The sequence below is a fragment of the Amblyomma mixtum genome, chromosome 2 (assembly GCF_055824585.1).
Source record: "Amblyomma mixtum isolate Tamu chromosome 2, ASM5582458v1, whole genome shotgun sequence".
Taxonomy (NCBI): Eukaryota; Metazoa; Arthropoda; class Arachnida; order Ixodida; family Ixodidae; genus Amblyomma; species Amblyomma mixtum.
This window is the reverse complement of record NC_143013.1, coordinates 195,665,232-195,737,320: the sequence shown is the minus strand read 5'-3', so window position 1 is coordinate 195,737,320 and position 72,089 is coordinate 195,665,232. Positions and strand designations below refer to the sequence as shown.

At 47.2% G+C, this 72,089-nt stretch overlaps 1 protein-coding gene across 1 annotated transcript; it reads right to left on the bottom strand.

Moving 5' to 3' along the window:
• Window positions 1-52,013: 52,013 nt before the first annotated feature.
• Window positions 52,014-64,512, bottom strand: LOC149362050 (uncharacterized). Its single transcript, XM_089568212.1, has 4 exons — window positions 64,253-64,512; window positions 61,708-61,834; window positions 60,794-61,093; window positions 52,014-52,118 (listed from the first exon to the last, which is right to left on the bottom strand). The coding sequence occupies exons 1-4, from the start codon at window positions 64,510-64,512 to the stop codon at window positions 52,014-52,016; spliced, it is 792 nt and encodes a 263-aa protein (XP_089424338.1).
• Window positions 64,513-72,089: the final 7,577 nt, after the last annotated feature.

Sequence of the window (72,089 nt, the reverse complement as noted above, 5' to 3'; positions counted from 1 at the left end):
TTCAGCTGACAGTGTAGCTGGTGGTGGTGCTTGTGGTTAGACTTGTGGTGATGCATCGGTTATACAATCCAATGTAATGTAATCTAACGTAATCAAATCTCATGTAATGTAATCTAATATAATGTAATATAATCTAATTTTGTCTAAGATATACTAATGTAATATAACCTGATTTAATCTAATCTAATCTAATGCAATCCAATTCAATCAAATCCAATCCAATGAAATCAAATCCAATTTATTCCAATCTAATCTGTTGTAATCTAATCCAATCTAACCTAAGGCCGCCGGTGGAGCACCGCCACTAATCGCAGACGGCGCGGGATGGTCACCCAGGTCTTCGGCGTGACGTCACACAGAGGTCATGCGAAAGGTCATTTCATGTGCACCGCCGTCGCACGCAAAGGCTTGAAAGCGCAAGTAGGAAAGCTTTCGCTTTAAAATTCCACACGACTGCACTTAAGCGTTACAACATTGCAGCCTCCAAACTGCGAGCTGCCGCTATACTATTCGACGGTTTGTAAAATAGTACCGGTAAGGAAAACGGAAAATGGTTAGAACTATTGCTCAATAAGAACTGTCCCCTAAATTTCCTCTCTGTGGCCTCCCTCTCGCTTATCAGAGACCACAACGCGCGCTCTCAATAGCTGGGAGATGTGACTACGCACTTTGCAGCCTATGCTGACAGCTGTGTCGGGAAGTTCATTCGAGGCTGTGACCGGGCACGCCTTCTTTATTGAAAGCGCGCTTGGCAACGCTACAATACGTCCACGCAGTAACGCAGTTTTTTTTTTTCATATTTCGAGGGCTTGGTACAAATACTGGGAAAAAAAGGATGGTGCCGGATGTTTTTAACCCGTTGTTCTGTTGATTGAAAGGTGCTTTAGACTAAAGTGGGCATTAAAATTTTTACGTAATTACCCTTCAAACGCCGCACTTGCCAAGCTGCGGAACAGGTAGCAGCGGCCTGCCTTGGTTAGCAGGCAGAAAAAATTGGAGAGAAATCTCTCTATTCATTTTTAGGTATGGGTGGTCGTGCATGGAAACTCGCAATGATGTTTATTTATAATGTTGCACTGGAAGAATTCATATTAATAATGCGTCCTACATGTTTTTAGAGCAAATTAAAATATCCATACTCTCCCCATATTATTGGCATAACGGAGACCTGGCTGCATAGTGGAATTTACGACTCTGAATTCACTCCACCAGGTTTTGTTGCCGTGCGCTTAGACAGAAGTTGCAGTACTGGTGGAGGTGTGGCATTGCTGATCAGATCGGATTTGCGATTCTCAGTGTTACCTTCTCCCCCTGACACAGAATCCTTGTGGTGTAAAGTTTGTCTAAACAATTATAGTATTATAATCAGTGTTATTTATCGTCCACCTGGCTCATCCGTTGATATCCTTCATGCTGTCGCAAATTTCATGAGCAAGATCGACATTGCTTCATCAAGATTTATCTGCATGGGAGACTTCAACACTCCTGGCATCCACTGGCCTTCGTTGTCTGCATTTGGTCGTGACATTGCAATTTGTAGAGAACTAATAAACATCTCCTTATTAGCGTGGCTTTTTGGGCTTGTTGGTACATACTTCAAAGACACTGTAGCGCAGCAAAAGACGAGGACACAAGAAATGAGAGACGAACACCACGAGAGCTAAATCTCCTTATTGTTTGGACTAACTCAGGTTGTATCGAATGCTACTAGGCTGAATTCCATTCACGACTTAGTTTTTCTAAGCGCTTCTTTGGCCCATAATTCCTTCTCCTGCGAAGTAATTGACGGGCTCTCAGACCATAAAGGCGTGTTAGTTTCGCTCCCTTGTCCAGTCTCCAAATCACCCTATTTGTTTACTATTTTTCCTGACTTCACTCGTGCTGACGACAATTCCATCATTGATGTTTTAGCTGATCATTTCGATACGTTCTTTGCTTTCTTAGCAAGCCACGACGTAAATTTTCTTGTTAATTACTTTGAATGTCTTGTCAACGATTGTGTCCAACGCTTTGTTCCTTTGAAAACTAAGAAAAAAAATACTAATGTTCCTTGGATGACTCGAGACATCTTGCATTTATGATCGTCGCGTTCGTAGGCTAAGGTGTTCTAGAAGAAGCAACGATCCCAGAACCTTGGAGAGATTTCACAAGGCGAAAGAGGAATTTAATCTTAAGTTACATACGGCCAAAGATTTCTTTTTTCGTGTCCACCTGCGCGATCTGTTAAGAACTAACCCCCGAAAATTTTGGTCATCCATCTTACCTCGCGATACTTCATCCACTTCGTTCAGATTAGATAATGACGTCATCAGTGAGCCGGCAGTAATATCAGATGCTTTCAACAAATATTTTCACTCAGTGTTCGTTCCCGATAACAATGTCATTCCACCGCTCACCAATATAATTTCTTCTTCAGCAATCAGTGATGTTGTGGTAAACCCTGATGGCATCCTAAATCTTGTACTAAACCTCGATGTTAAGAAATGTACCGGTCCAGATGGAATATACAATGCGTTCCTGGTTCGTTACTCCATGTGGTCATCGAAATACCTGTCCATCATATTCAATAAGTCTTTATCATCTGCTACTGTCCCTTCTTCATGGAAATTAGCCAAAGTGCTCCCTCTTTATAAATCCGGTGATAGGCAATGCTTGTCGAACTACAGACCGATTTCTTTGACATCACAATCATGCAAAATGTTGGAACACGTCATTCATAAACACATCATGCTTTTTCTTGAATCCAGTAATTTGCTATCTAACTTTCAGCATGGGTTTAGGCGCGGTTTTAGTACGGTAACACAATTAACAGAATTCACTCATGATATATTACTTAACCTCGATATCGGCAACCAAGTTGATGCCATTTTTATAGATTTCTCGAAAGCATTCGATACTGTTCTACATTCCAAACTTCTTGCTAAACTAAATGCTGTACTAAACAATCCTCACTTGGTTGATTGGATTTCTAGCTTTCTCTCATCCCGTTCCCAGTTCGTATCTTATAATTCTTCTCATTCCGCTGCTGTTGATGTGACGTCAGGAGTGCCTCAGGGTTCCGTCCTTGGACCGCTACCCTTTTTAATATATATAAATGACTTGCCACATAACATTTCTTCTAACATTCGTCTTTACGCTGATGACTGCGTTTTATACGAAGTAATTAATGGCCCTAATGATCATCGTCACCTCCAAGAGTCATTTGCTATGTTTTGTAGTTGGTGTAGTACCTGGCAAATGAGAATTAATTTCGACAAAACCGTCCTCATGTCCTTTTGTAACAAATCTTCCGTTTCCCATTTTAGTTACTCGTTCAATGGCCGTGTGGTAGATAGGGTCTCTCAGTATAAATATCTTGGTGTCATATTCACGCATAACATGTCTTGGTCTAAACACATTGATTACCTATGTAATAAAGCACTAAAAAAACTAGGTTATCTACGACGCACGCTACCCAATTCACCAAAAGACACAAAGCTACTGTTGTATAAATCTCTAATCCGCCCTGTTCTTGATTACGCAGCTGTAGTGTGGAACCCGTACAAGCAGTTTGAAATTAACATGTTAGAAGCAGTCCAGAAAAAAGCTGTGCGTTTTATATGTCATCGTTATGATCGCAATTTCTCACCCTCTTCTACACTTCTCTCATTGAATTTAACCACGCTCTCCGCCCGTCGCCACACTGAATCACTAAAATTCTTACATTGTATCTTCAATTCATCGGTAAGGCTCTCAGTTAACCACTACATTAACTTTGCACCTTTATCATCTACAAGAAGTCATCACGAGCTAAATTTAATACCGTATTTTGCACGTACTAATTTGTTCAAATTCAGTTTTTTTCCCCGTTCAATAGAAGCCTGGAATTCTTTACCTGGATCCATTCGTTCATCTCCAGTTAAAAGTTTTATAACTGCCATGGAAGACACATAATACCTGAATATTGCGACCGTGCCATTAACAGTTCCTTTTTTGTTTGTTACTTTTTGTGTGTTTTGAACTTCATTGTGCTCACTTTGTACATATTGTTGTATTTTGCTACCTTTAGTGCACGTTAAAGAACCCCAGGTGGTCGAAATTTCCGGAGCCCTTCACTACGGCGTCCCTCATAGCCTTAGTTGCTTCGGGACGTTAAACCCCCATAAAGCAAAGCATAAAGCAAAGTATTTTGCTTTTTTTTTTTCCACTCCTGCCATAGCGCATATAATTGCGCACCAGTATCTATAAATAAATAAATAAATAAATCCATCGTTTTTCCTTCCAATTTTTTTCAGTAATTGGGCTTAGAGAGGAAGCCGTGAAAAGGCTTACTATATGGCCTCAATTGGGTGTCTTCTTTTAATTTCACAGCTCTTCAATTGGTTGTTAAAATATGTTCGTAATAAAATGTTCACGGCAGCAATGAAATAAAAATAGAAAAAGGAAAAGTTACTTTGATAAGAAATCATACATAATTTCCAACCGTCCCTTTTCCCATTCCAATTTTTTCCCTTTCCCCGATCCAATTTCTTCCCTTTCCTTCTGGCCGCTTATTGGTCTGTCGCCTCACATGCATCGTACCCCTCTCCACACGTCCGCATAGCGCGACCGGAAATAGGCACGCGCCCACTCTGTTCTCGACAGTGCTACTGGACGGACGTTTCCGCTTCCTGGAGTTTGTGAAACTGTGTGAGTACTCTGTTCTTTTCTGCCATGGATAAGAACATACGCTCTATTCTCTACGCAGCTGTACAGAAGATCCGGGACATTGACGAGGACCCTCGTGACCTGGGAATTCACCGACGCCTGCTGCTGGAGAGGCATTTACAGAAGTGGTTGTGGCTGATGGACTCTTCCAGCGACAGCAGCGAGGACGACACCGACTGGGAGGGTGACGTCGAAGCACCCGCTGGGCCTGCAGCCACCTGCTCCAGCCATGAGCCCCAGCGTGATCCTACTGATGGTAAGGCCTTGGAAGATTCACTCTCTCTGTCTTTTAGACCCGGCATGAAAGGCGAAAGGTTAAACTCATGTAACTCGTTCTACTCCGCAGACGAGCCCGGCCCTTCAAAGCGGTGCAGGATGGCGACGCCCTCGGACCCTGCGCCTGATGCTGAGAGCCAGTATTGTTTGGTGGCCATCCCGGGACCCAGCGGACTCCACCTTTCTGCCGAGGACAGCGTGCCGACGATTCAAGACGAGGATGAAGACGATGCCTACTCCGTCACCGGAGCACCGTTCCCGGCCTCGCTGGACGGCGAGACCGTGCCGTCCGAGGAACCTGTTCAAGACCCGGACCTATCCATCCTGGACATCTAATACAGGGTAAGCATCCTTCATTCTTTTGCCCTTTAAGGTACTCACTACACGAGCACATGCACGGAACTGATTTTACAAGTTTATTGACAGCGTTCATAGTCATCCAAAGACACACGTACATAGGTATACAGCAAGCATTAAGTGACGTCCCAGTTATAGCTTCCAGAGGCGGTAGCCAGGTCCGCCAGAAAGAATTTCCTTAGAAAAGTGGATTCAGTGCCTTTTCTTTTTCAAATAAGCAGGTCGGATTCTTCAGTTCGAGCCAGTAAAATCCGTTTTCTTTTCAAAATGCAGCTCTACAGGTTTAGCTCAGTGACCCTTTAAGAGACGTCTTAGCCATGTGACAAGGTACAAAAAAGGTGTAACATGTATCTCCACATCTTCTGTTTCTTGTGATGGAAGCAGTTGGAATTGGTCATTTTATTATATATTTTTTTCACCCTTTGAAGCCGCCTTGATCTCTAGGTTGTCCTGTTGGACTCTTTTTTACTCTCTTGCGAATCAACCGTTGCATTTTGTCCTTATTACTCGAGGTTCAGAAAACAAATTGAAAGAGTTATGTATCCGTATCGTCATATTATCAGAAACGGGGCCTGATTACATCCCATCAAAAATGCAGGCAGCCTAGTTCGGTCCGAATTAGAAAACAGCTCTCCTGTAGTGCGTGTTAGATCCTAGAACAAGACAGCAGAGCGGGATAATCAGTGAAGTCTATCTGCTTTAAGAAACGTTTTTTGTAGCACCTTGATTTTTGAATATCTCTTGTGTTCGACTTATATGAACTTTGATTCGTTAGTATTTGCTCAAGGAACTATGTTTAATACGTTGATTTGGAAAAGAAAAACGCAATATTTTCCCCGGCCATAACACTGGATATACCTGCGCGTGCTGAGATAAAAAAAGCTTGTGCGATTTGCACGTTGTTACGCGACTGTCGTGTTTCGCATCACATTATTAGCACAATCATGTCCCGATTGAAGAAGTTCAGTAGTGTGAAGCTCCGAATGATAAACCGGCCACCGGTCACACATATAGCCTGGCAATTGGCGCAGGGGCAGCAACAACTGCGGTTGCCGCCGCTTTCTTCCAGCAGTGGTATTGTGTCCTGTAAAATTTAACGTGACGATACGTTGGAATTGCATTTTCTTACCAATTCTTCCTTCTGAGTTCTGTTTTAGTTCATGTGCGAACAGTTTTGTGCATATGCAAGGTGATGAAAGTGGTAAGAAACAAAAGGGGCATGAGATCAGTATCATCAGATAAGAGTCAGGAGTTGAAATCCCGCAAGCAATAGCTGGAGATTATATAGCAATTACAGGGTTAAAACAAAAACACCCTGAAGTCTCAACAAATAATTTACATTTGCTGCTGACCGAGCTGAAATTTAAACTTTCTTGCTCGCGGAAACAAGCTCGACGGCATGCTTAGTGGCAGGTCCTTAATCAGGAAGTTCAAGTGGCTCCCACGTCTGAACACAACATTTCAATAGTTGTGTGCTTGTTAGCATTGAGAATCATCGGCGTGCGTCTTCTAACTTGCATCGAAAATAACACATTTATTTGATCTTCAAGCGCACCTTTTTTACCGGAAAATCAACGAAAATTTAGCGACTGCTGCCAAACCGAGTGGCAGAGCAATAAAGCTCCGTTATTGCTTCTGCTATGATTACTTTTTCTAACCTGCAGGCTTAACGTGTTGCTTGCGGCTGCTATATGTGAGTTCTTACTGATTAATTGCTGAGTTTTTTCAATCTTTAGCATTTATTAAGTATTTAGCTTGCTTCTTGATTCACACCGGTTCTGAAAAATGCCTTCTTGTTCCGTGATGTTGGCTAGAGTTTGCAGTATGGTCATATTTGCTGGGGTCACTTGTTCGAATATGAGATTCATTGTGGTGCTCCATTGCGTGATTTGAACGTTGGAATCAAAGCTGAGCCCAATACCTAGTTCTCTCATTCCGTTTATGAAACTGACGTTGGACTGGGATTGTTGTTGACGCTCGATAACTTTTGTCATACAGGGCAGGACGTCACCATTGACGTAGTATGGCATCGTCATTGACGTATTCTATAACCTGACAATTGTTAAATGACATTCTAGTGACCTTGACCCTTTAGTGTCAAGGTCACTAAAGGGTCAAAACAAGGTGAAACCAACGGATTGATTAAGGTCGATGGCATAGTCGAATTAGGCTGGACAGTTTATGGGAGTTTAACGTCCCAAAGCGGCTCGGGCTGAGGGACGCCGTAGTGAAGGGCTCTGAAATTTCGACCACCTGTGGTTCTTTAACGTGCACTGAAATCACACGTTTCAGATGCCTCTAGAGTTTCGCCTCAATCGAAATCACACCGAACCCGTATCTTTCGTGTCAGCAGGTGGTCGCCATAACCGCTGAGCCACCGCGGCAGCTGGACATGGTTTTGTTCCAAATTTAAGCAAATAAAATTTCGTGGGTGCGCTAAGCTTTGGGAGTGACCCACGCAAATTAGTCGGGACACCGGTTTTGGTCCAAGTCGTTGTAGCTCAAATTTCGAGGGTGGGGTGGACCACATTTTAGAAATATCACGAGTAGAATTTGGAGACCCTATCGCCTGGCCACAGTACAAGTATCATTTGACTTCCATGTTAAGTCACTTGCTGTGACAAACTGCTAATTTAGAAGGTCATTTGAAGTTCATGCGGATCCTCTGCACTGAAACTCGAATACGGCATTGAGTTGAGCTATCGCTCCTAAATGACATACATGTTAGAATAGAATACGAAAATGAAACTATTCCAGATGAGGCCTATTGCCATCGGCCCCATCGAAATGGTGGCTGAGTACTTCTTGTGCATCGATATTGTATACTTATCCTATGACAATCATAGTTGCCGAGAGGCATCGCGAGCATCTGAAATACGCCGTCACCAATGGGGCGACCTGCAGTTGAGCCAGCATGGAAACATCGGCTGTGAAGACGCGCCGTGTACAGTATGACGCCTGGTGCGAAAATATTGGCACACTACCTTGCTGTCGAGAGTAGACTGCAGGAAACGCGTAGCATATTCTGACAGCAGCACTCCAGCCTCGAGGACCGTCCCACAGCAGCCACTTTTTTCTAAGCTTTCCTCCGTTCGTACGTTTATACCAAAAAAGCACCAGCAGTAGCTCTTATGAACGTCCTTGGCGATCGAGAGTGTTTGTCGGTTTGTATTTATGGCGACCACAACTGGTTAATGGCCGCTCAGCTGTACCGACCGCGCCACGGGGCTTATGTAGCCGGTGCGCTCATTTCGTACTGACAACTCAGGCGGCGCTGCGGCCTCGCACAACGAGTCGCCAGGACTGCGCTTGCGCCTCTCGGGCTGCCGGGCAGAGCCTAGGCTATTTCGCGCCGCGCACGGGCTTTTAGCACCATGGGGGCGACGCAGACGTTGTTAACGCATGCGCTGCTTCTGCTGGAGCGCAGTACGTAGGGACCATGGGCGCGTGAACTGAAAATTCCTGCAGTATTCAGTTATGTTCGTCTCCATGCTGTCCGTTCAGGCTCCAAGGTCACCCTCGGCGCGCCGACAACGGGGACATAGCATTTCATGCTTAGAAAGGCCACTTTGCATGCGGTGCTTTTTAAGCACCTAATGGCGCAGCCGATGCTCCCGTCTAGTGGGGGCCTATACGTTGTTGTTCTCCAATATCCCCGAGAGCGCCGCCATTCCTGGAGCTCCCGTCGCAGCAATTTGTGGGCTACAAAGGTTTCAACTTTCATGCCTAAGAGGGTAAGAAGTTACAAGCTAAGCAGAAATCGGGCGGTCTCGAGTGCATATTTCTTTAGGTAAGCATGGAAATCTGGTACCAGTTACAGTGGAAGTAAATTTAGTTTATTCTTCCTAACCTTGAAAAACAGGTGCCCGTTATAATCGAAGGCACGTTAGAATCACGGCAATACGTTATATCATATACGTTAAGCAACCCAGAACAATAGCACGCGACGTGCCAGCTTTTTGGGCGGGAAACTTCCACAGCCAAATCTTTTCCTATTTTCGAAAATCCCATCTTTTTTCAGACAGGCTGATAGACGAATCGCTCACAGATGATTCGTTTGTTTTTGAAATTTCGAATGCTTCTGTTGCTTGTCGAGTCACTTCATTTCGGTAAGAAACACATCTCTCTTGCTGCATTTGAAAGATCATCAGCCTGACTACGCTCACTGCAAGTCAAAAACCTCTACCATATCTCTCCAATTTGCCTTATCCTGTGGCAGCTGCAGCCACCCTATCTCCGAAAACGTCTCAATCCCATCCATCCATATAACTTTCTGCCCCCCTGTTATGCTTTTCTACCCTTGGAATACAGCCGGTTAGCCTGGCGGACCATCGTTTATCTTGTGTTCACACTACATGCCCTGCCCAAGCCCATTTGTTGCTCTTTATTCGGACTAGGATGTCACTAACCCGTGTTTCACCCCTGAGACACTCTGCCCTCTTCCTGTCGCTTAACGCTGCACCAGTCATTTTGTAGCGAAAGGCACAGTAGTAGGGGTGTGCGAATATTCGAAATTTTCGAATATAATTCGAATATTGTATTTTTAGTATTCGTATTCGATTCGAAATCTAAGTATTCGTGTAGTTTCGAATATTCGATCCGACGCGAATATTCGTACCCAGCCGAATATTCTATTGCGAGCACCGCCGTTCATTTCGGTCCGCAAGGCCTATCAAAAGCGACATAACAATATAGCGGCACCGAGAGCAATGCGTAGCGTTGGGCCATGTAGTAGCTAACTACGCTGGTGAGATTCTTTGTAGCTATGCGTGGGAAGCTGGTATAGTCAGAGCTTTGCACGAAATATCTCGCAATACGTGCCAGTTCAGTGCCAAGTGAGAGGGCATTTTTGTGGCTAACTACTTTTGCCTGACCGTGTGGAGCAGCCGGTTTTCCTTCACGACAACCTTTTATGTTCATCCCAGCAAAGCGCTTTTGTGCTTATGGCAAGCTTGCCTTAATCAATGCTGCCTACTAGCTATCTTCTCTGATATTTCCTCTCTTCTATGAATAATGTTCGAGACTTTGATACTTTTAGTGCAGCCACACGCATCTTTTGTGTTCATTTCATCACTGATAGTGGAACTGTGGTGTTCTTGGGTGCTCAAGTAATGTTTTGTAGTGGTTAAATGCATCTGACCTTGATTATTTGATATTCGATTCGATATTCGGAACCAAGTATTCGTATTCGAAAAATTTGATATTCGCACACCCCTACACAGTAGACTGCAGGAGCACATTTAGCGGCGCCAGCAAAAACATGCTACTTCGCATGCGCCGTTACCATGGCAACTATTACCACGGCAACCATGGCGCCGCAGCCCCAGCGCTACACTGCGTATGCGACCGGCTATGCTGTTCACGACAGCTGTGCAGCCTGCGTGAAATCGAGTATTTCGGTGTGTAAGTCGTCGCATGGTACAAGGCCGGCCGACAGCGTGAAAACGAGGCGAGAAAGGCTAAGCGGGCGGCCGAGACGCCCGAAGAACAAGGTGAACGTCTCGCGAAAAGGCGCCATCATGCTGCTGAACGACGGCGTGTCGCTGCCGAAATATCAGTAGACGAAACTGATTTCGCTACGTATATCCTGGCCTAGCTGAGCTAAGCCACTGCTATTTTTTTTCTTTCTATGGCTCGCTACCATGTCCTTACGTTGAACCCTTGGAGTCTAGCCAGAGTCAAATTGCTCGAAGGGTAACCCTGTCCCACGTAGTTCCCATGTCCAATACGCCACACATTCACACACCGTCCAGTCTCTCCGGAAGACACCTTCGCGCAGGCCGCATTCATTATACAATCACACCCACTTTGGAGCCGATCAACGGCGCGTAGCACGCTCGATATTACAGCCCCTAACCTATTCCTTTGGTACCACCATCTCCGAACTGTTTTTTCCTCAATGCGAATAAACTTGATAGTTTTTTTTTAAGGCTGAAAGCATGACTTGAACTACGTATCTGTCGGCAACCTTAATTCCATGCGTCAGCCGATGAACCTACGGTGGAATCACGGAACTGCATCCTTCATTGGTCTTCTTGCTTATTCCTTCGCATCTTACGCAACAAATAAATTTTTCGCTTCCTTTGCAACTCACGATTGCTGGTGGTCCCCACCTTTCCTCAGCCTTCCCATTTGATGGCTAACGGTTTCTGTGACTAATTCGTGACATGGCTTCGACAAAGAGGACTTCAAGAAGGGAACGTCTAGTACTCCATTGTTGGCTCGCTCTCTTGTGGGCAGAGCAGGCGGGTAATCCGCGTGCAGTATTTAATCGCGTATGGGTCGATGCGTCATACAGGCTGATCCCGTAGGTTGAAAGCCAGGGAAAAAAATGACAGAGAATTGTTGCCTAAATTGATTAACGATTGAAAACCGAATCGCACGAACGCTGGGTTAACGAGTTACTCTACTGTTGGCTTATGATGGTGTTTTTTCACGTCGTGAATAGTATGGTCTTAACGTCGTTAAAGCAAGTTAGACGAACAGTCTCAAAGGCAACCGCGTGAAAAGACACGGCACAAGCAGCGAGCGTCCATCGCCACCGCGCGGTTGCTGGTGTGATTCTGACGGCAATGGTTTTCGTGAGTCGGAAGCGGAGACGGCGCAGGGCGCCGGCCAAAAAGGGACCCCAGGAGGGGAGCGGATATTTTCGCTCATTCTTAACCTGTGCTTTAAGTTGCTGCAAACCTACTAGCCCGAACCCAAGCTGCAGACCAACGATTATTGGCTGTTTCCCTGCTGTTCACTGCTGCAAGTCTCCGCGCGGGAATTCTAGTCTAGCCTACAAAATGGCGCATAAAAGAAGGACGTCGAGAAAGGAAGAGCTCATGCCAATACATGGTAGAGAGAGGGTGTGGTAGATGGTCCTTTGCGATCACAAAATGTACAAGGGAGGGGAAAACCTCAGGTTGCTTGAGCCAACGTTTCGACAAGGAGACTTGTCTTCGTCTGAGCAAAGCGTTCATCATTGGCAGGGATTAAATAGGGCCTTCGCTCCGAGGAGGAAGGCCCCGGGGGTGGAAGGAAAGTGGTGTGAGAGGGGATGCGTGTCAGGAAGGGGAGGGAGGTGAATCTTGATTTGTTAAGCTGCAATAGTGGAAAAACTTATATCCGGGGGTGTGTAATGAACAAAGGCTTTGAAGGGGCTGCGACGGGGGGTTGGCGCTGGGTGGACCTGAAACACTCAGAGAAGAGGATTAGTCAGCGTGGGACAGGGAAATGAGAACAAGGCGAACAAAATAGGCTGGCACTGGAAGGAGAAAGAAAACGGGGGGGGGGGGGGGGGGGGGCATTTCCAAGGAAGGAAAGGCAGAGGGGGGGGGGGGGGGGGGGAATGGCTCGAGTTCAGAGAAAGCCAAAAGGTGGGGGCGGAGGGGGTAACAGGCATGTCATGGTTTCCGAGAACTGGTAGTAGGGGATTAGGAGAAAGAAAGAAAAAAAAAAGTGAACAAAGGGAGAGGGTGAGAAGGCCGGAAATGTGGTGGAAGGTATGACGTGGAAAGGGTGCAAAGAGCAATAGTATAGTCAGAATTACTTCTATTTGGGCGTGTTCGTTCATAACTTTTCAGGGGGACACTGCCCTTTGCAAACAGCGATGACGTTATTGGGAAGTGAGACATTTTCTTCCGGGAAGAACGTTGACACACTCGAGCAAATACGTGCGGCGGTAAGGCTTCCTGCAGCCGCAGTACGCGCCGCTCGTCGGCGATCGTCCCCAGCAATATGCCGCCAGTCTCTTCCATGAGCACGTCGTCGCCAGTCGGCCCAGGATGTCGTTCGGAACCGCGGCGGGGATCAGCGGCTACGTGCTTAATCCCGGGGAGATGAACACCCTAATCGCATGATGTGCATTCCTTACGACTCGCGGCCACTGTTTACTTCCTATGTGGTTTAGTTTAGTGCAGGAAGTGCAGAAGTGCCTAAACTGCAGGTTGCGAATTATTCTGATTGCTTGTCGTTTGCTAGTGCTCTTTTAGATTTCATGTTTAATCAGTGCTAACTAACCGCATGTTTTACCCTGTTAAAGGAGAAGAGATGAACGGGGAGACTCGGCCAGTTGGGAAGACACGCTTAGCCCCGCAGTACGTCAGTTGGCGTGCCAATATCCAAGCTCCACACTACCCTTTCTCACAACTGCTTTAGAGGGACTATGCAGTAAATTAATCGCGATTACGTAAAGCAGACGAGAGATAGGCATTCCATCACTCGTCACCCGAGTGCAAGAATGTTTGAACTAGCATCAATAATAACGAAGTTATAGACGATTAAAAATCACGCTACTCCTCTCCCCCCTCAACTCATACGCGCGGAGCACGAAGAAAAAATAAAGAAAACTGCTCTGGGACTGGCCCCGTCCGCGAATACGTCCTTCCCTGACGTTTGGTTTCCGACTTCCGGTTGTCGCACTCAGCAGCAGCGTCGGCAGCGTCACTGCGGTCTCTCTTCGCCTTCGTGGATCGCGTCGAACGTCGGGTTTCTTTGCTTGTCACTGCGACAAAGCCACTGCGAGTGGTTCCCGAACTCCCGACAGAAAGAGGCGGCAGTGGTAAATTGAAAACATATGCGTGAAGGCAATGCCCTGGCTCGCGCTTGCCCGAGGGGGTCGCGCGGCGGCTCGAGCAGACGATTTTCACGGCTACCGGAAGCGTACCCGTGACGTCGCGGTTGCCGTGGCTCCAGCGAATGACATCGTGTAGTGGCCTCCCGACGTGACGGGACTAGTGACGCCTATTTTTACCGATTTTAGTTTCAAAGTCGGTCTCTACGAAGACACCAATCGGCCCGGGAATTTTGAAGAATGCGTTTTTTAAAAATTCATAATAAATTGCCGGCTCAGTTCCGAAGACTCATACTAGGTGTGAATGCTTCTTAGCATCATTTCTATGTATTTAGAACATTTACAAGTGACTGTTAATTCATTGCATAGTCCCTTTAAAGTAATAGCCTTTGCAGCAGTAGCCGTATAACTTCGGTGATTGTACACTGTCCGCAAAACTGTGTCTCTTTCGTTGCCACGCAGTGCAGAGTGTTTATTTCTCTTGCAGTCAGATTCTGATGTCTCCTAGCAGTCTGGAAAATATACGCACGAAATATGCTACGACAGTGGTGCCCGTGTCGTATGACTAACTGTGCCTTCTGTCATTGCTGCCCAGTGTATTCACGTCAAGTCTGCTAAGACATTGTACCAAACGCTGTGCTTATTCCACCGCATGCCGCATTGTGTGACCAGCGCATTTTCTTTGCAGATAGATACACCACAGCGCACGCCGCAGCCGTCAGCACCGCCATCACTACTGCCCCCCCCCCCCCCCCCCCCCCGCTGTCCTCACCGCATCTCGCACCATGCCGGCCAAAGAAGAGAGGATGAGGGAGATGAGGTGTTGCGGCACACGCTACATGAAACGTGGCGCTTGGCGGACCTTACTCAGGCCTGAAACCGCCAGAACTGTGCGCTTCAGCAGGGCCGGCTGGAGTGTGTACAAAGGGCGGCCTCTGCATTTTCTAAAGCAGAAGCCCTCACCTTCAGCATAAATACCCATGCCCAATTTGAACACCTCTACTTCTGTTTGACATCTATTGAGGGACGTGGCAGGGAGAGCTCAGTTTATGAAACAATCACAAGTTTTCTACAACCATACTTGCCCAAAATATCTCAGCACCTAACCTTTTTTACAAAGCTTAAGCCGGGTCTAAATAGTGTTGCTCAGCAAAAAATTAGGGCATTTTTACGCTCAAGCCATGCGGCAGGTGGCAGCTGCTGCGCGCAGTCGAAATGCACAGCAAGACCTGCTCCTCCACACGGTCGACATGCTGGCAATCATCTTAAGAAGCCATCTCGAGCCACCTGCACCTTTTGAACTTTTTTTGTACTCGTTTAATATCAGCCCTGGGCAGAAGCATCGTTTGTGTTTTTTTAATTTGTTTTAACCCTTGCCAGGTGCAGGAGCTTCACGCACTTTTTTTCATTTTTTTGTTAAGTATTTCTTCTGAACTCTGCCAGGTGCGAAAGTTTCATGCACGAATTTTTATTTTTTTCTTATGTACTTCTACGTTCTGCCTGGCGCTGAGGCTTCGTGTGCTATATTCGTGTTTTGTGATGCATTTATTCTTAGCTGTGTCAGGTGCAGAAGCTTCGTGTACTGTTTTCATAGTTCATTTTTTCCAGTTGCTTACCTGCAGATCTGCCAAGCGCACAAGGTGCAACTTCTGTACCTGTCTTGTTTGTTGGAATCAATTTTCCTGCTTTTGCGCGCAGTGTCAGTCGTGTGCAGTGTAACCTTTGTAACCTGCAGTGTACCCTATATTCAGAAAATACCCGAGGAAAAATTAGGGTTGACGGGATCCTTCCGAAAAATATTCTGAAGCCTGGTTTTGAAATAAATGCAGACCGAAGAACTTCGGCGGGTGCGCGTCTGTGATATTCGTGTGTCTTGTACTTGTCACATTGTCTTCTAGTCCTGAAAAATCCATGATGAGCAATGTCTCATGTAAAACTTGCTGTACATTCCAATATGTAACGTGTTTCAACACAGTCCATATACGCACCGCATGCCGAATTATTTGCGTACAAGCTTGCAGTCAAGATACAACTTCGTTTAAGCGCAAATATTGCTAAAGGCTTAGGCAAAAAGCAGAGGAGACAAAGGCCGAGCGCCTGTCCTCTGTTCGCTCTACTTTCCATGTACGTCTTTCGCCCTGTTTGTCCTTAAAATACATGGCCAACTCGCCCGTTCGGCCATAGCGTAAGGTACAAGTATTTTCCGGAAATCTCTGCAGAGTATCATCTGTTCAGCACTTGATAAGGCGCATGTGATTCACTGTGAATGCTACTACATGCTTTGTGTTTTCGCGCTGCGTATTGCAATAGGAAGACTTGTATAAAAAGCTGTGGCGAAAGAGAATTTATTGTGCACAATGAATAAATGTGGTGCAAAAACAAACGCTGTGCTTGTGCTTTGCAATCTACACGCTACACGTTTCGCTCATTCACATTAGTCAAACACGTAGTGACCGCAAGCAACTATACGCCTGAATATGCAAGTGGAAGTAAGCAACGGCGAGTGACAATGTACAAGCACGAATTTCACTAGTCGGACGATCTGTTCCGGCGCCTAATTCGACTTGAGGAGTCTGCGTTGCGGCAGACTTGGCTATGCATGGGAGGCATACTGGTGAACATTGTCGAAGCAGCAGCTGGTGTGCGCACTTCATTCCTTGCCACTGCAGGCTTCGAACCATACATAGGAAAAAATCATTTTAAAAATACTGGCGCTTGGCTGCCTGTCGCCAAGGGCATGATGCCACACAGGTGCTCATAGGCTTATACAAGGCGATGGCAGTGCCAATTGCAAGAATGGCTGCGACACCTCGCCACCCCGGCACGGTGGGCCATTGCAGCCACAGCTGCCAGGTGATGACGAACTACTGTTGGTGGAGCTGCTGTTGCCACTGTTGCCGCACCATCCGCTGTCAAGAATTCCTCCAGGCAGATGTGCAACGCGACACTCGCTACAATAATGACCATCGCCTGATTCGGCTTGTAGTGGTGTCCGGTTACTCTGCTGGCCCCGGAATCGGCTTTTAAAGACACCAATACAGAGTTCTACAAACATCGCATTGTCATGTGCTGCGTAGCACTGCCCTTCTGCCGAGTTTGCAGCAGGATGTCCCGACACTGGTGTGAGAAGCCACGGCTACAGTTTATATCCGCGGTCCCCTGCACAACCAAAATGTGCAGTGCAGCGCTTAGTTGTCTATGTAATGAATGGGTTATACCAAGCAACCCACAGACGAAATACTGAGCATGACATTCACATGCGTGCAGAAAAAGACTAAGCAGTACCTCTGTAACATAGCCTCGTAGCTTGGTTTTGTTTATTAGGTTTGGTTTGGTTTATTGGGGTTTAACGTCATGAAGCAACTCAGGCTATGAGGGACGCTGTAGTGAAGGGCTCCGGAAATTTCGACCGCCTGGGGTTCTTTAACGTGCACTGACATCGCACAGCACTCGGGCCTCAATAATTTAGCCTTCGAACCCGTCTTTCGGGTCAGCAGCGGAGCGCCGTAACCACTAAGCCACCGCGACGGGGCAGCCTTATAGCCTATGATGTCGTACACAACACTAATGAAATGATGTATACACACTTTTTGCCTTTGCGTTTAGTCAGTAAATACGATTATTTTTCTAAATACAGTTTCTTGTGCCTCTGTCTCATTAATAACAGTAATTACACAAAATACAATACGCTGTCGTTGTGGGTACTATTACAGCGTATAACTAGCACGCCTCATTCTTGAAGCTAGGTAGGAGCCACTGTGCAGCATTTTACCTTGATATATGTTGTCGAGGTAGCCCGATGATCGACAGGGCTTTGTGGCTGCTTACCCAGCAGAAGCCCTCCATCCGTCAGCAGTCCTCACTGCAGCTTCGGACGCAGACACCGGTTGCGTCACGAAAACGCATCATAGCAAGATCACGGGCAGCGAGGGGTTTTCATGCTAGCGTCGCAGATCTACGAGAAAGGAGACACACATACTCAGTCGCCAGCTTGCAATGTCGAGGTTCCGGCTTGCGAACGCCGGCGGTCAAAAAGGCACTCTATTCAAGATCATGGTGTTCACCGCGTAAAATCCTTTGCGGCTCAAGAATTCTGCCTTGTTTCCGGCATCATCCCGCGGCGCATTGAATGCAATAAGCACGCTGTCGACGGAGCCAACGACGCCGGGGATGGTACCGTGACCACATAAGGTCCCTTTCGCCGCCACCTTTTCCTCTGGGTTCACTGGGAAGCGCTCCAATGCCTTCATTGCCCCAACTTTGCCGATGGCCTCAGCCACTCGACGCGTGGATTTGCTGCCCTTCGGTTGTCCGAGGCCGACGGTCTGCACGTTGCCAACGCTGACGGAGAAAAAAAAAGAGCGCACACAGTACCTACCTCTGCACCGCCAAAGCACTCGTCCGCACGCACAGCAGTTCGTCGACAAGTTCTCAGCACAACCAATCCACCTGGTTCTCATTCACACGACATAAGCGTAGGAACAGCTTCGTGCGGCAAGTCATATGCGTCCTTTGACGAAAATGAATCAGGGTGAAATCAAGGCTTCGGAATGTGACACGTGTAACAGAGAAGGAAAAGATGATGAAACTGATTCAGATAGCAGTGATACGGAAGAGCGCAGAAAAAACACATGTACTATACACCCACAGCGATCAGACGACACGACAACTTGTCGAGGCTTTTCACTTCGCAGGGGATCAACTGAATTGCGTCAGCAAACCATCTGTTTTCCTTTGCGATAGGGAGATGAATTTTCTCGGGAGCACCTGACGAATGTGCGTTACATTGGTTTTAATTTTTAAATCGAAAGCCTTTAATGTCTCATCGTTGTAAGCAGCAGTTGTCGACAGAGAATGTCACGCTTTTCAGTTGGTCGAAACGGTCGTGACGTCACAGTGCGCCAATTTCAAACGGGGCAATTGTACTTTGGCTAGTAACCATGCAACCAATTGAAGGGACCATATAGTGATGCTCCAAGTAAGTGGGACTGAGCTTAGTTAATTGCTTAATTACCCCATTAGCCTAATTAACTTCTCTAGTCAGGCCATATAAATAAATAAAATCTAGTAAGAGATTGGTCGAGCTCGGGAATCGAACCCCGGTCTTCGGAGTGCGAGACGAGCATGCTATCCACTCCGCCATGCCAGCTCGATGGTTTGGAATGAACAAAGGCACGTCTAGTGAATACGGTGTCTTCGCTCACTGCCATCCTCCTCTCTTCCCTTCCGGCGAGGTTTAGGTGTCCACCGAGATATGAGAGAGAAATACATTTCCTTTCCTCAAAAACCAATTTACCGACGAGCGAGGCGTAGACCCCCCCCCCCCCCCCCTGAATTTTGACGGGTGTCCACTGAGATATGTGAGACAGTTACTGCGTAATTTTCTTTCCTCAAATACAATTTTCATTTTCTTCATTACGGGCCATCTTCGTCTTTCTTCTTTCACTCCCACTTCCTCCGTTCCTCTACGGTGCGGTTCAGGTGTCCACCGAGATGACAGAGATTTACTGCGCCATTTCCTTTGCTCAAAAACCGTTGCGTTGAAACGGCAAGGCATCGCGCCGAACGGGTGGTGGCGTTCCGTGGACTCCCTGGCAGCGCTACAACACGCTGTCGCGTTCCACTCCTAAAGGCGAAGCTTAAGCTTAATTAGCAGTTAATTAGTATTCAGGTATTCATCAGTAATTAACCATTAATTAGTGATTTGTCATCACTTAGTAATTAGTACTCAATTACATGTGACGACACCAGTGCCACAGAAGCACTGAAAGTGGTGCGGAAAACGCTTTCGCCTCTACGCACTTTAGACAGTCAAAGTGCCCCCTGAATTTTTTGTGTTGTTTCTTCCCTTTGATTGCTTCTTCATATAAGAAGGTTTCAGTGAATAAACCTTTTAGTTGCCAGTGAGCGCTCGTCCTGTGTCCCTTCTTTTCTTGTTCCTTGTAGTTCGCGCTGTTTACATCATGAATATCTACCAACTCGCCCAACTGAGCGTTTTGCTAAGCCTTCCTTATATTTCCCAAAAAACTGAACCGCGCTCAATTCAATTCATGTGTCGGTTGTGCATGGGCACTCCTGTTTCTTTGTGTGGCAAACGCCTAAAAACCACCTTTCGTTTTCTTTCCATTGCCAAGAACTCCTTGTCAGCTACATCCGGTGATAAGAAAACACAATCGAGAATGACAAGGGCCTGCATGATAGAGATTTCGTGGAAGAAAAATTCGCACCTTTAAAGTGAAGCACAGCAAGGAATTCTCCCGCAAGCCCGTTCCAAGAAAACTGCACCCTTTAGTCCACATTTTCTACAATCTATTCAAAAGGGTATGAAATATACTTCCCAGGAATTTGGAAATGGAAGAAAGGCGGAACACCGAGCTTTTTACACAACTCCAACAAACCATTGTGTGGTTCATTACGATCCTTCTCTCTGAAATGAATGCCAATAGTATCGTTTATTACCTCGTTCTAAAATTGGTAACTAAGCGAGGTTTTATTTTGTCACTGACGCAGAAGTGTGCGCGTTCAAGATTGATAGGCCTATTATCTGTATTTTGTTGGTTGCCAGTGTTGAAGCGCGTATCCAATCCTGGGCGATCAGCAACTTATGTATTTGTTTGTTTTGTTCAGTTAGTCTGATACGCATGCGTCTTCTGGGGACCTAGGTTGGCCATTTCTCGATTAAACTTCAGTTGTTAGTCCAGCGTTGTCATGTTTTCTTCTTCTCCTGGTGTCTCTTTCATTCGCTGGTGAATTTATGTCGGACGTTATTTTCTCTTTGAATTTATCACTGGCACTGAAGGTGTTCCTTACAGCAGGTTTTATTACCCAATGCATTATCGGAGGTAGTAATCTCAGCACGTTCTTTTGAGCAATCTAAAGAATACGTATCGAAAATATTAGCGACCTAAACTAAAGTTCACGCCACGGATAGCCCGTTTTTCCAATTACCAATAAAACTGCCACCATTCGGTGTGTGTTTAAGAAATAATCATTTTACCTATGTACTTAAAAGCAGCTGCGACCTCACATCTCTCTCTTTATTCTTGTTCCAGGCCTGATGAGATGTTGCCGGTATTGGTTACTGTTGTGTGTTCATACTGTCTACGTATTTCGAAAAAGTGTACCTCAAAAAAACAATGTAATTGCAAAAAGCTCTTGTGCCGTCTTCCTTGTATTTTATTAGCGCATGCGTTTGAAAGACATTCATCTGCTACACGCCATCATGCTTCAATGGTTGCTGCCTCTCTACTGTACTCGTTAGATGCGTCTTTGTATTGAAAGGAATGTCTATATTCAATTTCTGGAGGTTGATTACGTGTGTAGGCACTTCCCAAAATACCATGATCAGCTACAGACTAGCGTAGAAGCATTGCGTTCCGTTAAGTGTTACTGATTTACAATTGGCAGTCTGGAACGGGCTCGGAGAAGGGCAGGTGTTTGCTGCCGCCGGCATTGTCAGTAACGATGTTTCGACGAGAGTTTAAGTCTCCTGCTCCGCTTGCACCGGTGACTTGCTTCTCCTCAGGGTGAGCTTGAGACCACTGCCTCCCGGAACAACCATCCACGTCTCCTGGTCATCGGACGAAGCGGCGGAGTCTGTCGGAAGGCCAACGTTTCCACAGCTAGAATCCAGGTCTGCATTGGCTGTCTTCTTGGCTCCTGCCGCTGTCGTCCTGGCTCCTGTCGCAGTCGTCCTCGCTGCTGTCGGGCTCATCGTTGCTCGAATGCTCCTTTGCCCACCACAGCTCGTCGACAAGCCTCTCCAGCAGCAGGCGACGGTGGATTCCCAGGTCCCTGCGGTCCTCGTCGATCTCCCGGATCTTCGCGATACCTGCAGAGAGAATAGCACGAATGTCATAAATCATGGTGGAGCGCGCACGGTACAATCAGGGACTGACAATTGGAGCACAGCGCGAGAAGCTCCGACCGCGACGGCCGGCGGCACCAGAATGGGCGCGCTTTCATTTCTTCTCTCCGATTCTTCCTGGGCGTTTCCCTTTCTCAAGTGCTATTTCCGAGAAAAGTTGATAAGGGAGGGGCAGTCACAATATTTTACAGGGAAAGGGGATTGAAGGAAGGCAGAAAGGAACCAAGCAACTTGAAGTTAGAAGGTAGAGTGTGATTTTTAGATATCGGGCTTGGTGAATCACAAGTTGAACTGGGTGTGTCATGAGACAAAGCCCTGGACAGCACAGTGAATTGAAAACTTCCCTTTTTCCCATACCCCCTTCCCTGCAACCCCTTTTAATCAGCTGGTACCGCCCTTACCCGCGTTTCTTTAGGGTCCCCAAAAAGGTGTGTACCACTCACCACTCCGGGGACCTCAAAATATCTTTGGTCACATTTTAGATAAAGCCTTCTTCCCAAACGGAAGGTGCAAATTTGTGCTAGTATCAAAGGCAGATGAATGTTATTGCTGTCTGTACGCGTCAAAATTGAATTCATGCGATGGAGTGGGGCGATTATCGGCGAGTTTGGAACTGGACCGTGACGTGGTGTAGGAACAATAGCCCAGGGCCACTCTAAGTACAATGACTTAGCTAACATATACATCTAAATAGATGGATTACACAGCACGAATTGCGTTACGCTTCGCTCCTGCATGTCCTGAAGTCTTCGCTGGAGTGCTTCTACCAGCGGGCCGCTACACCAATGCTGGAGCGCAACCCCCTTAACATATTCACTGGTCGCAAGGCGTGCTGCTTGACTTCGAGCGCGCCGCAACACCGGCCTTGGCGTCCGGCCCCAGTTTTCACGTGTCTTCCTTAAAGTATTCCATGTTCTGAAGATGTAGTCTTTTACTGTGTTGGAAAGACGCAAAAAAGAAAAAGTGCTCCTTTTTACAACGCAAACGAAAAAGAGGATAACGAGCATCTGAGCCCCTTATTAACAATGCTGCTTATTAAGTTAATCGAACACGTGTGTTTATAGCGCCGATGCACACCCAAAATAATTACTTTTGATGCTACGCTTGTCCAGAAACGTGTCGTCTTGCCGCCTTCCCGTATATTTCCCGAAAAACTGAACCGCGCTCAATTCAATTCATGTGTCGGTTGTGCATGGGCACTCCTGTTTCTTTGTGTGGCAAACGCCTAAAAACTACTTTTCGTTTTCTTTCTATTGCCAAGAACGGCTTTCCAGCTACATCCGGTGATAAGAAAACACAATCGAGAATGACAAGGGCCGGCATGATAGAGATTTCGTGGGAGAAAAATTCGCTCATTTAAAATGATGCAGAGCAAGAAATTCTCCCGCAAGCCCGTTACAAGAAAACTTCACCCTTTAGTCCACATTTTCTACAATCTATTCAAAGGAGTATGAAATATACTTCGCAGGAATTTGGAAATGGAAGAACGGCGCAACACCGAGCTTTTTAAACAACTCCAACAAACCATTGTGTGGTGCATTACGATCCTTCTTTGTGAACTGAATGCCAATAGTATCGTCTATTACCTCCTTCTTAATTTCGTCACTAAGCGAGGTTTCATTTTGTCACTGACGCAGAAGTGTGCGCGTTCAAGATTGAAGGCCTATTGTCTGTATTTTGTTGGTTGCCAGTGTTTGAGCGCGTATCCACTCCTGGGTGATCTGCCACTTGTGTATTTCTTTGTTTTGTTCAGTTAGTCTGATACGCATACGTCTTCTGGTGACCTAGGTTGGCCGTTTCTCGATTAAACGTCAGTTGTTAGTGGAGCGTTGTCATGTTTTCTTCTTCTCCTGGTGTCTCTTTCATTCGGTGGTGAATTTATGTCTGACGTTATTTCCTCTTTGGATTTATCACTGGCATTGAAGGTGTTCCTTACATCAGGTTTTATTACCCAATGCATTATCGGAGGTAGTAATCTCAGCACGCTCTTTTAAGCAATCTACAGAATGAGTATCGAAAATATTAGCGACCTAAACTAAAGTTCACGCCACGGATAACCCGTTTTTTCAATTACCAACAAAAATGCCACCATTCGGTGTGTGTACCCTTACAAAAATTTTTAGTAACATTCTTTAGAAAGTCTTTCGACAATTGTTAATAGAACCTATCAACATTGAATAGAAAGTCTTTTAAACGCCTTTGTACATTGTAGTAACAACCTATCAACCATCTTCCGATAATTGGCCACCGATATCCAAAAGACTCAAGTACATAGAAAATCTTTATACTTCCTATCATCCCCATATAGAGTTTCTATACACTTCCTACTGACCCCTTACCGACAATGTCTACCAACACCCTATTAACGGTCTTCGGACAATTGGCCACCGTTATCCAAAAGACTCAAGTACATAGAAAGTCTTTACACTTCTTATCAACCACATACCGACAATGTCTACCAACACCCTACTAACGGTCTTCCGACAATTGGCCACCGTTATCCAAAAGACTCAAGTACATAGAAAGTCTTTACACTTCTTATCAACCACATACCGACAATGTCTACCAACACCCTATCAACGGTCTTCCGACAATTGGCCCCCGTTATTCAAAAGACTCAAGTACGAAGAAAGTATAATTCCTACATCAACTTTTGGAAAAGTGTATGTTAACTACACAGTACAACACTTTTACCAACATAGTTTTATCACTTCAAAATCATTTCATGAACACTATCCTGGAGTGCTTAAAGAATAATAGAAGCAAAATGCAAATTATTACATTTATTGTGCACAAGTGTACATACGCGCTACAACACATGCATGATGCATCAAAATATTTTATGGAGAACAATAGAGGAACAGAATATTGCCTTTGGCACACTTCCCCTCAGTTCACTCTTAGTAACAATGACTGACACAGCAATTGAAAAACATAACAGGTTTTAATTCACGATGTTTCAGCTGGAGGAGCAGCCTTTTTCGAGTATAGTATAGCATTCGAAACAAAAGCTGTGTGCTTCAAATGCTGTAGTACACTTGAAAACGGCTGGCCCTCCAACCAAAACGTCGTCAATTAAATCCCGTTAGGTTTTTCTTACATATATACGAGGTGTTCAGGGAAGACTAAGTAATTTTCAAAAAACAGCTATTTTGAGATGAATGTATGGCTTTTTCAGCATAGTATTACCAGTGTTGGCAGGCACCAGAAAACTTGTGAAGAGTCTTACCTAGTAAGCTGGTTAGCTAATTTTTACTAATGAACCTTTTCACTATCAGAAACTTTGTTAAAACATTAAGTTGGGCTAGTTGGTAACGGCTTGAAGGAATCATACTCTTAGCGGTAAGAACACACACAACACCAAGACACACACACACAGGACACCCGCTAGACTTCAACTATCTTTACTGGACACTTGTACGACATAAATATGTATCACTGAGCACACGCAGGTGCCTCGTCATCGGCATCAGGTCTAACTACGCCCTCCCCTCTCCTCCAAGGCATACGGTTGCGCCGATAAACAATCCCTTTTACTGCCAATGCCAGGGAGGGAGTGCTTACACACGTCACCCGCCTCTTGAATACGAAAGGCCTGGGAGCCGAGAAAAAAGAAAGAGAAATTATCGAAGTCTTTCGTATTCAAGAGGCGGGTGACATGTGTGTAAGCACTCCCTCCCTGGCATTGGCAGAAAAAGGGATTGTTTATCGGCGCAACCGTATGCCTTGGAGGAGAGAGGAGGGCGTAGTTAGACCTCATGCCGATGACGAGGCACCTGCGTGTGCTCAGTGATACATATTTATGTTGTACATGTGTCCAGTAAAGATAGTTGAAGTCTAGCGGGTGTCCTGTGTGTGTGTGTCTTGGTGTTATGTGTGTTTCTTACTGCTAAGAGTATGATTCCTTCACTATCAGAGTTAGGCGTCTAGTTGCCATTAGAGATTTGTAGCAGTTACATGCACTGAAGGAGTTTCTTTCCCTGTGTGCTTTCAAAAGCGCATGTATTTTCGCACGATGCAGCCAAATTTTGTCGAGCCACACCGGCGAAAGTAATCATGTTTTGTACATTCCAGAAACTGATATGGCTACTACGAACAACTGGCTAAAAGTTTCTAACTGCAACCAGTTGCAAACCTGTGTTAGTTAAAAAGTTAACTATCATAACTATCAGAAATTAGTTAACCAGCTTTCTAAATACACCTTACCGGCTTTCTGGTGTCTGCTAACACTGGTAATATTATGCAGCAAAAGCCATATTTTTGAAAACTACTTATTCTTCCCTGAAACACCTGGTGCATATAAATACTGCTCACTTTCCTGTACAACACAGAAACGAAATAATTTCTTCTGTAAAATGAAGGTTCCATGAGCCACATAACAAACCCGTGGAAAAAAACTGCATGCATACACACACATCTCTCCAAAACAGCTAAAAAATCCCACACAGTGAAACAATGCTTACACTGTCTTAAGACCAACATTAAAGGCTGCAAACACTAGCGAATTAAACGTCAAACAGATGCCAAACATATGCTAAATGTCCCCATGGATGTAGATATCAAGCTATGAGCTGATTTTAATAAAAATGCATCAGCACAGAAATGCTTAAGCGACTTTGTTGGTGCACTATCCTGACACTTGTCCTCAATATCAGGCAGCCTGCTTGTTGTTCATCATCATCATCAGCCTGACTATGCCCACTGCAGGGCAAAGGCCTCTCCCATGCCTCTCCAATTAACCCTGTCGTTACTTGTCTGCATCACCAGCGGAAGAGGTAGCGTCCTAGTGATGAGACGTGTGCACGAACAGGTAGCCTCCTCCATGGCAGAATGCAGCAGCAAGAGAACTGCGCAAGAAAACATTCAAAGTATACAGTTATAGTAACTTCTAATAGAATCAAACACGGAGAAGCAACAATCAGTTAAATGTGCACTAAAATGCAGCACTCCGAGTGAGTTTGATAAGGCTGCTGAGTAATAGCATAAGCAGCAGTCACAAGACTAGAACTAAATGTAATGCGTCCTTGAACAAGAAAAAGCTATAACATGCTGTTGTGTTCAATTCTGCCCCCACATTCGAAGACTGAATGATATTCACAGGAACTGACATTAACGTGTTACACCTAATTAGGCTACCACGAAGAGATATTTAGCCATTCCAGTCATATGAAGATAACATGCAGGCCATCAAATATGAAAATTATTTTGTGTTTCTGATTTGTCTGCACAAAAATTCAGGCAGCTTTTGTTTTCGAAAGTGATGGCACAAAGACATTGCAATATAATGCACACGTTGCTGTAGATAATGTAACATTTGGAGCTATACCAGGTGTTAGGGGAAAATGTATGAACAAAGAGTACAAAGGTAAGCAAGTTCGTCAGGGCAAGAGTGGCACACTCTAAAGCAAATGAATCAAAATATTAAGGCACACACTGCGTCAGATACAATACTTGTAAGTAAAGCTGCATAGAACTACAAGCGATAAAAGCCTCAGAAACGTGCCCCTAAGGGAGCAGCTGGACTGGTAGTTTTTTATTTGTCCCGCAGCACATCCCTCCAGTGCTGAGGCCTGCTCATATCTGTTTAAGTTAAGAATACAAGGGAAACAAGCAAACAAGTGTTCCAAAGAAGATAAAAATGTGCACTTAGGTTGTTCTTTAGGAAATTACCTGTCACTAATTGCAGCAATAAATACCTCGAGAAAGTAAATTAAGGTATTTACACAGCTTATTACAAACCTTGATGGCACGGGAGAAAGGCAACATCAAATGCATCGGTTCAAGTAAAGCCAGTGGTCTTGTTAAGGTCACAGCAATATTTGTTGACTTAGGCTCAGCTAGTGTAATGCAATCAGTAACTGAACTTCGGCATGAATAAAAATAACAATGCACCAATACTCAATTCCAAATGCATTTCAACTGTACAGTGCAGTCAGTTGTGACAAAGGGAGTGTGAAAGAAAACCTCAGCAATGCTCATGACATCGAATAAGCACCTTTCTTCTGTACAGCTCAAATGCAAGGATAACCTGGTAAGGTATAAATTATTGATGCTAGCAACAAATATGCTTCTAAAGCAGAGTACTCCACTTCGAAGCGAAACTATTTTCGTGAATGAAAACTTCACGACAGCACAAAAAGAACTGTTTTGCAAGTGCAGAAAGCTCGGCAAGGAACTCGGGTACAAATTTATCTGGACACGGAATGGCAGGTTTCTAGCCCGCACGGTACAATCAGGGACTCACAATTGGAGAACGACGCGGGAAGCTCCGACCGCAACGGCTGCCGGCACCAGAATGGGCCCGCTTTCATTTCCTCTCTCCCACTCTTCCTGGGCGTTTCCCTTTCTCAAGCGCTATTTCCCAGAAAAGTTGATAAGGGAGAGGCGGTCACAATATTTTACAGGGAAAGGGGATTGAAGGAAGGCAGAAAGGAACCAAGCAACTTGAAGTTAGAAGGAAGAGTGTGATGTTTAGATAACGGGCTTGGTGAATTACGAGTGGAAGTGGGTGTGTCATGACACTAAGCCCTGGACAGCACAATAAACTGAAAACTTCCCTTTTTCACACACCCCCTTCCCTGCAACCCTTTCTACTCAACTGGTACCCCCCTTACCCGCGTTTCTTTAGGGTCCCCAAAAAGGTGTGTACCACTCACCACTCCGGGGACCTCAAAAGATCTTTAGTCACATTTTAGATAAAGCCTTCTTCCCAAACGGAAGGTGCAAATTTGTGCTTGTGTCAAAGGCAGATGAATGTTATTGCTGTCTGTACGCGTCAAAATTGGATTCATGTCATGGAGTGGGGCGATCGTCGCCGAGTTTGGAACTGGACCGTGACGTGGTGTATGAACAATAGCTCAGGGCCACTCTAAGTACAATGACTTAGCTAACATATACATCTAAATAGATGGATTACACAGCACGAATTGCGTTACGCTTCGCTCCTGCATATCCTGAGGTCGTCGCTGGAGTGCTTCTGCCAGCGGTCCGCTAGACCAATGCCGGGGCTCAACCCCCTTAGCATATTCACTGGTCGCAAGGCGTGCTGCTTGACTTCGAGCGCGCCGCAACACCGGCCTTGGCGTCCGGCCCCAGTTTTCATGTGTCTTCCTTAAACTATTGCATGTTCTGACGATGTACTCTTTTACTGTGCTTGAAAGATGCAAAATAAGAACAAGTTCTCCTTTTTACAACGCCCACGAAAAAGAGGATAGCGAGCATCTGTGCCCCTCACTGAAAGTGCTGCTTATTAAGTTACACGAACACGTGTATTTATAGCGCCGTTGCACACCCACATTAACGACTTTTGATGCTACGCTTGTCCACAAACGTGCCGTCTTGCCGCCTTCCCGTATATTTCCGGAAAAACTGAACCGTGCTCAATTCAATTCATGCGTCCGTGGTGCATGGGCACTCCTTTTTCTTTGTGTGGCAAACGCCTAAAAACCACCTTTCGTTCTATATCTATTGCCAAGAACGCCTTGACAGCTACATCCGGCGATAAGAAAACACATTCGAGCATGACAAGGGCCGGCATGATAGAGATTTCATGGAAGAAAAATTCGCACATTTAAAGTGAGGCAGAGCTAGGAATTCTCCCGCAAGCCCGTTCCAAGAAAACTTCACCCTTTAGTCCCCATTTTCTACAATCTATTTAAAAGAGTATGAAATATACTTCGCACAAATTTGCAAATGGAAGAAAGGCCCAACACCGAGTTTTTTTAAACAACTGCAACAAACCATTGTGTGGTGCATTACGATCCTTCTCTCTGAAATGAATGCCAATAGTATCGTTTATTAGCTCGTTCTAAATTGCGTCATTAAGCGAGGTTTTATTTTGTCACTGACGCAGAAGTGTGCGCGTGCAAGATTTATAGGCCTATTATCTGTATTTTGCTGGTTGCCAGTGTTGCAGCGTGTATCCACTCCTCGGTGATTTATGTATTTGTTTGTTTTGTTTGGTGAGTCTGATACGCATGCGTCTTCTGGTGACCTAGGTTCGCCGTTTCTCGATTAAACTTCAGTTGTTAGTATAGCGTTGTCATGTTTTCTTCTTCTCCTGGTGTCTCTTTCATTCGCTGGTGAAGTTATGTCTGACGTTATTTCCTCTTTGGAGTTATCACTGGCACTGAAGATGTTCCTTAGAGCAGGTTTGATTAACCAATGCGTTATCGGAGGTAGTAATCTAAGCACGTTCTTTTGAGCAATCTACAGAATGAGTATCGAAAATATTAGCGACCTAAACTAAAGTTCACGCCACGGCCAACCCGTTTTTCCAATTACCAATAAAACTGCCACCATTCGGTGTGTGTTTACGAAATAATCTTTTTAACTATGTACTTAAAAGCGGCTGCGACCTCACATCTCTCTCTGTATTCTTGTTCCAGCCTGATGAGATGTTGCCGGTATTGGTTACGGTTGTGTGTTCATTCTGTCTACGTATTTAGAAAAAGTGTTGTTCAAAAAAACAATGTACTTGCAAAAAGCTCTTGTGCCGTCTTCCTTGTATTTTATTTGCGCACGCGTTTGAAAGATATTCATCTGCAACCCGCCATCATGCTTCAACGGTTGCTGCCTGTCTACTGTCTTTGTATTGAAAGGAATGTCTCTGTTTAATTTCTGGTGGTTGATTGCGTTGTAGGCTCTTCCCAAAATACCATGATCAGCTACAGACTAGCGTAGAAGCATTGCTTTCTGTTATGTGTTACTGATTTACAAGTAGCAATCTGGAACGGGCTCGGAGAAGGGCAAGTGTTTGCTGCCGCCCGCGTTGTCAGGAGCGATGTTTCGACGGGAGTTTAGGTCTTCTGCTCCGCTTGCACCGGTGACTTGCTTCTCCTCAGGGTGAGCTTGAGACCACTGCCTCCCGGAACAACCATCCACGTCTCCTGGTCATCGAACGAAGCGGCGGAGTCTGTCGGAGTGCCAACGTTTCCACAGCTAGAATCCAGGTCTGCATTGGCTGTCTTCTTGGCTCCTGCCGCTGTCGTCCTGGCTCCTGTCGCAGTCGTCCTCGCTGCGGTCGGTCTCATCGTTGCTCGCATGCTCCTTTGCCCACCACAGCTCGTCGACAATCCTCTCCAGCAGCAGGCGACGGTGGATTCCCAGATCCCTGTGGTCCTCGTCGATCTCCCGGATCTTCGCGATACCTGCAGAGAGAATAGCACGAATGTCATAAATCATGGTGGAGCGCGCACGGTACAATCAGCGGCTTCGTGCTGAGTGGTTTGAGGCAGTACCTTCCGGAAGGCTGACGGGGCAACATCTTGGTGACAAGCCCCGGGGACCAAGGTCCAACTGAGGCGAGATATTTGTCAGAGGCTTCGGAGTCAAGACTGCACGACAGCGCAAGGAGCGAGCGAAGCGAGACCGACGGAGCGAAGCGCTGCGCCTTCGGCGGCACCCGTGGTTGCCGACTTCGTCTGCCGGGAGCAAGTGATGGGCCTGTTCGGAACTCTGGATGTTGGCCACTCATCTGCGCCAGTGGACGCAACCTGCTGCTGCTGCTCAGCAAGTGCCGTGATTGACAGCCCGACAACAGAGTGAGTTTCCCCAGTCTCACTTTACTTGCCTCGGGAGGGCTTGAGCCGCAGGGTTAAAATTGACCAAGGCTTAAAGGCTGCAGTCAGCTGGCGGATTGGATGTGGGTATTGGGATGGCCATGAACGAGCCCAAATGTCAGAGGGTGAGCGAGCCAGAGCAAAAGAGACAAGTGACGCTTATATTCTAGACCTGAAACGCCAGTTAGCGATAGCCGAAGAGAACCTACGGCCGGAGAGGAAGAGAATTGAGAAGGAGCAACGCTCACGGAGAGCGGCATGTGTACTGCCGGAGCCCAATAGGTGTACCGGAATCCTAGAAGTCGCTGATGAGGAATTGCTTCAGCCAGTCATGCCACATTCTAAGGGTCCCTCTAGGAACGAGCGCTTAGAGCCTTTCGTGGAAGCTTGCGGCCCATATGCGCACACGGTCGGAGGCTTCACCGAGGCAGATGAGCGACCACAGAAAACAGGAAGAATGCGGCGATTGTGCACGCTGCAACACGGAATGGTCAAATTTATGCGACCAGGCGGCGTGTTCGATCCTGGTGGATAGCGACAAACGCCGATGTCCACAGCCTTAGCCCACTCTACCACTGCCAGGTCGCGATACGCGAAAAATGCTCTGTTGCTCGAGCACACTGTGAGGCAGTGGGTGAGAGCGGGGGAACATGAACGGTTCACAGCTATAGACTCTGTAAATGATTGGACAGAGCCATTCTGGGGTGCGTGTGCTGATTTTGTCTTATTTGAACTGTTTAATTTTTGTTTTCCCTTGCGCTGACCTATAATATGTGTGTGACTAAGAGCGCCGCGTTATAATGTCTGCTTACCCTCGTCGGGATCATGTTACGATGTATGTGCAACTTCATGAAAACTGTGCAGTCATGTTTTCTCCATTCCGTAATTATTGCAGTGTCATTGTATGTACCTCTGATTTTCTAATGATTTTTCCAGAGGGCTCCATTTGTTTGTAAACGTGTTATCTGAGAATTGTGTTCGCATCTGCATGCAGACAGCGTCCTAAGCATATTTCCTTTGCAATTCTTAGTGGGACGCGGAAGCGCTAACCAAGTACGATCATAGGCGAACCGGCCATTCCAACGACGATCCGGAGGAGAAACTTAACTGGTGCCGTGACCAGGACGAGTGTTTCAAGTTAAGTCCTTCTAAGAACTGTCCTCCTTGCGATGCACCGAAAAGAACAAACACTACTTTATTCGCGGTCAAAATGAAAATTTATTTTGGCTCCTTTTTTTAACGGACACTGAACGAAGTATTTGATTTGAATTCCCCAGAGCTTTGGTTTCTATTGTCGATTTGTTCTCTTTCCCTGGCATGCTTTTAGCTGTATTAGTGGTGTTTAGTTTCGTATCTGCGTTAAGTCATTTTTCTGTGAAGTTAACGCAGCGGAGCCGCTAGCTGGCTACTTTGTATATAGCCTCTGCACTCAGCAATTTGCTGTACCCAAAAGCGTGTGGTAAAGAGTGTGTTGGAAAAAAAATGGCTGAGGCTTAACCTGGTTAACCTTGGTCAGATGCGAAGCATATTGATGGCTAGGCTTGGTAATACATGGCTTTCCTTCGTTGAATACTTGGTCATTTTAATAACCACTAGAAGCCTTCGTCGTGGAGGAAGACAACGGCATGGCTACAGCGGAACGCCGATTAACCTTGAGACGCGCGTTGGGTGGGCGCCTGGATTGCCACGGAAGCCGCGTCCGCCTGCCCGGTGGAGCGAGCGTTTCACCTACACAGAGTGTGAACGCGCGTTCGAAATGCGCGGGAATGCCGCTCGAGGACATTGTGGTGTCTGTGCGATGGCATCGTTCTCCCTCTCCCAGCGCGTGACGGCGATCTGTCGTGACGTCATGTGTCACGTGGTATGTCACGTGGTGTGACGTCCCTGTACCACGTGGTCTGTACGGGGTGCAACCACAGCGACGGCGCGAGGTGGACCCTCATCTTCCTCTGTCGTGACGTCATGTGTCACGTGGTATGTCACGTGGTGTGACGTCACTGTACCACGTGGTGTGCACGGCGCGTAACCACGGCGAAGGGCTGTAGTGTACCTATAGTAATATGCTTCGCATAAAATAATCACATTTGGAAAGTCGTGGGAATTTCCGACTCTTACTCTAAATGTGGCGCTTGCCGGACATACGTACGTTGGGCGCGCTTACAGTGTGCTGCACGTAACGAAACCAACAATGAAAATTTGAAGGGAAACTCCAGCTTGTTGAAACCAAAACACAGTGTTTCCCGCCAAGTAAAGCTCTTGGGAGTGTTTTTTTCGCTTAATAACTACTTAACTACGATTAATTAGAGAAAAAAATCGTATTTACATTAGGACCAAACACGTTTCGTGAAGATGCATAGGGGGGCTAAAAAATAATTATTGATGCCAACGTGCCTCCTTCGCGGTCGTTTTTTGTGGCATTTAGAAGAAGCCTGTGAAGTATGAAAAAAATTTGCTGTGGCTTAGCTTTGTTAAGCCCGGTAATTGCGAAAGCAATATCCGTACCTACGCCATGGTTCAGCTGGTAGTGTAGCTGGTGGTGGTGCTTGTGGTTAGACTTGTGGTGATTCATCGGTTATACAATCCAATGTAATGTAATCTAATGTAATCAAATCTCATGTAATATAATCTAATATAATGTAATCTAATCTAAGTTAGTCTAAGCTAAACTAATGTAATGTAACCTAATCTAATCTAATGCAATCCAATCAAATCAAATCCAATTTATTCCAATCTAATCTATTGTAATCTAATCCAATCTAACCTAAGGCCGCCGGTGGAGCACCGCCACTAATCGCAGACGGCGCGGGATGGTCACCCAGCTCTTCGGCGTGACGTCACACAGAGGTCATGCGAAAGGTCATTTCATGTGCACCGCCGTCGCACGCAAAGGCTTGAAAGTGCAAGTCGGAAAGCTTTCGGTTTAAAATTCCACATGACTGCACTTAAGCGTTACAACATTGCAGCCTCCAAACTGCGTTTTGAAATCTCTAAACGCGCGCGCTGACCGTATCCAAGTGAGCTGCCGCTATACTATTCGACGGTTTGTAAAATAGTACCGGTAAGGAAAACGGAAAATGGTTAGAACTATTGCTCAATAAGAACTGTCCCCTAAATTTCCTCTCTGTGGCCTCCCTCTCGCTTATCAGAGACCACAACGCGCGCTCTCAATAGCTGGGAGATGTGACTACGCACTTTGCAGCCAATGCTGACAGCTGTGTCGGGAAGTTCATTCGAGGCTGTGATCGGGCACGCCTTCTTTATTTAAAGCGCGCTTGGCAACGCTACAGTACGTCCAAGCAGTAACGCAGTTTTTTTTTTCGTATTTCGAGGGCTTGGTACAAATACTCGGGAAAAAAGGATGGTGCCGGATGTTTTTAACCCGTTGTTCTGTTGATTGAAAGGTGCTTTAGTCTAAAGTGGGCATTAAAATTTTTACGTAATAACCCTTCAAACGCCGCACTTGCCAAGGTGTGGAAGAGCTAGCAGCGGCCTGCCATGGTTAGTAGGCAGAAAAAATGCGAGAGAAATCTCTCTATTCATTTTTAGGTATGGGTGGTCGTGCGTGGAAACTCGCAATGATGTTTTTTTTATAATATCGCACTGGAAGAATTCGTATTAATAATGCGTCCTACATGTTTTTAGAGCAAATTAAAATATCCATCCTTTTTCCTTCCAATTTTTTTCAGTAATTGGGCTTACAGAGGAAGCCGTGAAAAGGCTTACTATATGGCCTCAATTGGGTGTCTTCTTTTGATTTCACCGCTCTTCCATTGGTTGTTAAAATATGTTCGTAATAAAATGTTCACGGCAGCAATGAAATAAAAATAGAAAAAGGAAAAGTTACTTTGATAAGAATTCATACATAATTTCCAGCCTTCCCTTTTCCCATTACAAATTTTTCCCTTTCCCCGTTCCAATTTCTTCTCTTTCCTTCTGGCCGTTTATTGGTCTGTCCCCTCAGATGCATCGTTCCCCTCTCCACACGTCCGCATAGCGCGACCGGAAATAGGCACGCGCCCACTCTGTTCCCGACAGTGCTACTGGCCGGACGTTCCCGCTTCCTGGAGTTTGTGAAACTCTGTGAGTACTCTGTTCTTTTCTGCCATGGATAAGAACATACGCTCTATTCTCTACGCAGCTGTACAGAAGATCCGGGACATTGACGAGGACCCTCGTGACCTGGGAATTCACCGACGCCTGCTGCTGGAGAGGCATTTACAGAAGTGGTTGTGGCTGATGGACTCTTCCAGCGACAGCAGCGAGGACGACACCGACTGGGAGGGTGACGTCGAAGCACCCGCTGGGCCTGCTGCCACCTGCTCCAGCCATGAGCACCAGCGTGATCCTGCTGACGGTAAGGCCTTGGAAGATTCACTCTCACTGTCTTTTAGACCCGGCATGAAAGGCGAAAGGTTAAACTCAAGTAACTCGTTCTGCTCCGCAGACGAGCCCGGCCCTTCAAAGCGGTGCAGTATGGAGACGCCCTCGAACCCTGCGCCTGCTGCTGAGAGCCAGGATTGTTTGATGGCCATCCCGGGACCCAGCGGACTCCAACTTCCTGCCGAGGACACCGCGCCGGCCCTTCAAGACGAGGAGGAAGACGATGCCTACCCCGTCACCGGTGCACCATTCCCGGCCTGGCTGGACGGCGAGACCGTGCCGTCCGAGGAACCTGTTCAAGACCCGGACCTATCCTTCCTGGACATCTAATACAGGGTAAGCATCCTTCATTCTTTTGCCCTTTAAGGTACTGACTACACGAGCACATGCACGGAACTGATTTTACAAGTTAATTGACAGTGTTCATAGTCATCCAAAGACACACGTACATAGGTATATAGCAAGCATTATGTGACGTCACAGATATAGCTTCCAGAAGCGGTCGCCAGGTCCGGCAGCAAGAATTTCCTTAGAAAAGTGGATTCAGTGCCTTTTCTTATTCAAATAAGCAGGTCGGATTCTTCAGTTCTAGCCAGTAAAATCCGTTTTCTTTTCAAAATGCAGCTCTAAAGGTTTAGCTCGGTGACCCTTTAAAGGTGCACTGAAGAGGATTCTGAACATGTCTTTTCGCCGCGGGAACTCGATCCACACGTTCCTAGCATTCTTAGAAACAGTGACTTATTGCCCTGTGTGGCCGATTTCCCTAATTAAAACGAATTAACGTCCGGCTCCCGCCTTTTTTTTTAATTCTGCCTCGTACGGTGGGCGGAGTCGACCAACGCGTGGAGCGCCTTTCACTCAGCCCCGTGGAGGCTTTGCTTTCGCTTTATTTCGTTTTTTAGGTTTCCATGAATAGTTTCATTCGCAGATAATATAGCCGCAAAATAAGTCCGAAGAAATAAACATACGCGCGGACTATTTGCTACTACGGACTACTACGTATTACTCCGCCGATGGCAGAGCGGCAAGCCGCCACGAGACTGGGTGAAAGGCGCTCCACGCGTTGGTCGACTCCGCCCATCGTACGAGGCAGAATTCAAAAACAAAAGCGGGAGCCGGACGTTAATTCGATTTAATTGGGGAAATCGGCCACACAGGGCAGTAAATCGCAGTTTCTAAGAAAGGTCGGAACGTGTACATCGAGTTCACGCGGCAAAAAGACAAGTTCAGATTCCTCTTCAGTGCACCTTTAAGAGATGTCTTAGCCATGTGACAAGATACAAAGAAGGTGTAACACGTATCTCCACATCTTCTGTTTCTTGTGATGGAAGCAGTTGGAATTGGTCATTTTATTATATATTTTTCTCACTCTTTGAAGCCGCCTTGGTCTCTAGGTTGTCCTGTTGGACTCTTTTTTACTCTCTTGCGAATCAACCGTTGCATTTTGTCCTTATTACTCGAGGTTCAGAAAACAAACTGAAACCGTTATATGTCCGTATCGTCATATTATCAGAAACGGGGCCTGATTACATCGCACCAAAAATGCAGGCATCCTGGTTCGGTCCACATTAGGAAGCAGCTCTTCTGTAGTGCGTGTTGGTTCATAGAACAAGACAGCAGAGCGGGCTAATCAGTGAAGTCTTTCTGCTTTAAGAAACAGTTGTTGTACTGCACCTTGATTTTTGAATATCTCTTGTGCTCGACTTATATGAACTTTGATTCTTTAGCATTTGTCCGAGGAAGCATGTTTAATACGTTGATTTGGAAAAGAAAAACACAATATTTTCCCCGGCCATAACACTGGATATCGATGCGCGCGCTGAGATAATATAGCATGTGCGATTTACACCTTGTTACGCCACTGTTGTGTCTTGCATCACATTATTAGCACAATCATGCCCCGATTGAAGAAGTTCAGTTACGTGAAGCTCCGAATGATGAGCTGGCCACCGGTCACAGATATGGCGTAGCGATTAGTTCAGGTGCAGCAACAACTGAGGATGCCGCCGCTTTCTGCCAGCAGTGGTATCGCGCCCTGTGGAATTTCATATGAAGGTCACACTGGAATTGAATTTTCTTACGAATTCTTCCTTCAGAGTTCTGTTTTAGTTCATGTGCGAACAGTGTTGTGCGTATGCAAGGTGATGAAAGAGATAAGAAATAAAAGGGCATGAGAACAGTATCATCAGTTAGAACCAGGACTTGAAATCCCGCAAGCAGTAGCTGAAGATTGTACGGCAATTACAGAATTAAAAATGAAGACGCCCGGTAGTCTCAATAAACAATTGGCATTTCCTGCTGACCCAGATGAAATTTAAATTTTCTTGGTCGCGAAAACAAGCTAGACTACATTCTTAGTGGCAGGTCCTTACTCAAGAAGCACACAATGGCCCCCACAGCTGAACATAACCATTCAATAGTTGTGTGGGTTGCTAGCATTGAGAAGCGTCTGCGTGCGTCTTCTAACTCGCATCAAAAACAACACATTTACTCGATTTTTACGCGCACGTTTTTTGCAAGAAAATCTACTAAAATTTATCAGCTGCAGAAAACCAAATGGCCTACCGATAGAGCTGTGTTCTTGCTTCTACTATGATTAGATTCTTTCTTACCTGTAGGCATAACTATTTGCTTGCGGTTGCTATATGTGACTCCTGATTCCTAATAATTACTCAATTTTTGCATTCCTTACCAATTTATTCAGTATTTTGCGTGCTTCTTGATTCGCGCCGATTTTGGGGAACACCGTCATGTTTCAGGAAGTTGTTGGCTACAGTTTTTAGTTCGTCTATGGTCATATTCGCTGGGGTCACATGCTCGAATATGAGATTCATTGTGATTCTCCTTTTGTGTGATTGAAACGATAGAATCAAAGCTGAGCCCTAGACCTTGTTCTCTCATTCAGTTTATAAAATTGATGTTGAACTGGGTTTTTTAGTTTTTGACGCTTGGCAACTTCTATTATACAGGGAAGGGCGTGACCATTCGCATATTGCGGCATGATTGATGACGTAGTCTGTCACGCGACTTTTCTAATACCGCATGCTTTGGGTTCTATTTTAGTGTCAATGTCACGTTTCAAAATAAGGTGAAACTATCGTAATGACTAAGGTCATTGGCATAGCCAAAATAGGCTGAACAGTTTATGGGAATCGGACGTCCTAAACGACTCGGGCTGAGGGACGACGTAGTGAAGGGCTCCTGAAATTCCCACCACCTGGGGTTCTTTAACGTGCACTGACATAGCACAGCACACGAGCCCTAGAATTTCTCTCCATCGAAATTCGGCCGCCGCTGCCGTGATCGATCCCACGTCTTCCGGGTCAGCAGCCGAGCGCCACAAGCGCTCAGACACCGCGGTGACTCATGGGTCATGTATGCTGGTGTGGCCTTCCCGTAAAAAGTTCTTTATCTGCTCATCAAAGCTCACCCCTTGTAACGCAGCTTCACAGAACAATTGCTTTTCTCTTCTGTAAAGGCAGAAGCCTATGGCGCCAGATTAGCTCTTAAGGGAGGGGTCAGTAAGGTAGGCGACTTCTTAAACCCCCGACTGCCTAGCTATGCAGTGGGCTTTACTGGCGCCCCTAGAGTCGGGATCTGGCGAGCACTGGGCTCCGCCCACTTGTATGTACAGTGCAATTTCAGCACTATTGGTTGAAATTGGGCGAGAGCAGATTTAATAAAGCTCCGCCCAATTATCGAATGTATTCAAACCCGCTGCAAACAAAGAGCGGAGGGAGCGCGCCGAGTCCCAGTATCGGCCGCTTTTAGCCAGCCTTTCTGGTAACCGCCTTTTTCTTCTGTTGCCTTTATTTTTGGTCTTGTCTTGAATAAACTAGTTTTGCTCCTCAAGAAGTTTGGAGCGGCTGCCCCAATCCGGCAACGTCCTGCCGGACGAGTGGACGAAGGCGCGAAGTGGCCTTCGAACTGCTAACCACGTACGATCATAGACGAACCGGCCATTCCGGCGACGATCCGGAGGAGAAAATTAAGTGGTGCCGTCACCAGGATAAGTGTTTCAAGTTAACTGGTGCCGTGACCAGGATCGTCTGAGCGGCTTCGTGCTGAGCGGTTGGAGGCAGTACCTTCCGGAAGGCTGACGGGGCAACATATTGGTGACAAGCCCCGGGCACCAAGGTCCAACTGAGGCGAGATATTTGTCAGAGGCCTCTGAGTCAAGACTTCACGACATCGCCAAGTAGCGAGCGAAGCGAGACCGACGGAGCGAAGCGCTGCGACTTCGGCGGCACCTGTGATTGCCGACTTCGTCTGCCGGGAGCAAGTGATGGGCCTGTTGGGAACTCTGGATCTCGGCCACTCATCTGCGCCTTTGGACGCAACCTGCTGCTGCTGCTCAGCAAGTGCCATGATCGACAGCCCGACAACAGAGTGAGTTTCCCCAGTCTCACTTTACTTGCCTCGGGAGTGCTTGAGCCGCAGGGTTAGAATTGACCAAGGCACAATGGCTGCCGTCAGCTGGCGGATTGGATGTGGGTATTGGGATGGCCATGAACGAGCCCAAATGTCAGAGGCTGAGCGAGCCCGAGCAAAAGAGAGAAGTGACGCTTATATTTCAGACCTGAAACGCCAGTTAGCGATAGGCGAAGAACCTACGGCAGGAGATGAGGAGAATTGAGAAGGAGCAACGCTCACGGAGAGCGGCATGTGTACTGCCGGAGCCTGCACAGACACAGCCAGGCTTCATTAGCGCGAAAGGAGCTGGTAAAACGCTAATCTAGACCGTGATTAAAGAGGATAGCAGCAACGGAATTCAGTCCGTTCATCATGAGAACAGACAAGAGGCAGCACAGGTTCCTGCAAACAGTGCCGCTAACCTTAGCGTTGGGGAGCCGCAAGTTGAAGACTCAGCCAATAATGTTCACACAGACCAGCAGCTCTTAATTCCCAAGGTGGAGGTGAGCTCCACACGGATGTGACTGCGGAAAATTCGACCTATGATCAGACTGTGCGAGTGGAGTCCTGCGAGGCAGCCGAGCATGTCATTAGCGACGCTAATGGCACTGATGAGCGCGACATGAAATGCTCGGCCGGCCGGGTTGCCCAGAGCGACCTTTTGTTGGCAACTCAAGCACCAGTATGCCAGACAGGGTTGCATGGAGGCAGCATGTGTGTTCAAACACCATGCGGAGCGCTCACAGCGGTGGCGAAGAAGCTTGCAGCACAGCGGGGTAAGCGGGGCTGTTTCGATCAGGAAAAATCAGACCCGTGTAATGCCGCGATAAGCTATGCGGTCGATGAGAGGAATTTCGGCAGTGGCGACAGAGAATTCGCTCCATGCCCTCAGAGAAGTGATGTTACTCGGCCGCTGATAGGGGCGACCCGCGACCTACGCTGCGATTTCCTTGCGGGTCCGCCCAACAGGTGTACCGGAATCCTAGAAGTCGCTGATGAGGAATTGCTTCAGCCAGTCATGCCACATTCTAAGGGTCCCTCTAGGAACGAGCGCTTAGAGCCTTTCGTGGAAGCTTGCGGCCCATATGCGCACACGGTCGGAGGCTTCACCGAGGCAGATGAGCAACCACAGAAAACAGGAAGAATTCGGGGATTGTGCACGCTGCAACACGGAATGGTCAAATTTATGCGACCAGGCGGCGTGTTCGATCCTGGTGGATAGCGACAAACGCCTATGTCCACAGCCTTAGCCCACTCTACCACTGCCAGGTCGCGATACGCGAAAAACGCTCTGTTGCTCGAGCACACTGTGAGGCAGTGGGTGAGAGCGGGGGAACATGAACGGTTCACAGCTATAGACTCTGTAAATGATTGGACAGAGCCATTCTGGGGTGCGTGTGCTGATTTTGTCTTATTTGAACTGTTTAATTTTTGTTTTCCTTTGCGCTGACCTATAATATGTGTGTGACTAAGAGCGCCGCGTTATAATGTCTGCTTACCCTCGTCGGGATCATGTTACGATGTATGTGCAACTTCATGAAAACTGTGCAGTCATGTTTTCTCCATTCCGTAATTATTGCAGTGCCATTGTATGTACCTCTGATTTTCTAATGATTTTTGCAGAGGGCTCCATTTGTTTGTAAACGTGTTATCTGAGAATTGTGTTCGCATCTGCATGCAGACAGCGTCCTAAGCATATTTCCTTTGCAATTCTTAGTAGGACGCAGAAGCGCTAACCACGTACGATCATAGGCGAACCGGCCATTCCGACGACGATCCGGAGGAGAAACATAACTGCCCATTTTTCAGACTTTAAAACTGTATAGTGCCGTAACACAGATAGATATCGAAAATGACCCCCGGTTTTGGGTGCTCTAACAGATGCTGTTTAAAATGGTGTGTGTCGATTTGTCATACCTTTGATCCAGGAGCTTCCCGAGGCCTTTTTGTCTGAAGCCTGGTATTGCCTAACATATGAAAGATGGCGCCTGGTAGCTAGTTACGCTGCAGAAATGGTTGAAAGTGATGCATTTCCGTCCATTTTGATGATTATCTTTTTGTCAGGAAACTTATGCCTTGTAGAAAAGAACACATGCGAGAGGTCGAACCTAGTATATGAACCGGAGTTTTAAAGGGTCCCTGAAAGGGGTGTCTGAGGTTGGCAAACAAATACTTGCATTATGTAGAGCGTAGGCCACTGAACGTTCATGCCGCGTACAATACATCAAAGGCGAGTAGATAATTTATAATACATTTTCAAAAACTACCTCTCCCGAGCCTCGCGGCGACCAGCGGCGGTGAACTTCCGCCCGAATCCGTACTCATTACGTCAGTTTGTACTCTTTACGTCACAAGTGCTGCGCTATGATTGGTTCGCGGTGCCAACGTGAAATCACGCATTTAACAAACTAGAAGCTCTAGATACTTCACACTCTTACTCTTTTCCGAAACATTTCGCATTTCAGCAAGCAGAGTTGCCGTTTATATGCATGTTTACGTAGTTATTGTGTGTTCGGTGTCAGAAATTAGTACTGCACTTCCGGTTTACATTGTTGTCGTCTGCTCGTACCGCTTGTGTAACTCCGCCGGCGTCGCCGTCGAATCGAATATCGAGGTGCGGTTCAGTCACCGCGCTACTGATTTCTTTCGTGACCTCCGTCGCATGCTCAATCGAAATGAATCGGCCGTGCTGTGTCATTGATTGCAAAGCCAGGGACCGGCAAGATATTGCCCTTCGGCACTGTCTGCCGAAAGATGGAAGTGAGCGAGCTGTCGTCGTCGTCAGGATTCAGCGCCCGATTTCTGAACGGCGTGTCCTTAAAAACTTGGCCAACGCGCCGCACCGATCGTCGCTTGCGAACTGCCGCCCCACTACAAGCAGGGACACACGGAGCGGTGAGCATCGCTGCGCCACTCTACCCAAGCTTCGCTCACAACCGGTGTCGCAGTCGCACTTCGCCGCCGTGCAGCAATGCCTGAGCGCTGCTTGGGATGGTGTACAAATATCACAAGGCAAGATCGCCTTGTTATCAGAAATACTTCTCGAGCAGCGACAAAGCATGCCTGCTTATGTTGCGAGCTTTCGGCAACGGCACCGCTCGCGGGCGCTCCGGGCGACGAGCTCTGCTGCTGCCTGGCTGCCGTGGTCGTCGCTAGGCCTATTGCCTCTGGCATCGAAGCTGCAGCGGCCGGCGTTTCGGAAGTCGCCTGAGCTATAATAAAAGGCTTACTCTACACATCGCTTTGCAGTCAACAGCATCATCTCACAATAAAATAATAGTATGGTCACTTTCCGCGACTCCTTCAGCAGCGAAGCGAGCGGGCGCCAGGCGAGCCGGACCCCACGTCGGGCCAGCGGCAGCTGCGAGACGGTTGTGGCAAGAAATTTGCTCGTATCACAGTTGTTACCTTTACCAGCAGCTCAGTATTGGTCAGCGATCCTCAAAAATGACACATTTTTCACATTTCTTATCCCAGGGTTTGTTATTTACGTCAAAAACACACTTTAGCTCGTTTTTATGACGCCGGCAGACGGGATCCAGGCTGGCCGGCCGGCCGGCATGCTCGGCGTACATCACGTTCGCACAAGAAAATGCAAAACAGCCATGATACCAGAGAGGATGCTTCCTAGATTCGAGCAACGAAAATATGTCTGTGCAAAAGTGGATCTTTCGGCAACGACACCGCCTGCGGCAACGCCGCGCGACGAACTGCGCGCTGGTCCCAGGCTGCCCTAGTCGTCGCTAGGCCTATCTGGTTTCGCATTGAAACTAGGTGGTGTTGATTGAAACCGCAGCTGACGGCGCTTCGGAAGTCGCCTGCGCTATAATAAAAGGCCTACTCTTCACATCGCTTTACTGCGAACTCGTCCCATAATAAAAGATATGTTCGATTTCCACAATGCCTTCAGCAACGGAGCTAGCAGACGGTAGGCGAACCGCACCAAGTAGCAGCAGCACCAAAGCGGCTGTGGGATGAAATTTGCTTGTATCGCAGTCATCACTTTTAACAGCAACTCGGTATTGGCCAACGATCGTCAGAAATTATGCATTTTTGACATGCATCTATCCAAGGGCTTGCTATGGACGAGAACAAACAATACTAGCGCGTTTTTCAGTCGCCGGCGGCCGGCATGAAGGCTGGCAGGCCGGTCCGGCGTGGCTCGGCCCCGAGCGCCCTGAGCAGCGTGCTGTACGGCATCATGACGCTGCCGCTCTCCGCGCTTCCCGTCGTTGCGTTTTCCGCGCGCGGCTCGTCGTTGACATCCAGCAGGTTGGACGCAGGTGACGAGCTGCGATCGGTCGTTACGACATCGTTCACAACGGCGCGCCGCAGCGAATCGCACACACTTTTCGCACATATGTCCCCGCCTTAAGGCTGAAATCCCATTTCGGCACTCATTCGCAAAAGTCGTTCCTTCAGCTCGGGGTCCATAGTACGAGAGAAGCCGCAGCGACGGTTGCGAGACACAGGTGAACACAGCAGACAGCGGGAAAGCGAGCGAGCGAAAGAGCGCGTCAACCGGAAGTAAACGAACCGATCTCGTCGATGACGTATTTGTGGGCGGAGCATGGTCCCGGCCTGTAATCTTTATTTTTTTATGGTCCGCTCCGGTGTACGAGTTGAGAGGGAAAAGGCTGGTGGTCATTTTTAATAGCCATTATCTCTGGTTCCACACAAGGTAGATCAAAAATTTTTGCGGTAGGATGATGGATCGTTCAATATCTAACAATACTTCGACTTCTCTTTGCCTGCATGGACACCGTTTCAGGGACCCTTTAAAGAAAGAAAGTTATTATAATGAAAATTAACGTAGCTACAAAAAGTACTCGTGGGTGTTCGTAATGCTGTAGTGGAGCAACTTCGCGAATTGTCAGCCCTGAGCTATTATTCAAAAAGTTTATTTGCGTCTGTGATCATGGTAGAATAGGCTATGAGAGCTAGCTCATTTGAATTCGGCTATTCTTGTTACTTTGGAAGAGCATAGCGGCAGCCGGGCGGCCGGCATCAAAAAGTATTGTCGGATGGAAGTGTTTAAGTTTATTCTCTTAATGCTGATGTCAGAAGTTTGACGGAGCTTCACTCTGAGACGTTCTGTACCTGTTCAGCTTATTACATGTCGTCGGGAATAATACAGAATTATGTCTAGAAGCAGATGGCCTCTGGTTAGAAGGTCAACTCTCGCTTCCATCTGTGATGCTTTCAAATTAGTGATTTGTAGCGCTGTCGGAATAAGGTGACTGGGGTTTGGACTTGGGGTTTTAACCTGTGTTCAGAACCTTTTTTTTTGTCAACCGATTTTAATAAACAGTTTTCGTTTCGAGACCTCGAAAATATATTAGTGTCAATGAACAATTTCACGCATTATAACCATTCGTAAATTAAAAAAAAAACAGCCATAGGCGACTTCTTTTTGGTGCTATTTCATTCAAACTTCTTTCATATGCATGCATGACGTATAGCCAGGATCCTCTCTGTGGGGTATCACTGCAGAAATGAGGCTGAGCTTTTGAGTCACCAAAGTTTCCTTATACCACGAGATATCACCAACTTTGTTTAATTGTTGCGATGAAAGTGGTGAACTTAATTTTGTCGACTTCCGTCCTACGGAAAAGAGCTCTTATATGGGCCTCGGCAAGAAAGCTGTTTATAAATGGCACATATAACTGGTAAGTATAGCGGCTGAAGCATATTGCTACGCTGCCTGTCGGGTGATTGCATACAGTCGGATACAGCTCAAGAATTCAGTGGCAAATGCCAGACAAAGCAGACACTCCAGCAATTGGCAGCGGTCGATTGTCATGGTGCCGTGGTTAATCCCACCGCACCTCCAACAGTTACATGGCAGGGGGCTGGAAGGTGCAAAAGACTTCACCGCGGATTAACAGGATTAGCCGCTAAGTCATGTCAATCGGTTGATGCCATTGGCTTGAGGGCCTCCTTTGAGGAGCGTTTGCATCTGTACTCTTGAAGTTGTGCAGTAATCATTTTAAACAAAACAAATTATTGTATATTACCAGTGTAGGAGATTAGTTGCGTGATCGCTCACAGCTTTCTTTTACGATTCTTCTTCCTGCTCAAAATGCAATAAAACCGAATAAAAAATTGATCGCCAAAAGCCAGGTCAGAAAATGTCGAAGGGGAAGAAAAGGAACAACTAAACAGTCCTGCCCAAGCCAATACAAATATCATGTTAAGAATCTTAAATGAGCGAAAACTGGGAACATATGTTAGGATGGCTACTGGTCAAAGAGCATGACGTCAGAGGAACAAGTCCCTGTGGGAAAAATCGCGCACCTTTTCTTCTAAACTGCTTTTGTATGTGTCGATCATTTTCCCGGCGCCTTTGTTCTCCCGATTAGAGACGCCTTGGTATGACGAGCGTATGAGTAGCACCTGGTGCCCCTCCCGGTGTGAAGCCTCAAAATTTGCCCGGCACACCACAGACACGTGCGCCGATGACGTATGCCGGGAGAGGTCTCTTGGAAGTGGACGTTTTCTTTTTGTTTGCTACCTCAGCAGTTATGGAAATGCGCAACACACAGAGGCGAACTCGGATGCGCGTGAAGAAGGAAGGGACGAGTGTTGGGCATTCTACGGAACAATTGTTACGTGTTGCGGGGGCAACCGGTTTCGGGAGGGAGGGGAAGGGGCTTTTGAAGGAGCGTGGCGACGCCTTGTGTTGTTGTGAGTCATACCATGCACTCACTTCTCTATTTCGTTTCCGCGAGTCGCTCCGCGCAGCATGAGGCAGGTCTTGGAATTTCGTCCAGTGTTTGTGTTCTGGGTAAGCTAAGAAGTGGATTGCCACAGCGTAAAGCCCCAACTCCAAACGACACTTCCTGGGCGTACGCGCTCAGCGTCGGCGCTCTTGGCGTACGCCGGAACCGGTATGAGCATGCGCAGTGCAGGAGACGCCAGCGAACCTTGGCGAGGCGCCGATATCTGTCCGTGCTAGATATCGGCGCCAGCCCACGGGCGCTGGCGCACGCGTGGGAAGCGGGGTCCGGTTGACAACAATCGGAGGACTGCGGGGCTCTCGGGACTTTTATGCGAAGCATATTAACGTAGGTTTCGGGCCTTCGCGCGACGCCCGACGGTGGCCACCATTGACATTCAAGTAGGTCACGTGACATGACGTCACGTGATGACGTCACACCGGCTGCAGATGGGGCCTCATATCGAGCCGTCGGTCGCCTCCCGGTGGTGGCCACCATTGACCTTGAAGTGAGATGACATGATGTGGACGTCACGTGATGACGTCACACCGGCTGCAGATGGGGCTTCATATCGCGCCGTCGGACGTCGCCCGGCAGAGGCCTACACGCTTCGGGTCGCGCGCGACGCGGCGGCGGCGCCACCATCGCTGCATCACCTGATATGTGACGTCACGCCAGGGATGAGGCGGCGCGCGCCCGCCGTCGCGTCAGTCTGTGCCCGCAACCGCGCCAGCGTCTTTGCGCCGGGCGTGAATGCGGTCAAGATGCCTCCAAACGCTGACATGCTTCGCATCTACTGGGCTTAACCTTGATAAGCCTCCAATTTTATTTTTTTTCTTCATGGCTTCGTGTTCCCCGAACTTTTCTTCGCGGTTTAATTCGTCCTGTCAGCGCCCCCCAACCCTTTTCTTCTCGGCTTGAAATTCTTTCCCTCGACGACACATCCTGGGCGTACGCGCTCAGCGTCGGCGCTCTTGGCGTACGCTGGAACGGGCGTCGAAACGGGGCATGCATCTCCATGTCCCTGGTGCTGGCTCGTTCCCCTCTCGAGTCTAGGGAAAGAATTTCAAGCCTTGAAGAAAAGGGGTTGGAGGGTGCTGAAAGGACCCATTAAACTGCGAAGAAAAGTTCGCGGAACCTGAAAGAGGCTCATGTCATGAAAAAAAGAGTCACTGAGACTCCCGCGGTCCTCCGAGTGTTGCAAACCGTACCCGGCTTCCGACGCGTACGCAAGCGCCCGTGCGCTGATATATAGCACGGACAGACATCGGCGCCTCGCCGAGGTTCGCCAAGAGTACAGTGTTCTAGAACACTGTAGCCAAGAGAGAAGACGCTGGGCTCGTATGCCCACGAAGGGCCCTTGGAGTTGGCACTTACAACTTGGACTGAACTGTCACGCTTTTCAATTGGTCGAAACGGTCGTGACGTCCCAGTGCGCGAATTTCAAACGGGGTCAATTGTACTTTGGCTAGCAACCAATTGAAGGTATCGTATAGTGGTGCTCCAAGTGGGACTGATCTTAGTTAATTGCCCAATTAGCCTAATTAACTTTTCTAGACAGGCCATATAAATAAATAAAAACGAGTCAGAAATTGGTCGAGCACGTGAATAGAACCACGGTCTTCGGCGTGCGAGACAAGCATGGTATCCACTCCGCCATGCCAGCTCGATGGTTTGGAATGAACAAAGGCGCGTCTAGTGAATACAGTGTCTTCGCTCACTCTCATCCTCCTCCGTTTCCTCCTGGCGAGGTTTAGGTGTCCACGGAGGTATGACAGACAGATACATTTCCTTTCCTCAAAACCAATTTACCGACGAGCGAGGCGTAGAACCGAATGGGCGATGGCGTTCTTGGACTCCCTGGCAGCGTTGCAAGACGCTGTCGCGTTCCACTCTTAGAGGCGAAACTTGACATCTTAACCACACATCAGTGACCACTCTTTAGGTAAAAAAAGTGCCCCCTGAATTTTGACGGCAGTCCATCGAGATATGCGAGACAGTTACTGCGTAAATTCCTTTCCTCAAATACAATTTTCATTTTCTTCATTACGGGCCCTCTTTGCCTTCTTTCGCTCCCACTTCCTGCCTTCCTCTACGGTGCGGTTCAGGTGTCCACTGAGATAAATACCCCCGAAAGCAGAAGATTTGACAGCCGTCGCCGCAGCTCAGAGGTAGAGCACCGGACGCGTAATTCGGAGGTCGTGGGTTCGGATCCCACCTGCGGCATGTGGTTGTTTTTTCTTCTGCTTTTCTAATCAATTAGCTTTAAGCGAGAACATATTCGGAATATTCTAAACAGATCAACACCACAAAATAAATAAATTAATTAAAAATCCCCTGTGCCCTTGGTTTCTGTGGCTGTTGGCTTCTGTCATATTTATAACGATCCCCTCATCCCCTTCGCTTGTTTGCTTAATTGCTTAGCGAGGGCCTCGGTTCTGGCAGCCTTGATGCCATAGGAAGCATAAGAGGGTTCTCACGCAGCTTCCACCCTCTCCGTTCGATGGCGTTCTACGTCACACCTGCGGTAACTCAGGACGTTCCACGTCCGCCGCTTATGAACGTGGGTGGAGCTGATGAACACTCTCAAGGTTAGGTTATTTGTAAACATAAATACCCCCGAAAGCAGGAGATTTGACAGCCGTCGCCGTAGCTCAGAGGTAGAGCACCGGACGCGTAATTCGGAGGTCGTGGGTTCGGATCCCACCGGCGGCATGTGGTTGTTTTTTCTTCTGCTTTTCTAATCAATTAGCTTTAAGCGAGAACATATTCAAAATATTCTAAACTGATCAACACCACAAAATAAATAAATTAATTAAAAATCCTCTGTGCCCTTGGTTTCTGTGGCTGTTGGCTTCTGTCATATTTATAACGATCCCCTCATCCCCTTCGCTTGTTTGCTTAATTGCTTAGCGAGGGCCTCGGTTCTGGCAGCCTTGATGCCATAGGAAGCATAAGAGGGTTCTCACGCAGCTTCCACCCTCTCCGTTCGATGGCGTTCTACGTCACACCTGCGGTAACTCAGGACGTTCCACGTCCGCCGCTTATGAACGTGGGTGGAGCTGATGAACACTCTCAAGGTTAGGTTATTTGTAAACATAAATACCCCCGAAAGCAGGAGATTTGACAGCCGTCGCCGTAGCTCAGAGGTAGAGCACCGGACGCGTAATTCGGAGGTCGTGGGTTCGGATCCCACCGGCGGCATGTGGTTGTTTTTTCTTCTGCTTTTCTAATCAATTAGCTTTAATCGATAACATATTCAGAATATTCTAAACTGATCAACACCACAAAATAAATTAAAAATCCCCTGTGCCCTTGGTTTCTTTGGCTGTTGGCTTCTGTCAACTTTAAGCAAATGTCACTTGTTGAAAATGAAGTGAAGTATAGTGCTCTCGCATTAAAAACTGTTCCAATCCGTGCTACACCTGGACTACCACATTGCAGTAATGCATGCGTAGTGTGTCGTGTTTTGTAGCAATGTATAGATATCGAGCGTTCTCACTACACACACCTTTATGAATTGCTCTCGTTGCGCTTGCATTTCGTGCTGCCGCCCAGGACGCCTTCCGCGTGAGGAAAACTTCAAGAGAAACCTCATTTAGTGTTGTGGCTTCTTTGGCCAAGTGTCCAAGGGCTTGTGGGGATTGCTTGGCTAAACTACATGCTGAAAACGCTACTGCATGAAATGAACGTCGCTTCTTAGCTCTCGGTCGCTGTTTGCGAAGGTGATCTCGGCGCCTCTTCACCGCGACAGACGCCCCGGCCCGCTGTCGCTTTGTCGTGGCGCTTGCCGAGCCAGGCGAAAGTGCGTCTCTTCGGGCTACTCCTTCCTCCTCTGTTCCCATTCATGTCGCCAACTCCGCTTTACTGTAGAGCCTAGGCCATTCATTTAGTGTTTATGTATCTTGGCTCCGTTTCTAGTCTTTTCGTGTTCCTTTTCTGCCACGAAGGAGTTGCTTCCCGCCACTGAGCGTAGAGCGCTAATGACTCCTAGAGACTTGCACTGGTGACTTATGGCGATGTTCGAGCTGTTTAAAAAGCCACACACTTTTATGGTTGCGCACTTAAAGGTTAGAAACACGATGAAAGTTCATATTATTCCAGATGTACTTTTTTTTTTCGGGTGACTTCTTGCGTCAAGTCGAAGGTGTAGCCTCGAAATGCATGCCTGTATTAATACACGCTTGAACAATACACTCATGGCCACAAGTGAACAGCATCGAACAAAAACGAAATATATCACCTCATCGCATGGCCGGAGTCTAGGAAACGATTTCCTCGTTTTCCTTCACTCTCTGATTTCTGTTGCTATAATTTTACTTGGTCGATGAGGCAGACAGCGTGCTCACTTATTCCTGAGTAACTGTCACCATAAAAAAGACTAACAATATTTTTGATTCTTGATTTTGCGATTATGGTTGTTTTCTCAAAATTCAGCGCATCTTGCTAGTGCTATATTTGCTCAGTCGGCCACATGACACGGCACAGATATCCAGACGCACCCTAATATCCTCTTTACACGGGCAGCCTAACTATAGTTAAGCTTAACTGCTGTTAGAGGGCTTAACCATAGTTAACGCAAACCACAGTTACCCGTGCTTACACGCAATTTGGGCATGTCGGTTAGAGTGACGGAAACCGTCATGTGATTACCACCTTTGTGAATTTATGATTTCACCTAAAGCGGTGTATTATAAATCAAGATTACTTTAAAAAGATTATATGATCGAAAAAATGGTTGTTTCTCGTTCTTCTATCTGCGGGGCAGTTTTTTTTCTGCGCATGTGGCGGACATTAGAGTAAAGCTGGAAAGAAATCTACACACAATGATCGTAGTTGACTTTACAGTCAACATAATAGCCATATTTAGCCACTACTGTCCCAACGGGAGCCGCCATATCGCTCGTTCCGTTGTGCTTCATTTTTGACTGTGTTCGCTACGCTTGTGCGTCGTTAGTGCAGTCAAGTGCGGCGCTTCATTACATCGTCACTTTCGTGAACGAGTGTGCGATATCGTGTCCTGTGCTCTTCAGTGTGTGATTATTTTCATATGTCGAGTGCCAGACGTGTGGTCGAAAATGCGTTTGGACGTGTGAAAGCACGCTTCAGAATCTTGCTGAAGGGTCTGGAGTGCAACATACACAATGTGAACACTGTGATCCGCGCTGCTTGTGTGCTGCACAATATCTGTGAGCAGCTCAATGATCAGTGTGATGCAGGCTGGTTTGGTGCAGTGCAAAGTACAGATGAGAGGCGTCCTCAGCCAGTGTGCACATGTAGCCGAGTAGAGCCGTCAGGCGTAGCTATACGGAATGCTCTGGCAAAGCATCTTTCAGGCAACTGAAACATCTTGCATGATCCGTGTTCCTTGCCTTTTTTACTAATAGATGACTCAGTGTATTGAGCAACTAAAACCTTGGGCTAATTGAGGTTCAGTTTTGTTAAGATGAATTAATAGGTGGTTCAGCTGCGTAGCAGCCAGAGAGATGGCACGATGTAACAGGAGCTAGCTCTGTGAGAATGAGAATGAGAGGAAATGGCAACTGTAGGTTGGCACAGAAGGCGTTTTGCCCGAGGTTGCTTTGCTTTCACTGCAGCAAAGTTGATGCATTGCTGGTACAGCTGGTGCCATTTATGAGGACTTCATTTAGAGGCTTGAGTTTCTACTACTGCACCCATTCTGCCACTGCTCTCTTCTCACAGGAATTCCAAGAATAGCAACCTACCTTTCTTTTAACCATTTCAACCGCTTGTCTCTCGTGCTGAGCTGCCATTTGCATCTCTTTGTAGGTTTCTCGTTGATTGTGTTGTATTTCATTTTATTCTGGAGACATATGCATGCCTGTGGTAATGAGCTTTTCCTCAAATGAATCTGCTTCATGAAGGGATGTGATACTTTGGTGGGTATACGCTGCTTACATACTTCTATTCAGATGATGACATTGTCTGCATATGCCATGAAGTGTACATCTTCGTGGTGGGCAAGACAGTGCTTTAACCTGTTCACGATTACATTAACATCAATATGTGGAAAACTCTATTGTCAAGCCTGTACTGTCTTTCTTTTTTCAAAAACTCGGACGCTGCATGAGAGTCTGCTCACTTTCATTCTAAAATAGAGCCTTATTGCATGGTGGTCATTTTGTCCTTTCTTTGAGTTGCTGTAATGGTTCCCTCTTTCCTCAAGCAGTTACGGTGACAAATATTAGTGCAACCAGTGGTGACAGAGTGCGTGTGTGTATTGTGCAGCAGGGGATGGAGGGACTATCTGGGATACATAGTCATTGTGCCATTGGAATTAACCCCTTGTAATACCATGTCTGCAACAATATGTTTGTAGTCCTGTATTTTTAGTTTGGCCACCGGTAAAACACAGTGTGAAAGCTTTATGCTGCGCACGTCAACCATTATGTACCATTGATAGGGAGATTTTTGTTGTTGTGTTGCTTCGTCATGATTTATTGTTGCGAATGATTCTCCTAATGAACAGTACTGCCTGGGAACCAAATAATCCATTAAAATTGATGCACGACTGTATACCCCTTGCTGTTACCTAGCATTTCAGGAATGCTAGGAGCCTCATTATGGCATGATTTGCACAAATTTATTCCAGTAGAATTTCATCTGCCTCCAAGTTCAGATTTGTTTCCTTTATTAATGGTTCAGACAACACATGCGTAATTATTTCCCCATAAGAATAATTCTCATGTGCTTCTGCATTAACTCATGAACACAGGCTCTGGTAACCAAGCATCAATAAATCCAGTTCAATGTGTCAACATTCATGGCTTTTAAAATGACTGCTGCTAAAAAACAAGACATTGAAGAAAGTGTAGTGCAATATGTTTGCAATGAACTACTTGTAAGCAACGTATATCAGACATGTACAGTTTTCTGTCAGAACTAATTTTTTACTTTTAAGACCCCTAATCTCAGCTGGAACACTCACTTGCCATAAAGGAAACCCATTTAACTACAAACCAAATGAAAGCCTTGTAGCGAGAATACTTGGTACAGAGGCTGCTGCTTTGCCAGGATGAGGCAGGTGGAATGATACTCGGAGGTTAACTGTTTTAAGCCAGAGGTTTGGGTGAGTGGGTCATATGTAAGATGAAATGCAGCACAAAGCAAAGGAAGGACAAGAAAGAACTTGACGAAGCATACTGCTGACTGTTAAGCTCGTCTTTTACACCTGTGACAAAATATAGTTTGAGAAGGGGAACACTACTAGAGAATAATTTGTTTACACAGAGCTCACATACCTTACTAATATCCCACAAAACTTTCTTTCGAAAGCATGAAAATCTATCATTTGTACAGTTAGGCTCACGTTAACCTGTAAAAAGCTGCGGTTTGTACCAACCACTAGCCCTTCTTGCGACAAACAGTCCTTCACCTACACACTACTTTCGCTGACAAACCTGTTAAATCATGCAGATCTCAATCCTTCCAGTAAATAAACAATTTGCTGGTACACAATAATGAAAAGCTGGTTTACGCTCCCATTTTTATAGCTTAAGTTTCACATTTTATAGTATTGTGAGACGGGAGACAGAGCGCAGGATGGAGCGAGCTTTAATGGCACCCGCCAGTATGGCGACCAACCCTTCGAAGAAGAAGATGAGCGATGATGATGTATATGTACAGATGAAGACGAAGGTCGCATGTTGTGCTTTGAGCGATGATGATGGATATGTACAGATGAAGACGAAGGTCGCATGTTGTGCTTACACTTTCTCCCCTCGCGTACGAAAGCGACCGGCCCGGGCGCAGATTAGAGCACAGTAGGGCGACGGGCAAAGGGTTTGAGGCGGGAAACATGAACAATCTCGGCACCTCGGCAACGACGATCATTAACAGGATGAACAGGGGCAACGCGATAGTTCACCGGGGACGTTTGTTCGAGTACAGTATACGGACCAATATAACGGCTCAAAAATTTTTCACACAATCCCGGGGTACGCACTGGAGTCCACAGCAGTACCTCATCACCAGGGTGAAAAAATATGGCACGGTGGGAGAGATCATAGGTGTTTTTCCGGGAGGCTTGGGAGGCGTCGGTATTCAGGCGGGCAATGGCACGGCAGTAGGTAAGACGAGAAGTAAACTGTTCGTGAGAGAGTCTGGAAGAGGTTGAGGGGGCGGAGAAGAAAGACGCTTCGAGGGTGAAGGTAGGTTGACGTCCATACACAAGGAAGAATGGGGAGAAGTTGGTGGTTCTTTGCACGGCACTATTGTATGCAAAGGTAACGAAGGGAAGCATGGTGTCCCAGTTGGTGTGGTCGGGCTGGATGTACGTGGCTAGCATATCGGACAGCGTGCGATGAAAGCGCTCTGTGAGCCCATTGGTCTGAGGGTGATAAGCTGAAGAGGTTTTGTGCACGGTTCTGGAGGCGTGAAGAACTTCGGCAAGGATGCTGGAGAGGAAGGACTTGCCGCGGTCACTAATAAGGACACGAGGAGCTCCATGGCGCAGAAGGATGGCGTTCAGGAAGAAGTGGGCGATCTCTGAAGCAGAGCCGGAAGGAACAGGGGCCGTTTCAGCGTATCTAGTTAAGTGGTCGATGGCAGTGACGATCCAACGGTTGCCCGTTGGTGTTAATGGTAAGGGACCGTAGAGGTCAATCCCAACGACTTCAAAAGGGGAGAAAGGACAGGGGAGAGGCTGTAGAAGGCCCGCAGGGGCAGACGTGCTCCGTTTACGACGTTGGCAAGAGATGCAAGACGCAATATATTTTCCAACAGCGGTTGAGAGGCCAGGCCAAAAGAAACGGCGCTTGATGCGGTCATAAGTTTTCTGAAAGCCTAAGTGGCCAGCCGGGGGGTCATCATGAAAGGCCTGCAAAACTTCTCGGCGAAGAGAACGGGGTACGACAGGCACCCATGAGTCACCGAAGGGGCTGTAATTGTGCCAAAGAAGGATGTTGTCGACTAGCTTGAAAGAGTTAAGTTGGCGACGTAGGCGGGCATTCGGTGGCCGCGTAGCACCGCTCAGACGGTCGATAAGAGTCCGGCAGTAAGGGTCGGCCCGCTGCGCTGAGGCGAGATCGCCAAGACTGGGAGCTGGCATCAAGTCAATGGGTGCGGCGGTCAAGGTTGAAATAGCCGTCGAAGGGGTAGTTGGGCAGTTTGAGGATGCGGAGGACACGGGTTGCGGATGCGGAGGTTGGGTTTGGGCGAGGGGACAACGAGATAGCGCATCGGCGTCCTGGTGTTTCTTGCCCGATTTATAGGTGACCGTAAAGTCATATTCCTGGAGACGGAGAATCCAGCGGCCGAGGCGGCCGGACAAGTTTTTCTGCGAGGACAACCAGCACAGGGCATGATGGTCAGTGACAACTGTGAACTGACGGCCGTACAAATAAGGGCGAAATTTCTGAATGGCCCAGACAACAGCGAGGCACTCTTGCTCGGTTATCGTGTAGTTCTGCTCCGCTGCAGTCAGTGTACGACTGGCGTAGGCGATGACTTGCTCGCACGAAGAGTGCTGCCGCTGCAGAAGAACTGCACCAATGCCGTGTCCACTGGCGTCCGTGTGTAAAATCGTTGGAGCATTGTCGTCGAAATGTGCCAGTATGGGATCAGATGTGAGAGCCTTTTTTAAGGTAGTAAAAGCGACCTCACAGGCCTCAGACCAAACAAACGGCTGGTCAGCGCAGAGGAGCTTATGCAAAGGGGCCGCAATAGAGGCAAAGTTGCGTATGAAGCGCCGGAAGTATGACGCTAGCCCCAGAAAACTGCGCAGGTCTTTGACGCGCGATGGGCGAGGAAAATGCAAAACTGCAGCCACTTTGTCGGGATCAGGCTTTACACCCTTCTGGCTAACGACGTGACCGAGTACCTTGATAGAAGTGGAAGCAAAGCAACATTTCTTGGTGTTTAACTGTAGGCCGGCCTCAGAAAGTGCGCTTAATACTTCATCGAGACGAACAAGGTGTTCAGAAAAAGTCGAAGAAAAAATGACTATGTCGTCGAGGTAGCATAGGCACGTTTTCCACTTCAGGCCTCGGAGAACGGTGTCGATCATGCGCTCGAACGTGGCCGGAGCATTGCAGAGGCCGAACGGCATAACGTTGAATTCGTATAATCCGTCGGGAGTGGCGAAAGCAGTTTTTTCCTTGTCGGCCTCATGCATCGGTATTTGCCAGTATCCGGATCTTAGGTCGAGACTAGAGAAAAATTGTGCACCTTGGAGACAGTCGAGGGCGTCATCAATCCGAGGCAGCGGATAAACATCTTTTCTAGTGATCTTGTTAAGGGCGCGATAGTCAACACAAAAGCGTACTGAGCCATCCTTCTTTTGAACCAGCACAACAGGCGAAGACCAAGGACTCGAAGAAGGGCGTATGATGTGGCGCTTGAGCATGTCGGCCACGTTATCTTGAATAACCTTGCGCTCACTAGAAGACACACGATACGGGCGACGGCGAATGATGCCCGAACCATCTGTGTAGATGCGATGCTTAGCTGCGGTGGTGTGGCCCAAGGTTGTTGCCAGGGTATCGAAGGAAGCGGCATGCTTGGTCAAGACGGCAAGCAATTCATCTTTTTGAGTTGGGGTGAGACCGGGGCTGATAGCAGCTGAAATAGATGCACAGGCAGAAGCAGGGGTCGAAAGAGCGAAGCTTGATGGGGCAGAGGTAAGAACGGCTACAGGTTGAGTGGTATCCACAGAAGCGATGGCTGTGCCTTGACGCAGAAGAATGGGTTCCGGCGTAGTGTTGAAGGCAGTCAGTAGTGAAGACCCATTGGTGAAGCGGAGCAGGGACGCGACGAGAAAGATGCCCCTTGAGAAAAGACGGGGGCTTGGTGTGACGAAAACGTCCCCAGCGTTGACGTGGGCAGAAGCAACAGAGAGGACATCTTCGCAGCCGGGGTAAAGTACATGATCAGCGGTGGTAACCAGATGATGAGAAGGCAGGACAGAAACGGCAGAAAGGTCGGATTCAGAAGCTTGTAGAGTAGGGGGACAGCAGGTAATTACAGCTTGCGCAGAGTGGAGGAAGTCCCAGCCGAGGATGAGGGGATAAGCACAGGAGGGAAGCACAGCAAATACTATGTAGTGCAGGATGCCGTCGATAGTGACTCGTGCCGTACACAATCCGGAAGGACGCATTGATTCATCATTGGCAGCACGGAGAGAAGGACCACTGTAAGGGGTGCGCACCTTGCGAAGACGAGAACATAAATCAGAACTAATTACAGAAATGGCGGCGCCCGTATCGATCAATGCTTCTACTACAGTGCCTTCAATGTCAACGGTTAACATGTTCGATGGCTGTGCAGGAGGAATTGAGAGGGCGGCGTGCGGTGCAGTTTTACCTCCGGAAACTGCACAATTTAGTTTTCCGTGTGGCCAGTTGTCTGGGAGGATGGTGGACGTAGAGGCGACGACGAGCGGCGGAAAGGCGATGGGGAGCGGCGGCGCGACGGCCTGTCGGTCGAGGAGCGGTCCGGAGAGGTAGAGGGATAGGAGGGACGATAATTGGTATGGTCAGCAAACGGTGGGCGGTAAGCGTACGACGAGTGCGGAGCGTCTTGGGAGAAGTCCCCGTACGATGGGCGACGAGGAGGACTGGAGGCAAACGCCGGACGGTAAGCAGGTGACGAGTACGTAGCTCCGTTGCGAAAGTCTGGGTACCACTCGCGCTCGTCGCGCTGACGCCGACGGCACACACGGGCAACATGCCCGCGAATTCCGCAGTAGTGACACACCGGCCGACGTGCAGGCGGACTCCAAACAGGACACATAGCGGGGCTCGGGGACACAGAGACCGGAGTTTGCTGGACGGGCTGTGGATGCGACGGGTAAACAGCAGCAGGAGGCGTCGCAGCAACCTGGGCATAGGTAGGCACAAAACGCGGTGCAGGTGGTTCTGCAGCCAAGGGATGAGTGACCGAAGCGAGCTCGTCTTTGATGAGATCACGCAAAGGCGAGGACGACGGGGCTGGAGGCGGGTGGGCATCGACTGGCGGCAAGGTGGAGCCGTGCAGTTCCTCCTGGATAATGGAGCGAATGAGGGAGCGTAAGTCCACGTCGGGTGAAAGTGGGGTGTCCCAGGTGTCTTTTAATCGAAGCGACTGAAGGTCGTCAAGACGATGGCAAGTTGTTCGGATGTCTTCGACTGACGTTGGATTCTGAGCAGCAAGCGTGTTGAAGGCAAATGACCCAAGCCCTTTCAGAAGATGACGTACCCGATCGTTCTCTGACATAGCGCTGTTGACACGTCGACACAGGGCAAGCACGTCTTCAATGTAGGATGTGTAGGACTCACCGGGTAGCTGAACGCGCGTATCTAGCTTTTTTTTGTAGACAGCGGGGCTTGCACCAGATGTGCCAAAGATTTGTCGTATCTGTGCCGAGAAGTGAGCCCAGTCCGGGATGGCATCTTTGTGGTTGACGAACCAAGTCTTGGCCACGGCAGTGAGGTAGAACGACACGTTTACAAGTTTCATCGCTGAGTCCCAACGATTATAGGCACTGACCTGGTTATATTGGTCGAGCCAGTCCTCGACATCATCCCCACGAAGACCAGCAAAAATGGGAGGCTCGCGCTGGAGTGTAGTGATGGTCCAAGTGGGGTGTCCAGAAGATTGGGAAGAACCGGGTTGGCTCATCGTTGCTGGCTCCAGACGGTTCGAATTGTGAGGAAGAAGAACGGGGGGTCCATCGGGAGTACGAGTGGTGTTGTCGCTGACGGTATCCATCGGTGCGGATGGTACGAGCAGGTGGCGACCGGAACGTAGCTGCAGTCTGGCGGCGGAGAGGACGCAGGGATCGAGAGCACACTCCACCACTTGTGAGACGGGAGACAGAGCGCAGGATGGAGCGAGCTTTAATGGCACCCGCCAGTATGGCGACCAACCCTTCGAAGAAGAAGATGAGCGATGATGATGTATATGTACAGATGAAGACGAAGGTCGCATGTTGTGCTTTGAGCGATGATGATGGATATGTACAGATGAAGACGAAGGTCGCATGTTGTGCTTACAGTATTCATTGTTGTTGAGTATTGCTATTTTTTTGCTGATTCACTGTCATTGTGCTATTTCATTTTGTAATTTTGTAGCATGATCTGTGCATTGTCTGTTGCTCTCTATTGCTTGCTGTGTATTTCTTCGCAATATTTGTGTATTACTGGCCTATATGCTCCTGCTTTACCAGTTCAAAAAGCTTTTAGTCTCGCACTCACAGTTTTTGAAAGTGCAGTGTGATAGATACTATTGCATTTTCTGTTTGTTGAGCAAAAGTAAACTTTCTCTGTGCATTTTCATGTCAGTACTATTTTGCTATCATTAATATTCCCCAGAGTCTCCCCGCACGCTATCACTTGCCCTAAAGACAGCCCATTTGGTTGGAAGAAAGATGAACGCCCCTTGCAAATGATGATCAGTGAATAGGCAACCGCAGGAAGTTCACTGTGGAAAGGTATGTGGAGCGATACCCTAGGAGCAACAGCAGTATTTTTGCCACAACCTTATTCGTTCATTGCACCCACACCTATATTCTTCTGTAGTGTACACACACCCATTGTCAATACATATACTGCACACTGCTGTGGTAGTCAACCCCAACAGTAATTTGCTGCTTAAACCACAGCATAAAATTCCAGACGTAAAAGAGCTTTGTTCATATCATGACATGCTGCTAAATACCTTTGCAACAGTCTGCATTGTCGAAACGCCTCCTCTTTGGAGTATCAGAAACTGATTCCATTGCCTCTTAAGCCATGCTAGGGTGAGGTGCACGTGACAGTCCAGTAAAAAATATGGCAGCACCCAGGAAGCCCACAAAAGAATACATCACAAACTGCAAACCAACAAGCACTTGTGATCACTCTTTATTTTGTGACTGACTGCTTCCTCTCTCAAGGAATCTTTCTAGAAGCCTGACCATGCTTGCGTTAATGTCGTTCGCTTCTCCTTGAAGGCGGACCATTTTTTTGCGCATTTTATGGGCTTTTCTTTCGGCCCGTACTGCTTCCTCTGCTTCTGTTTTGTGGAGGGCAATCAGCTGCTGCGCAGTGGTTGCCGGTCTTTTGTGGCGACTCTTTTGAGTTTTGGGTCTGCTACCATTTGTCCCAGCAGTATCTGCACTGCTTCTTCCACCGCCATTGCTGCCACTTGCAATTTCCAGTGCATGTACCACAGGAGTGGTGCTGCAGCTGGCGGAACTGGCAGCATTTTGCAGGTGGTCCTCTCTGCTTGCTTCTGAAAGCCCATCCTCCCATGACATCACCACTTCTGCACCGTCAGGTGCCTCATTGACGACTGGCAGCTGCACATGACACAACACAGAAAACAGCATGCTTTTAAGATTTGAAAGGAGAGGTTAAAGGCATCCTAAAGAAATGCACTCACCAGCTGCCACAGTATATTGAGAAAAACAGAAGCTATTGACGGCCACGGTGAGGTGGGCATATCAGCATTGCACTGAGGTTGAAGAGGTCTTTTTTTGGTCTATGAAGAAAGGAAATGGCGCAGTAAATGTCGCACATATTGGTTTACACCTTAACTGAAAGTAGGGAGTGAAAGAAAAAAAGGAGCAAAGAGGTACCATAGTGGAGAGCTCAAATAATTTCGACCACCTGGGTATCTTTAACGCGCACTGACGTCGCACAGCACACGAGGGCCTTTTGCGTTTTGCCTCCATCGAAACGCGGCCGTGTCTGTACATGGTTTCAAGAGGCAAGTGCCATTTTTGCTCTGCTTTGCCGATGCTCATGGTTGTGGGAGTGGTTTACTCTGCACAACTCCCAAATGTGCTCTTTACTGTCTGCCACTGGCCAGCCTGTCGTAAATCGAAGTACACAGTGCACTGAGAAATGGGTGGTGATGGAATTGTGCAGTGATTTCATGAACTGATAGGCAATGTTACACATAGCAAGTCACCTCCATATTTTCCTCAACTCGCCCTTCATCGTTGATGGGCAGGCACCCAAGAAAACTGTGGAGGTGCCAGCAGAACAACCATGGCACACCGGGTGAGCCTGTAGCAGTGCTCGTCCGTCTCAGCTGCCTGAAAAAATGGAAATCATTTGAATAAATAATTGTACTGCTTAAATAAAAGACATTGAAGATTGCAATCCGAGCAGTTCGCAGTCTCAGCAGTTATCTTCAGTGCATTAAAGGCCACTGTGCATTCAGCACTGCGACACTAATATTTCACAATTATGTGCCTAACCAGCAGGCACATGTGCTGGTGAAATTAGTGCAGTTTAAATTTACGATGTTGCTTTAATCCTACCGGTTGCAGTTTTGAAAGTGAAGCCGCAACTGTCATATTATGGTTCTGCTAATGACATTCAAGTATCTGTGAGGCAGTGCAGAGTGGAACGCGGAAAAGTTATATGAAAGAAATAAATAAATCTGCTCAGTTACTGCCATAGCAGGAGGCCTGAAACGCTGATGCTTGCGTGCAATGCCGACGCGTACCGAAGATGAAATACCGACGCTGATGGCGATGCAGATCGTAGACAATAACAACACAAACGGAGGATGAAGTTGTCATGCAGTTCGATGCACGCGTGCACGAGCGAAGTCAAATTAGAACGACTATACGCCGAGTGACGTGTTTGCTGCCTCTGTCATGTGTCCTTACCCTCGAAAACTTTACGACCTTTACAACATATTGGGGAGGAGGGATAACCGCAAACTTGACAGGACTGAAGATCGAGAAGAGGACAGGACGAGCGGTAACTAGCAACTGAAGTTTATTGAAAAAATACATGTTGCAGCAAAGGTTGCATCTGCGCATAGCGTACGGGAACTAAGATAGTGACACGTGGAACACACAAGATAATTAATGATATACATCGAAACGAACAAGAAACGAACAAAAAACAAAGAAATGCCCGTCACAGGTTTAACAGAAACCGGGTCTCTTTATCTAAAAGCGCCACGGAAGGCTCACTCACACACATATCAAGCCCAAGTTTGCGCATGTGTGCCGCTTCTAAAACCTCCCTTTCGAGCCTCGACCGGCCCCTTCCGATGATGGTGGCTTTGTTGAACTGTGGGTAGCAGACATCGCATTCCCTGCAGTGTCTCGGCAGATTTGCGCCATTATCAGGTTTCAAGGAGCGGAAGTGCTGTCGCAGCCTATCGTTTAGACATTGACCCGTCTGGCCAACGTATACTCTGCCGCATCGCAACGGGAACTGGTATACCACATCAGTGGCACAGTTGACATATCTGTGCTCATGCTTCGTCGTGCACGCGACCCTGCGCTTACCTTCCGCCACGCGCCCGCAGAGCTGCGATAGCTTGCAAGGGGCTGAAAAAACAATCTGAATGCCTTGCCTACCTGTCACCCTCTTGAGGTTATGGGCCATCTTGTGCACATAGGGCACAACTTCAAGCGGCCTTTTGTCCAGAGGGATCGCCTCCTCTAGGCCACGCACCTTGTTCCGCAGTTTCCACAACAGAGATTCCGCCACTGCTTGGTGCGTGCCCTAGAGGAGGCGATCCCTCTGGGCAAAAGGCCGCTTGAAGTTGTGCCCTATGTGCACAAGATGGCCCATAACCTCAAGAGGGTGGCAGGTAGGCAAGGCATTCAGATTGTTTTTTCAGCCCCTTGCAAGCTATCGCAGCTCTGCGGGCGCGTGGCGGAAGGTAAGCGCAGGGTCGCGTGCACGACGAAGCATGAGCACAGATATGTCAACTGTGCCACTGATGTGGTATACCAGTTCCCGTTGCGATGCGGCAGAGTATACGTTGGCCAGACGGGTCAATGTCTAAACGATAGGCTGCGACAGCACTTCCGCTCCTTGAAACCTGATAATGGCGCAAATCTGCCGAGACACTGCAGGGAATGCGATGTCTGCTACCCACAGTTCAACAAAGCCACCATCATCGGAAGGGGCCGGTCGAGGCTCGAAAGGGAGGTTTTAGAAGCGGCACACATGCGCAAACTTGGGCTTGATATGTGTGTGAGTGAGCCTTCCGTGGCGCTTTTAGATAAAGAGACCCGGTTTCTGTTAAACCTGTGACGGGCATTTCTTTGTTTTTTGTTCGTTTCTTGTTCGTTTCGATGTATATCATTAATTATCTTGTGTGTTCCACGTGTCACTATCTTAGTTCCCGTACGCTATGCGCAGATGCAACCTTTGCTGCAACATGTATTTTTTCAATAAACTTCAGTTGCTAGTTACCGCTCGTCCTGTCCTCTTCTCGATCTTCAGTCCTGTCAAGTTTGCGGTTATCCCTCCTCCCCAACATGTCTGACCAACTGGCCCAAAGCTTCCCCTTGTTGAACTTTACAACATATCTGCAAGATCGTATCGGACACCAGTAATCGCTAGCGACATGTGCTACTGCCGCACATGGGGGGCTATAGCTCAGTTGCACCAGAGTTCTTCAATAGCTTGTTGCACTGAGTAAACAACAGCAAGAAAGCGATATTGCACGGGTATTATTCATTTAAGATCGCACTTACCGGTATTTCTTGTTGAGGTTGTCCATCTTCTGCTTGACTTGCTTGGCAGTGTATGGGCCTTCGCCCGGCGCAAGCCCGGCGTTCAGCGCGTCCGCGATCGCTGCGTATATTCGCGCGTTGCGCGTGTTGCCTCGCAGCGCAGAGAGATGGTCCTCCCAGATGCGTATCAAGGCCGTTGTTGTTGCATCAGGCCAGTTGACACGCCTCTGGGAGGACGACTCGCTTGACATCGGCGTTTCTGCTGCCGCGGGCGCCGCCATCTTGTCGCAAACAGTAGTTAGCCGCAAACAGTAGTTAGCCAGCTCGGCTACGTTAACTGCAGTTAGTGGCGTAACTATGGTTTGGCTTGTCGTGTGAGCACGGCTAACAATAGTTACGGAGAACCGTAGTTACCTTAACTGTAGTTAAGGGCGCCCGTGTAAATACGATATTAGAGATTGATACGATACGCAGCTTGACGTTTGCATTCGCTCGCAGATTTAGCATCTGCTTGTTCCGCAGATTCGGCACCCCATGCGTGAGCGGTCTTCTCTTCTTGAATGCCTATACTAGCTGCCCGTTGTGGCACATAATCACTTCATTTTACACGTTTGTTGCTTTATGACAGGGTGGATTACGGGAACGTTTCAGCTGGTTATCAAAGGTAACGGCGCGCCTTCTCTATCAAATATGTAGCTAGTCAAATGGCAATTTCCGTTTTGGACAAATAGGTTTCATTAGTTTTTTGCACACATAAATGATGTTGTGAAGGTGTGGTTTCAGAATTTATATTTTAAGAAATGATTAGCGGTACACCACCGCTTTTTTTTGTATGCAAGTTATTCGGCCAGGTGGCCGTATAGTGTGGTGGAATTATCACCGCTAATTTCCTAACAAACGTCTTAAAATTCCAATAACTTGTTGAAGCTAAAGTGCATGTTTTTGTGTAAACACAGGCAGTCATTGTGTTAGGGCGTTATCTTTGCCTGAATTTTTCAAAAACCGACGGCGTTCTGAGGTATCTTCAATGTCCTGTTAAATCGACGCGATTACCACCTGACTTGAGTGACCAAGGGCGCCAAACTTTTCCCTGGTGTGATGACCAGGTGCATCTCGTGATGTTTCTTCGGTTTCTCTTGCCTAGAATGAAACGAAACACTTTTCAGCTTCATCTAGTGCTCGTCGTCATGAACACACAGAACTCAGCAGCAAATGCCTTCTACCAGGGAACAGCAGTTAGTCAGCAAACTTCATTGGAAAAATTAGATTGCTGATATGCATGCATGCATAATTGCACGGATTGGGTCGGAATTTTCTTTTTCTTTTGGGGGGGGGGGGGATTTGTGTGCGCTGTACTCCATTGCAGCACACAACAACATGTAGTTGTAGTTTTTTTATGGAGAAACAGAAGGCTGCAATTCCAATTTTACGGCTATAAGAACCGAATTTTCTGATCTGAGGGTCGCTTTTCACTCCAAAGTTGAAGACGGGATCGTCATCCATGATGAATTTTACAAGAAAAAGAACCCTCCCATCGACCACCGATTATATGTTGTTGAATTGAGTCAGGCAGGGTCAGGTACCCTTGTTTTTCATCACATCTGCTCATCAGACATTCCATAAGCTTTGACTGTGACTCGCTGCCCTTGGAGTCCACTCTGCCACTCTAAACGTCTACCTTTGTTCGGCTCGTTACTTGGCCACCCTAAGCTCATTTTTCCGCAATTTGTTAGTGCTAAGATATGGATGACACCAGTTTGTTCCGTAATGCTCTAATCCTTCCCCTTGACGTTATCGCTAGTATTTTCCTTGCCATGCCCAATGCGTGCTACACCGCTGCTTGAAATTCCGTCGAACCGATCGCCACTCGAGTCGACGGAGCTTTGCGGAAAATGAGAAAAAGGTATCTTAGCGGAAAGTTGAGCACTCAGAGGCTCTTCGGCGTCCGGCCGACATCCGACGGTTTCAAATGCTTACGAAATGCGAACAGAGACCGCCCCCGTCATTGGCGGTGGCCGTTATCTTGCCTCAGAGCCGCGTCCCGCAACTGCTTCCGCCCTCTTGATTTCGACATCTGCTGCTCACTTGTTACTTCTCCTGTTTGTTTAGCACACTGCTTGCGTTGTGGCTAATTTAGTGCTTCAGGTTAATGACTCGTAATTCAGCATTTACAGCGTGCGCGTGAAATTTCAGCGGGAATACACAAATGTCGACTGCACTGCAGTACCACCGTTGCCTGCGATCGTTTGTATGGCATAAAACGTAAGCTATGTTAAATATTCTCTTTCTGATGCCCGGATTGTAGCTATAGTTGTTTACACAGCATGATCACTGCAAGAACACCGGGTGATTGCGACGAAACACTTGATAGCCGGAGAACTGGAGTCTCGGTCGTGGCAGATCCGCTTTCTTCCATATCACAAATACTCGGTGCTGAACTGCTTTATCCAGAAGCATGTTCGATGAATGATCGCATCAACGAAAAGGATCTCATTTGTTATCCATGAGCGGCGCCAGTGGTCAACTGTTGACGGCTTCCTAAAGCAATGCTCGGCATGCCAGGTGACACCGGCGCTTCCCACTCGTTCTATTCGTCCTGAGATATCAGCAATCCTCCGCTAAGGGTTACAGTTTACAAAACTTCACTTGTGACAATTTGAATTCGCCAAAACTTGTGTATTCGCTCTCCACAAAAGCCGAGACCACATACGCGAACAATGCGGACTAGCGTTTATTCGCCGAAAGCAAGGGTCTCATCGCAGCAGCTCATGACGGCGCTGGAGAGCTCGGAAAGCGCCGTGACATGGTCTGGTTGCGTGCACAATGATGGACTTCAATTCAAGAGCCAAAGCTATCTTTCTGTGATTTAGTATTTTTTGCGGTAATATGGGGAGTCATCATACTAAGAAGCAAACATAATGAGCTTGAGCGTCAGGTTCATTACAAGGAGGATCGGCTGCACAATCCAGCCGGAATGAAACGCGAACACGCATATCGCCTTCTTTTTCTACATTGCAGAGAGGTATTCACTTGCAGCCAGTTTAAAAATATATACTTCGGTAGACCCTTCACCCAGACACAGGAATCAAGCTAGTTCTGCACAACAGCTGAAAGCAGACAGGCAAAATATTTTGTTTTGTTCCCACGCGCTGTTCGCTTGCCTTGCTGTAGACGGAACAAAGTGGGCTGTTAACATGTGACCAGTAAATAATTTACATTGCATTTTTTTTCTCACATGCTGTTTTGAATGGGGTTTTAATAGCCGAATGACGGCTGTGGTGTCGAAGTTAGGTATAGGCTCCATGCGCTGCAGTTTGGCGAGCACGAGTGACGTCATCTGGGTGACAGGGAAGAGGGAAGGGGGGGGGGGAGGTGGACGTCGCTCTCTCGTTGAGTTTGCAGTCAGCTAGGAGAGCGCCAAGATATTCCCTCCGAAAGCGAAAACAAACTTCGCTAATTATGGGTGGCTCGACCTACTGCTGTGTTTATATATCGAAGCTAAAATTTCATTTCTTTCCATGGTGATCGTGCATGCTTGCTCATGCACATGAGGGTCCACTGGAACAGAGTCTATTTTGGAACTAAATTCATGAGTGCAAACTGGGAGCGGATTTACATAGTCTGGGGTGTTTTCAATGAGCCGTCACTGGTAGGAGTCCTAGGAGTTGCTTTGTTTCTTTTTGTAAAGAGAAGGAATGCGCTGAGTAATACGCAGTGGTTTTTTGGGGCGTTCTTGGAGCGGGCATCTGTAGTTTCAGACTACAGTTTTTTATGAATCTGTGTGGTTCAGCCGGTTAGGGCAGTTTTTTTTACATGCGTGCGTGCGCGTTGTGGGTACGATGTCGTTTTTCTGAGCGTGCTTAGGTAGCTTTTCACGAGGTTTCGCTTATAAGTTTTCCTGTATTGATTTTTATCACGTTGCAGAGAGCGGTTTAAAATTTTTATATTGATATTGGTGAATTCCCGCCATGAAAAACCCTTTTCTGAATCAATATAAAGAAAACTAGAAAGTGCATTACATTTTGTAAAGTAATTTATTGCATTTCGCATCGCTAATCCCTTCCTGAAGTTTACTATCATAATGCGATACATCAAGGCAAAATTCCTTTGCTGTCCCTAATTTAATTAATGCCCTGAGGAAATACCTAACACAAAAGTCCTGTAACATATACTCAGCAAGAAATGCTTAGACTTTTTGTTTACTTACACCGATGCTTCTCTGAGCGGAATACATCTACATAAAGCGAAGCAGTGTTCATCCTGAAGACATCCAGTTTATAGCACTACCATTGTCTGTCTATAGTAACGATGCGTTTTTCGCTATTCCAGCCGACCATGTTAGGTATGCGGCTGATTTCATTATGTGAGTCAATTAGACACCTGTTCTTCAAACTGTAAGCGCACTTAAAGGAGTATGGACACCAAACTTTTGGGTGCGTGTTTTCTTCTTTGTAATGATGCATGAGGAATTACTATACATGGAGTACCACGTGGTGTTCCTACAACTGCTAAATAATTTATTATAGATTTTTTCTCTTGCTGTTTAAATTTCAATAACTTAACTATAAGTGGGACGTCAATGAGTGAGGCATGAAAAACTGCGATAAACTCGCTGAGTCCTCGTTTCAATTTACTACAAAGCTGAAGCCAGTCAGCCAGCTTCACTATCCGGACTTGTAACGAATGTAAAACAGCGATCATATTGCACTTTTTTCATGCCTGCTGGTCATTTCTGAAATTCTGTGTGGGCACGTCGCCGGCGGAGCGCATGGAGTCAGCAATGCCTCGACTGGTACCCGTGCTGCTCGCGCTGCTGACACTCTTTCATTGTGAGCACGTGCCTTCCTGCTCGTGGGTGCACAAAAGAGGGGTTGCCGCTCGTTGTGAGTCATGACTGGAATGCCGCGACTTTGAGAGAGTGGAGAAACGTATTGTTGTGTCGGGTGCTGCCAGAATAGTTCTCACAACATCAACGGCCAAGAGCAGCCCTTGGAACTCTATAGATTTTCTGGACATATGTCCCACTTTCCAGGAAAAAAAATTCAATATTCGAAATTTGTAATCTGCTGCCAAGGAAATTTTTGAGGCAATTGTGAATCTTATCGATCTGTAGCAAAATCTTGCAGAACTTTTCAATCGCTCGCATCGAGCGATAACAAAAACATTAATAGCAAGACAAAAAAAAAACAATGCAAGCATATCGACGGGAAGTTGGTGTAGTGAAATCTTCCAGTGTACAAAAAAAAATACGTTCATGCACTTTTTCCTATTCAAGAATGGGTTTTCCCCGTTATTGTTGTCTGTGAAATGATTGAGAACGAGAGACGGCAAGCCTGGATAACTTCTCTGCGCAAGCTGAAGTAGGCGGTTTTCTCTTGCTAAATTGGTTTGGTATGTTGCGCGTGTATATTATTTCTGACGAATTTTCATTGTAATTCACTAAGCATGCAGTGTTTAGTCGTAGAGCTCGCGCTAACGAAAGTATTTTTTTTTGCTAGTAAAGCCCTCCGCCAGTCAGGTAACGCAAACAAATATTTTGGAGGCTGACATCAACAGCTGCGTTAGGCAGACGCGTGTGAGACAAGGTCAGTGATCGCCTCATTGTTGCTTTGTGTGACGCCCGGCTCAATTTTCGAAGTTATTTTGCTAGATGTAAAAAATGTCTCAAAGTAAAAGTAGTAAAGATATTAGCTTGCACATGAGCGAGCATTTGAAAATAAGTGATGGCTCTGCAAATAAATTGTTTTGGGAATGCACGTGCGCAGCAATCGGCATTAAACTAAATGTACCAACCACTACGTAGTGATTGACCAAACTAGAGCATTTTTTCTGTTAGCCGTAATCGAGCAGCTGGTAAGCGCATTTCGCGCGTATTTTAGTTTTTCTTTTCAGCCTCGCGTATCTTTATTTTAGGTCCAAATAAACACATACTCGTTATTATTCAGCGAAAAACGTAAAGAAATTCCAACTATTTGGCCAAAAAAGTTGCGTACATCGAACTGCTCAGCTACCCAACAAAATTAAGTATTTTGCGAAAATGTGCTTGCCATAAAAAAAGATATTAAGCTCGAATTCCACGTCTTAACTGAACTTGCCATTTACTTGCGACACACATTTCGCCGCAACGGTAACTGCGGTTTCTTCAACAATCTGCTCCACGAAATGGACCTTATGCACTGTCAGTTCTCCTTTTTTTTCAAGTCGGCGCAGAAAAAAAAATCGCTGACCACTCTTTCTTGGAACCTGCACATGAGAGGGTACTGTCGCGATAGAAAGAAATGTGAACAGCGCGGCGCCTAATTCGAACACAAGTACGCTACAGACATGAATTCCAATTTCGCGGTGCGTAGGCAACATGCTGTTCACATTATTTTCTATCGCCCTTGTGCATTTTCCTAATCCTCTTAATCTCGTCAGCGTTCTAGCATGAAGGAAAAAGCAAGCGTCAGCGCGAACAGATTTCCAGGCAGTCCAACACGTGCAAAGCATGTGCGGAGCTGTTTTTTTTTTCAAGAGAAAGTGTGTTACGCGCAACTTCTAAATGGGAGGGGTGACAGGTCTGTCCGGTCAATTGTGGGGAGTCGCGGGAGACGGTGCTATCGTGCTTTTCACTCGCGCTTGCAACGCCCCTCTGCAAAGCTCTGGTTCCCTCGGTACCCTCGGCGTGCCTTTCGGAGCGAAAGAAAGCGGGAAAGCGACACGGACCTGGACTACCCACCCTCCAGCTATCTTCTGAGCACCGCCGAAGGCGGCAATGTGTCGCTTTTCTGCTGTTCTGGGGGGGTCTCGAGGGTCAGCTTTCTCACCGCCTCAGCAACGCCATCTTTCGCTCAGTAGGCTAAGGAACATTTTGCCGTGAGTGGTGGCTATATTCTAGGCACTATATGGTGGCTGACCGTGGACACAGCGGCGACTCATTTATTACGCAAATAAAGGATGTCTTGCTTTCCCGTGACGGCCGGTCTCAGAACTGGCATCTGAATATCGGCCGGCAGGGTAGGTTGGATTATGATGGGAAGAAAAAGTTGAGGCGAAAAGAAACAGAACAACGCGCATAGCATCAAGAACTATTTGCAGAAGATTTTTTACAAACTGTTCAGCTTGGCACAACAGTCGGAGTAGAATGGCGAGCTTATACAGTACACCACGGAGACTCGGCGGCGCGGAAAAGGCGATGGGTAAAAGATTTGCGTGTAGCTGTGGAGTTTTTCTCGTCCGCATTGTAAACGTTTTGCTGGCAACTCTAGATAGATGAATTTCCAAACATTTTGTATTTTTTCTCTGACAATTATACTAGAGCGTTTTAATCTTCATCCCTGTGCCGCAAGGAGCGATGTGTTATTTACGCTCCTGGACAAGAAATGGCTGTATGCTGCAGCGGTTTTGCAAACGTTTGTTGTCTGGCATTACCGCAAACAATGCAGGTTTCCCAGTCCTTCAGAACGACATAGTTTTGGGGAACAGCGCCCAAAGAACGAACGTACACCGCACCACCGGCTTGATGGTTTGAGTATTCATCACGTTTGCGAAGGGGCTGAGTTCGATCCCCAAGCGCTTGTTGTACGTTCGGGACTCTATAATCTATCAATGTTCCTAAAAACTATGATTTCGATCGCAACCAACTCGCTGGACTTGTAATCCACTTATTTAGACCCAGTCAGGAAGGTTCAGTTCGTCAGGAAGGTTCGAAGTCTACCCAAGATAGAAAGCACGTATATGCATGTATTAGTACATTTAAATCATAGCAAAGTTGAAGGTGATTTATAGCACTGTACTTTAATTCACGTTAGGTAAACACCGGTATGTAATAGCAGTCTAACTTGATTGAAGCCTCAATCATACAAAGCTTAGTACCTTG

What these genes read in the sequence shown, in the direction of transcription:
- LOC149362050 (XM_089568212.1), bottom strand. Translation starts at nt 64,512, where the DNA reads ATGGCGGCGCCCGCGGCAGCAGAAACGCCGATGTCAAGCGAGTCGTCC. An exon ending in GAGTTGAGGAAAATATGGAG is followed by an intron (nt 61,094 to 61,707) that starts GTGACTTGCTAT and finishes TGTCATGTGCAG; the next exon opens with CTGCCAGTCGTCAATGAGGC. An exon ending in AAACAGAAGCAGAGGAAGCA is followed by an intron (nt 52,119 to 60,793) that starts GTACGGGCCGAA and finishes CATTCCGTATAG; the next exon opens with CTACGCCTGACGGCTCTACT.